General features: G+C 54.0%; 2 protein-coding genes and 1 pseudogene across 4 annotated transcripts; all 3 read right to left on the reverse strand.

Moving 5' to 3' along the window:
• Positions 1-10,030: 10,030 nt before the first annotated feature.
• LOC309794238 (keratin, type I cytoskeletal 16-like) lies at positions 10,031-12,887 on the reverse strand (annotated as a pseudogene). The gene is made up of 7 exons: positions 12,395-12,887; positions 11,841-11,918; positions 11,542-11,698; positions 11,268-11,435; positions 10,834-10,953; positions 10,296-10,516; positions 10,031-10,199 (listed from the first exon to the last, which is right to left on the reverse strand). The product of its transcript is annotated as a keratin, type I cytoskeletal 16-like (transcript).
• Positions 12,888-17,528: 4,641 nt separating this feature from the next.
• On the reverse strand, positions 17,529-22,585 carry LOC309793291 (keratin, type I cytoskeletal 17-like; the record flags this gene model as incomplete). 2 transcript variants are annotated; one of them, XM_082603728.1, is made up of 8 exons in its annotated part: positions 22,109-22,585; positions 20,967-21,049; positions 20,416-20,572; positions 19,637-19,798; positions 18,884-19,009; positions 18,562-18,782; positions 18,448-18,473; positions 17,529-17,623 (listed from the first exon to the last, which is right to left on the reverse strand). In XM_082603728.1, exons 1-8 carry the CDS (start codon positions 22,574-22,576, stop codon positions 17,529-17,531), a joined length of 1,338 nt encoding a protein of 445 aa, XP_082459854.1. In that variant the 5' UTR covers positions 22,577-22,585. The 2 variants fall into 2 exon arrangements, with proteins under 2 accessions (XP_082459854.1, XP_082459853.1); XM_082603727.1 differs by lacking the exon at positions 18,448-18,473 and having other exon boundaries at positions 17,529-17,670.
• A 1,863-nt stretch (positions 22,586-24,448) lies between these two features.
• LOC309794239 (keratin, type I cytoskeletal 42-like) lies at positions 24,449-34,793 on the reverse strand (the record flags this gene model as incomplete). Its single annotated transcript, XM_082605439.1, is given in 19 exon segments — positions 24,449-24,784; positions 24,788-24,804; positions 24,928-24,977; positions 25,970-26,085; positions 26,089-26,190; positions 26,395-26,520; positions 27,082-27,243; positions 28,382-28,538; positions 28,662-28,684; positions 28,687-28,746; positions 31,511-31,728; positions 31,731-31,889; positions 31,892-31,990; positions 32,829-32,929; positions 33,025-33,083; positions 33,235-33,292; positions 34,064-34,200; positions 34,336-34,401; positions 34,653-34,793. Coding segments are annotated over 19 exon segments (2,187 nt in total).
• Positions 34,794-70,195: the final 35,402 nt, after the last annotated feature.

Consider the following 70,195-nt stretch of genomic DNA (forward strand, 5'->3'; position numbering starts at 1 on the left):
AAAGAGAAAAATAACTAAAGTTATTTTTCACATAACTGGAGCAAATAATCCTAAAAATTTATATGGAGGCATAAGAGACCCAGAATTTCCAAAGCAATCCTGAGGAAAAAGAACAAAACTGGAGGCATAACCCTCCCAGACTTCAGACAATACTACAAAGCTACAGTAATCAAAACAGCATGGTACTGACACAAAAACAGACATATGGATCAATGGAACAGAATAGAGAGTCCAGAAATAAATCCGCACACCTACAGTCAATTAATCTTCAGCAAAGGAGGGAAGAATATACAATTGGAAAGTCTCTTCAGCAACTGGTGTTAGGAAAGTTGGACAGCTGCATTTTAAATCAATGACATTAGAACACTCCCTCACACCATACACAAAAATAAACTCAAAAAGACTTAAAGACAGGACTTCCCTGGTTGTCCAGTGGTTAAGAATCCACCTTCCAATGCAGGGGATGCGAGCTCAATCCCTGGTCAGGAAACTAAGATCCCACATGCCGCATGGCAACTAAGCCTGCACACTGCAACTACTGAGCCCACAGGCCACAACTAGAGAGCCCACATGCCTCAAGTACAGAGCCCACGTGTTCTGGAGCCTGCGTGCCACAACTACAGAGCCCATGCACTCTGGAGCCCCCGCACCACAACTAGAGAGAAGCCCAAGAAGCCCATGTGCCACAACAAAGAGCCCACATGTCAAGTGAAAGATCCCGCATGCCACAACTAAGACAGGATGTGGCCAAAAATAAATAAATAAATAAATAATTTTTAAAAAAAGATTTAAATATAAGACATGACACCATAAAACTCCTAGAAGAGAACATAGGCAAAACATTCTCTGACATAAATCATAGCAATGTTTCCTTAGGTCACTCTCCCAAGGTAATAGAAATAAAAGCAAAAATAAACAAATGGGACCTAATCAAACTTAAAAGCTTTTGCACATCAAAGGAAACTATAAACAGAACAAAAAGACAACCTATGGAATGGGAGAAAATATTTGCAAATGATGCGACATACAAGGGTTTAATTTCCAAAATATATATACAGCTCATACAACTCAATAATAAAAAAAAATCAAAAAATGGGCAGAAAACCTACACAGACATTTCTCCAAACAAGACATACAGATGGCCAATAGGCACATGAAAATAGGCTCAACATCACTAATTACTAGAGAAATGCAAATCAAAACTACAGTGAAGTATCACCTCACACAGTCAGAATGGCCATCATCAAAAAGTCTACAAATAATAAATGCTGGAGAAGGTATGGAAAAAAGGGAACCCTGCTACAATGTTGGTGGGAATGTAAATTGGTGCAGCCACTATGGAAAACAGTATGGAGGTTCCTTAAAAAACTAAAAATAGAGTTACCACATGATCCAACAATCCCACTCCTGGGCATATAGCTAGAAATGATGAAAACTCTAATTCGAAAAGATACATGCACCTCAGTGTTCATAGCAGCACTATTTATAATACTCAAGACATGGAAACAACCAAAGTGTCCATCAACAGATGAATGGATAAAGAAGATGTGATACAGACCTACTAGAGAATGGACTTGAGGATACGGGGAGGGGGAAGGGTAAGCTGTGACAAAGTGAAAGAGCAGCATGGACATATATACACTACCAAACGTAAGGTAGATAGCTAGTGGGAAGCAGCCGCATAGCACAGGGAGATCAGCTCGGTGCTTTGTGACCGCCTGGAGGGGTGGGATAGGGAGGGTGGGAGGGAGACGCAAAAGGGAGGGGATATGGGAACATATGTATATGTATAACTGATTAAATTTGTTATAAAGCAAAAAATTAAAAAAAATTTAAAAAAAGAAGATGTGATATATACATATATATACAATGGAATACTACTCAGCCATAAAAAAGAATGAAATAATGTCATTTGCAGCAAGATGAATGGACCTCAAAATTATCATACTAAGTGAAGTAGTCAGACAGAGAAAGACAAATATCATATGATACCACTTATATGTGGAATCTAAAATATGATACAAATGAACTTATTTACAAAACAGAAACAGGCTCACAAACATAGAAAATAAACTTATGGTTACCAAAGGGGAAAGGTGGGGAGGAATAAATTAGTAGTCTGGGATTAGCAGATACAAACTACTATATATAAACTACATAAAAAACCAGGTCCTACTGTACAGCACAGGGAACTATATTCAATATCCTGTAATAAACCATAATGGAAAAGAATATGAAAAAGAGTATATATATATCTGAATCACTTTGCTGTACACCAGAAACTAACACAACACTGTAAATCAACTATATTTCAATTTAAAAAAAAAAACTAAAACTGAAAAAAAATCAAGAAATTATAGCATAGCCTGTTATTTAGAAATAAGGAGATTGATTGCTTCAAGATGGCAGAATAGAAGGACGTGCTCTCACTCCCTCTTGCAAGAGCACCAGAATCACAACTAACTGCTGAACAATCATCGACAGGAAGACACTGGAACTCACCAAAAAAGATACCCCACATCCAAAGACAAAGAAGAAGCCACAGTAAGACGGTAGGAGGGGTGCAATCACAATAAAATCAAATCCCATAACTGCTGGGTGTGTGACTCACAAACTGGAGAACACTTATACCACAGAAGTCCACCCACTGGAGTGAAGGTTCTGAGCCGCACATCAGGCTTCCCAACTTGGGGGTCGGGCAACAGGAAGAGGAATTCCTAGAGAATCAGATTTTAAAGGCTAGTGGGATTTGATTGCAGGACTTTGACAGGACTGGGGAAAACAGAAACTTCACTCCTGGAGGAACACACAAAGTAGTGTACACATCAGGACCCAGTGGAAAGAGCAGTGACCCCGTAGTGTGCTGAACCAGATCTACCTGATAGTGTTGGAGGGACTCCTGCAGAGGTGGGGGCTGGCTGTGTCTCACCGTGAGGACAAGGACACAGGCAGCAGAAGTTCTGGGAAGTACTCCTTGGCATGAGCCCTCCCAGAGTCCGCCATTAGCCCACCAAAGAGCCCAGGTAGGCTCCAGTGTTGGGTTGCCTCAGGTCAAACAACCAACAAGGAGGGAACCCAGTCCCACCCATCAGCAGACAAGCGGATTAAAGCCCCACCAGAGCAACAGCCAGCTCTATCCACCACCAGTCCCTCCCATCAGGAAACTTGCACAAACCTCTTAGATAGCCTCATCCACCAGAGGGCAGACAGAAGAAGCAAGAAAACTACAATCCTGCAGCCTGTGGAACAAAAACCACATTCACAGAAAGATAGACAAGATGAAAAGGCAGACAGCTATATACCAGATGAAGGAACAAGATAAAAACCCCCAAAAAAACTAAATGAAGTGGAGATAGGCAACCTTCCAGAAAAAGAATTCAGAATAATGATAGTGAAGATGATCCAGGACCTCGGGAAAAGAATAGAGGCAAAGATCGAGAACATGCAAGAAATATTTAACAAAGACCTAGAAGAATTAAAGAACAAACAAACAGAGATGAACAATACAATAACTGAAATGAAAAATACACTACAAGAAATCAATAGCAGAATAATTGCGGCAGAAGAACGGATAAGTGACCTGGAAGACAGAATGGTGGAATTCACTGCTGTGGAACAGAATAAAGAAAAAAGAACGAAAAGAAATGAAGACAGCCTAAGAGACCTCTGGGACAACATTACACATTACAACATTTGCATTATAGGGGTCCCAAAGTAGAAGAGAGAGAGAAAGGACCTGAGAAAATATTTGAAAAGATTATAGTCGAAAACTTCCCTAACACTGGAATGGAAATAGCCACCCAAGTCCAGGAAGCACAGAGAGTCCCATACAGGATAAACCCAAGGAGAAACTCACCGAGACACATAGTAATCAAATAGGCAAAAATTAAAGACAAAGAAAAATTATTGAAACCAAAAAGGGAAAAATGACAAATAACATACAAGGGAACTCCCATAAGGTTAACAGCTGATTTCTCAGCAGAAACTCTAAAAGCCAGAAAGGAGTGGCATGATATACTTAAAGTGATGAAAGGGAAGAACCTACAACCAAGATTACTCTACCCGGCAAGGATCTCATTCAGATTCAATGGAGAAATCAAAAGCTTTACAGACAAGCAAAAGCTAAGAGAATTCAGCACCACCAAACCAGCTCTACAACAAATGCTAAAGGAACTTCTCAAAGTGGGAAAAACAAGAGAAGAAAAGGACCTACAAAAACAAACCCATAACCATTAAGAAAATGGTAATAGGAACATACATATCGATAATTACCTTCAACGTGAATGGATTAAATGCTCCAACCAAAAGACACAAGCTTACTGAATGGATACAAAAACAAGACCCATATATATGCTGTCTACAAGAGACCCACTTCAGACCTAGGGACACGTACAGACTGAAAGTGAGGGGATGGAAAAAGATATTCCATGCAAATGGAAATCAAAAGAAAGCTGGAGTAGCAATACTCATATCAGATAAAACAGACTTTAAAATAAAGAATGTTACAAGAGACAAGGAAAGACACTACATAATGATCAAGGGATCAATCCAAGAAGATACAACAATTATAAATATATATGCACCCAACATAGGAACACCTCAATACATAAGGCAACTGCTAACATCTATAAAAGAGGATATCAACAGTAACACAATAATAGTGGGGGACTTTAACACCTCACTTACACCAAGGGACAGATCATCCAAAGAGAAAATTAATAGGGAAACACAAGCTTTAAATGACACAATAGACCAGATAGATTTAATTGATATTTAAAGGACATTCCATCCAAAAACAGCAGATTACACTTTCTTCTCAAGTGCACAAGGGACATTCTCCAGGATAGATCACATCTTGGGTCACAAATCAAGCCTCAGTAAATTTAAGAAAATTGAAATCATATCAAGCATCTTTTCTGACCACAATGCTATGAGATTAGAAATCAATTACAGGAGAAAGAGCGTAAAAAACACAAACACATGGAGACTAAACAATACGTTACTAAATAACCAAGAGATCACTGAAGAACAAAGAAGAAGTCAAAAAATACCTAGAGACAAATTACAATGAAAACACGATGATCCAAAACCTATGGAATGCAGCAAAAGCAGTTTTAAGAGGGAAGTTTATAGCAGTACAAACCTACCTCAAGAACTAAGAAAAATCTCCAATAAACAATCTAACCTTACACCTAAAGGAACTAGAGAAAGAAGAACAAAAAAAACCCCAGAGTTAGCAGAAGGAAAGAAATCATAAAGATCAGAGCAGAAATAAATGAGATAGAAACAAAGGAAACAATAGCAAAGATCAATAAAACTAAAAGCTGGTTCTTTGAGAAGATAAGAAAAATTGATAAACCATTAGCCAGACTCATCAAGAAAAAAACGGAGAGGACTCAAATCAATAAAATTAGAAATGAAAAAGGAGAAGTTACAACAGACACTGCAGGAATACAAAGCATCCTAAGAGACTACTACAAGCAACTCTATGCCCATAAAATGGACAACCTGGAAGAAATGGACAAATTCTTAGAAAGGTATAACCTCCCAAGACTGAATCAGGAAGAAATAGAAAATATGAACAGACCAATCACAAGCAATGAAATTGAAACTGTGATTAAAAATCTTCCAACAAACAAAAGTCCAGGACCAGATGGCTTCACAGGTGAATTCTATCAAACATTTAGAGAAGAGCTAACACCCATCCTTCTCAAACTCTTCCAAAAAATTGCGGGGGAAGGAACACTCCCAAACTCATTCTATGAGGCCACCATCACCCTGATACCAAAACCAGACAAATGTACTACAAAAAAAGAAAATTACAGACCAATATCACTGATGAATATAGATGCAAAAATCCTCAACAAAATACTAGCAAACAGAATCCAACAACACATTAAAAGGATCATATAAAATGATCAAGTGGGATTTATCCCAGGGATGCAAGGATTCTTCAATATACACAAATCAATCAATGTGATACACCATATTCACAAACTGAAGAATAAAAACCATATGATCACCTCAATAGATGCAGAAAAAGCTTTTGACAAAATTCAACACCAATTTATGATAAAAACTCTCCAGAAAGTGGGCATACAGGGAACCTACCTCAACATAATAAAGGCCATACAGGACAAACCCACAGCAAACATCATTCTCAATGGTGAAAAACTGTAAGAATTTCCTCTAAGATCAGGAGCAAGATAAGGATGTCCTCTCTCGCCACTATTATTCAACATAGATATGGAAGTCCTAGCCACGGCACTCAGAGTAGAAAAAGAAATAAAAGGAATACAAATTGGAAAAGAAGAAGTACAACTGTCACTATTTGCAGATGACATGATACTATACATACAGAATCCTAAAGATGTTACCAGAAAACTACTACAGCCAATCAATGAATTTGGTAAAGTAGCAGGATACAAAATTAATGCACAGAAATCTCTTGCATTCCTATACACTAATGATGAAAAATCTGAAAGAGGAATTAAGGAAACACTCCCATTTACCATTGTAACAAAAAGAATAAAATACCTAGGAATAAACCTACCTAGGGAGACAAAAGACCTGTATGCAGAAAACTATAAGACACTTATGAAAGAAATTAAAGATGATACAAACAGATGGAGAGATATACCATGTTCTTGGATTGGAAGAATCAATATTGTGAAAATGACTATACTACCCAAAGCAATCTACAGATTCCATGCAATCCCTATCAAATTACCAATGGCATTTTTTACAGAACTAGAACAAAAAATCTTAAAATTTGTATGGAGACACAAAAGACCCCAAATAGCCAGAGCAGTCTTGAGGGAAAAAAACGGAGCTGGAGGAATCAGACTGCCTGACTTCAGACTATACTAGAAAGCTACAGTAATCAAGAAAATATGGTACTGGCACAAAAACAGAAATATAGATCAATGCAACAGGATCGAAAGCCCAGAGATAAACCCACATACCTATGGTCAACTAATCTATGACAAAGGAGGAAAGGATATACAATGGAGAAAAGACAGTCTCTTCAATAAGTGGTGCTGGGAAAACTGGACAGCTACATGTAAAAGAAGGAAATTAGAACACTCCCTAACTCCATGCACAAAAATAAACTCAAAATGGACACTATAAAACTCTTAGAGGAAAACATAGGAAGAACACTCTTTGACATAAATCACAGCAATATCTTTTTTGATCCACCTGCTAGAGTAATGGAAATAAAAACAAAAATAAACAAATGGGACCTAATGAAACTTAAAACATTTTGCACAGCAAAGGAAACTATAAACAAGACGAAAAGACAACCCTCAGAATGGGAGAAAATATTTGCAAATGAATCAACAGACAAAGGATTAATCTCCAAAATACATAAACAGCTCATGCAGCTCAATATTAAAAAAAACAAACAACCCAATCCAAAAATGGGCAGAAGACCTAAACAGACATTTCTCCAAAGAAGACATACAGATGGTCAAGAAGCACATGAAAAGCTGCTCAACATCACTAATCACTAGAGAAATGGAAATCAAAACTACAGTGAGGTATCACCTCAAACCGGTTAGAATGGGCATCATCAGAAACTCTACAAACAACAAATGCTGGAGAGGGTGTGGAGAAAAGGGAACCTTCTTGCACTGTTGGTGGGAATGTAAATTGATACAGCCACTATGGAGAACAGTATGGAGGTTCCTTAAAAACTAAAATTAGAATTACCATATGACCCAGCAATCCCACTACTGGGCATATACCCTAAGAAAACCATAATTCAAAAAGACACATGCACCCCAATGTTCATTGCAGCACTATTTACAATAGCCAGGTCATGGAAGCAACCTAAATGCCCATTGACAGATGAATGGATAAAGAAGAGGTGGTACATGTATACAATGGAATATTACTCAGCCATAAAAAGGAACGAAATTGGGTCATTTGTAGAGACGTGGATGAATCTAGAGACTGTCATACAGAGTGAAGTAAGTCAGAAACAGAAAAACAAATATCGTATATTAACACATGTATGTGGAACCTAGAAAAATGGTACAGATGAACTGGTTTGCAGGGCAGAAATTGAGACACAGATGTAAAGAACAAACGTATGGACACCAAGGGGGGAAAGCAGTGGGGGTGAGGGATGATGAATTGGGAGATTGGGATTGACATGTATACACTAATATGTATAAAATGGGTAACTAACAAGAACCTGCTGTATAAAAAAATAAAATAAAATTCAAAAATTCAAAAAAAAAAAAAAGAAAGAAGGAGGCAAATGACAAAAGTAAGAACTAAGACTTGAAAGTGGGAGGTAGGTATGGAGGTATGTGACACCTGGGGATGTCAGCCTGGGAATGGCTCTTTTTCATAAAAATCTAATTATGTTCTACAGACATAACTTTGATTTTTTTGTTTTGTTTTGTTATGTTTTGTTTTGTTTTGGCCATGCTGCATGGCTTATGGGATCTTAGTTCCCCAACCAGGGATTGAACCCGGGTCCCGGCAGTGAAAGTGCTGAGCCCTAACCACTGGACTGCCAGGGAATTCCCATAGCTTTGATTTTTTTTTTTTTTTTTTTTTTTTTTTTTTTTGCAGTACACGGGCCTCCCACTGCTGTGGCCTCTCCCGTCATGGAACACAGGCTCCGGACGCGCAGGCTCAGCGGCCATGGCTCACGGGCCCAGCCGCTCCGCGGCATGTGGGATCTTCCCGGACTGGGGCATGAACCCGTGTCCCCTGCATTGGCAGGCGGACTCTCAACCACTGCGCCACCAGGGAAGCCCCAGCTTTGATTTTTTAATCAAAATTTTAAAATATGGAAGGCATTCACAGCAAGTGAGAAGTGCGGTACACCTCAACAGCCAAGTAGGGTGGATTCATGCAGTGCCGGGCAGGGGGTGGGGAGAGGCACCACGATGGGTTGAGATGGGAAGGCCAAGCATCCCAGGAGAGAGGGAACAACACAGGTGGTTGAACGGAGGGGGCCTGATGGCCTCCTTATTCTTGCTCTGTACCACATTCTCGTTAGAAAGGTCATCAGGTAGAAATGAAGGAGGGGGAGATGGACAGCAAGGGACTCCAGTTAGTAGGCTGGGCCCAGTTCTAGGGAGTGAGGAAGCAACTCTGATGGCGGCGGTGGTTGTGGGGATGAAGAGGAAGCAGGGGTGACATATTTCTAGGGAACTCGCTGGCACACGATTCACTGGCTGAGGGGAACGAGGAAGAGGAGGGAGTTGATGGGAGTGATGAGGGGGAGCAGGTTGGAAGAAGAAAGATTCAGTCCTAACCATGGACACCACCCCCAAGGCAGAAGGCTCTCCCTCCACCATCCAGCACTAAAATCATTGTGTGCACATGTGAGGCGCCAAGGGGTAGAGTTAGGAGCTCAAGCTTGGGAGTCTTGGGTTAAAATACCTAAAAGGGGGCTTCCCTGGTGGCTCAGTGGTTGGGAGTCCGCCTGCCAATGCAGGGGACACGAGTTCGTGCCCCGGTCCGGGAAGATCCCACATGCCGCGGAGCGGCTGGGCCCGTGAGCCGTGGCCACTGAGCCTGCGCGTCCGGAGCCTGTGCTCCGCAACGGGAGAGGCCACAACAGTGAGAGGCCCGCGTACCGCAAAAAAAAAAAAAAAAAAAAAACTAAAAAGATAGAGCCGTATAAAAGAAAGGCATGGACTTTGCAGCTGGACAGACCTGAGCCACAGTTGTGCCACTTCGTGTCTGTGTGACATTAAGCACCAAGGTGAGCCTGACCACAGCCCCTCGCAGGGTCGCCAGGTGAGTCGGAGGAAAGAGCTGCTGTCAAACGCCTCACACTGCATCCGCCAACACGAGCGAGCTCCCTCCCATCCTATGTCCCAACTCCCACTCCCCCGGCAGCACGCAGGTCTTCAAGGAAGACCCTACAAGCTCTTCTGAGCTTGGCTCTTTCCTGCATCCCTCAGGCTGTGAGGTCCCAGAAGATTCCTGGGAGGCACCTCCAATTCCCCTCCCATCAGCTCAGGAATGGAGACCACACAGGATTCATGCATCAACCAGAAAGTCACCCACCACCAGCAGAGAGGGAGGGGAGACGGCTGGGGCGAGCAGGGGCTGGACCCAGGCCTTCAGGTGGTGAGGCCGGCGTGTGGGCAAAGGCGGCTCCGGGACCCTCAGGAGCCTTACCTTCGCAGGAAACATAGCTCTGGCCAGATGGGTGCTGGGAGGAGAGGCTGTAGGGGAGAAAAGGTAGAGCGGTTAGGTGTGTTGGGAGCAGCAGGGGTGGGACTGAAGGGTCTGCGGGGCAGGATGGGGGATTCCCCACTCACTGGGCGTCCTCACCCTCCAGCAGGCGGCAGTAGGCGGCGATCTCCTGCTCCCGCCGTGTCTTCACGTCCAGCAGGATCTGGTACTCCTGGCTCTGCTGTTCCATCTCGCAGTGGAGTTGGGCCAGCTGCTCCTCCACGCTGCAGATCAGCCCCTGGATCTGGGACAGCTGCACGCAGTAGCGGTTTTTGGTCTCCTCCAGGCTCGTCTCCAGGGATGCTTTCTGTGAATGGGAGAGAGCGAAAGAGAGAGTCGACAGAGGGGGGTCACTGTTGTCCCCCCAGGTCTCTGGGCATGCTTCCTGAGAGGTGCATGGATTTTTGACCCCAGCTGGGCTACTGATGGGCTAGACAATGTGGAGAAAAGTTATTCCACCATTTGTTCTGGGCCTTAACTTCTCCATCTATATAATGGGTACAGCGATGCCTCCAACCCACTCCTGGGAAAAGAGATGGAACCGTACTGCGGCGGTGTTCCATTACAGGGGGTGGTGCCATTACTGGCGACTTGGAGGCTGGGGCTGGGCCTGATCCTTCTTACCATGCAGAACTGGGACTGCAGTTTGACTTCCAGGCCCTGGAGCACCCTTCGGAGCTCATTCAACTCATTGAGGCTGTTCTGCATCAGCTCGCTGTTAGAGGCCACTTCTTTGTTCAGCTCCTGTTTCTTTTTTTTTTTTTTTTTTTGCGGTACACGGTCCTCTCACCGCTGTGGCCTCTCGCGTCGCGGAGCACAGGCTCCGGACGCGCAGGCCCAGCAGCCATGGCGCACAGGTCCAGCCGCTCCGCGGCACGTGGGATCTTCCCGGACCAGGGCACGAACCCGTGTCCCCCACATCGGCAGGCGGACTCTTAACCACTGCGCCACCAGGGAAGCCCCTCAGCTCCTCTTTCTGAGATAGGAAAGAACAGAAGGTGTGGGGCACTCCAGAGGCAGCCCGGCTGGGAAGCCCTGCAGCAGGACGGAGGACCCACATCACCTCGCTCAGGAACAAGGCCTACGGCATCTCTGCGGTTCTTGTCTGCTATCTATTCATACTGGTCGCGCATCTCATTCAGGATGTGGCTCAGGTCCATGCTGGGGGCAGCATCCACCTCCACGCTGATGTCCCCGCTGGTCTGACTCCGCAGGGTAAGCATCTCCTAGGAAGGAATGGGGGGAGGTGGTCAGCTCAGCTGCCCCCTTCCCTGGCCCCAGGTGCATCTGCAACACCCCGGATCAGCCTCCCACTGCCAGCAGCAGCCTTACCTCCTGGTGGTTCTTCTTCAGGTAGGCCAGCTCCTCCTTCAGGCCCTCGATCTGCATCTCCAGGTCAGTCCTTACCAGGGTCAGCTCGTCCAGCACCCTACGCAGGGCATTGATGTCAGCCTCCACGCCCTGGCGCAGGGCCAGCTCACGTTCATACCTGGCAAGACAAAGGTCAGGGCCTCAGGGTCCATCATGAAGCTTCTGAGGCTCAAGACCTGCTGGTCCTCCTGTCTGGGCAACCCCACTGCTCACCCGCTGCCCTCTGCTCTCCGTCCTCAGCCCACCACAGTGCTGCTCACTTGGTCCTGAAGTCATTGGCTGCCAGCCTGGCATTGTCTATCTGCAGAAGGTGTATTCTCTATTGTGGCCTCGAAGATCTGCAGAGGGGGTGAAGGACAGGTCTGGTTAGCCAAGGCCCTGCTGCCCAGGGGTGAATAGCAAAGAGGGGAGAAAGGAGCCTCACCATATTTGGAGTTATCTGGCTGGCAGGTCAGTCTTTACTCTCCCCCAGACAGCCTAGGGTGCCTTCTCCACCCAGCTCAGCATGTGCAGGGGATGCACCCATGTATCCGCCACCCCATCCTGGGCCCCATCTTACTTCGGAGAGAAGCTGATCCAAAGAATGCTTGCAGAGAGTAAGAGATTCAGGGTAACAGGTCCAGCTCAGATACCCTGATGCTAAAAAGGGACCCTCCGCCACCAATTCTGAGTAGTCCATGGCCACTCCTCAAAAGCGGGCCTCAGTCTCCCTGTTTGTAAAATGAAGACGCTAGCAAGCGTTTTTCTAGGGTCCACTGCAGCCATGACCTCTGTCAACACTCCACCACCAGAGCCGCGCACCTGGCCACGCCACCTTGTCCCGCAGGTCCTCCATGGCCTTGAAGTAGGGGCTGTAGTCGCGGGCAGGCCTGAGCCTCTGATTCTGGTACCAGTCGCGGATCTTCACCTCCAGCTCCATGTCGGCCTCCTCCAGGGCGCGCACCTTCTCCAGGTAGGACTCCAGGCGGTCGTTGAGGTTCTGCATGGTGAGCTTCTCGTTGCCAGAGAGGCGGCCACCATTGCCACCACTGAGGGAGAGGCCAAGGCCACCACCATATCCTCCAATGAAGATGCTACCCAGGGCCCCACCAAAGCTGCTGCTGCTGCTGAAGCTGCCACCATAGCCGCCCCCCAAGCCCGCAGACACCCCCGGAGGAGTAGCGGGAGGAGGACATGCCCCCGTAGGTGCTGGGGGCCCGGCAGGAGCCTCCGGCCAGGATGGAAGACCCACAGCTGGAGCCACCGCTGATGCCACAGGAGCCCTTGATGGAGCTGGAGGAGGTGAACTGGAGCCTGCAGGTGGTCATGGTGAGAAGAGAGAAGAGAAAGATGCTCGGGGAGGCTGGGAGGATGCTGAGGCGTCCTCAAACCCCAGGAACGTTTATATGCACGTGAGGAAGGAGGGGCCCTCCCATCTGCTGACTCCGGGCACCCTTCCGGATTTCATCACTCCAGATCCCATCCAACTCCCCTCTCCAGATTATTCAGCCCGGTGTCAACTCACTTCACTGTGTGCCTCTCTGAGTTCCCACCCAGTATTTGGGGGTGTGGAGCTGAGAGAAAACATACCAACTCAAGTTGGTTGTGACTCATGCTAGGCAACGGGAATCTAGCTGGAGTTAGTTCCTGGAGCCTGAGGGGCCAGCAGTGCCCTGGCACCGGCGAATTTATGGTGACTGCATCCCTGGGCAGTGAGTCAGCCCACGGAAAGGACTCCCTGCCCCACGGTGACAGCCTTGGATGAATGGCCTCAGCGATGCTGTCCAGGGGCTGTCTCGGGATGCTGTGGCAGGGAGGAGAGCGATGCTGACGTGGTCTCTGACCTTGGAACTTATCATTTGACCCTGGAGAGAAAACTAAGGCAGGAAAGACAGCACAGTGCAGCAGGAAACCTGGGATGTTTGGCCCACAGGATGCAGCTGGCATTTCCTCCATGCCAGTGAGGCACACCTGCCCCAAGGTTGCCAAGAACCAGAGTCACCAGACCTGGTCAGCACAGAGCACAGACTCCCACCAACCCCTCCAGGCAGTGGGTTCCTTCCTCCACCCAGGCCTCTTTCCTCTCCCCTTGGCCCAGCTCCATCCCAGGTATCATCATCACATACCTGAATTGGCCAGGAAATATTATTGGCCAATGCCACACCTCAACTTGAAGTGATTCCCAAATCTGACTGAACACGAGAATCCCCATACAGATTCCCGGGCCCTGCTCTGACCCACTTCATCAGCATCGCCCAGGACAAACCTGATGGTGGGGAGGTTTTACAAGCTCCCAGGGGATTCTGGCGTCCAGCCTGGCTGGGGACCAAGAGGCAGCTGGGGGAGGGAGGGGAGGGGAAGGAGACTCCAGGGAGCCTGAGGGGAGAGGGGAGGCCTCTGCAAAGCCCCCAGCCACTGATGGCAGCCACAGTCACAGGCTTCAGGGCAGGATGAAGAAAGAGAGGAGCCAGATGAGCCAGGACAGAGCAGGCTGGAGTCGGGCCAGCAGGGGCCAGATACTAGGCAAGTCGTTCCTCCCCTCTGAGCCTCAGTTTCCTTCTCTGGGAAATGGGAATGGCATCACCACTTCACAGGCACAGAGAGGTGAAATAAATAAAGCAGCTGTCACAGACTGGTGGCTGTCACTGCATTCATCTTCAGGTATTTATAAAGCACCTACTATGTGCCACACACTGTGGGGACACTCAGATGCAAAGAACGAGACAGAAAGGCCCTCAGGGCAGAATGTCTGGAGGAGGTAGAGATGTCCCCAACACTGAGTGTTCAGGCCATAATGGGGGGTAGGGGGCCTGCAGGGAGGGGATGGGCTCTCTGGGAGTGAACAAATGGCCCCCAGGCAAGCTCCAGCCCCGTGCCTGGTCCCAGGATCTGGGTGAGTCTGTGACTGCCTTACCCACCTTAGGCAGTCCTCTCCCACAGTGTTGGATCTCCCCTTTCCAAGGCAGGGCCTCTCGCAGCCCCTCACAGTGGTCTGCACAACCAGGGGCCCTCAGGGGAGCCTGTGGCTGGGTTAAGCTGGGTAACCGTCTGGACTCTGCCTGGGGGCTGAACTGTCCTGGCTCTGGTCCCTCTGTTCCCCTCAGCCCCCCAAAGCCTGGGTGGCACAGGAGAACACACTGCATAAGGGCTGAGGGAGGATTGTCAGGCCTGCCATTGTGCCCGGCTTACCACTCCTAGACTGGGGTCCCTTGGGGTCCCTCAGGGTCCCTCCGAACCAGGGCCTGGGTCTCTTGCTTCCCCCCCGGGCCCAGTGCAGACCCAGGCACAGAGCGATGCAGTGCCATGGACAGTGTTACTGCCATGTCATTTCTCTGCAGAAAGCACCGTCAGGTCACCCTTCCAGAATGTGGGCGAGGCGGAGGAAGAGTCACAGGGGCTGACTACCCGTGGCCAGCCCGAGCCTGGGCATCAGGTGTGTGTGTCCATCGTACGAGTGTGGGTGAGACGGCACCCAGGGGAAGTACAGACCGGCTCACTGAAACATCTTGTGCAGCAGGTGGGTGGGTGTGGATGAACTGTGAGTCCCTTGGAGAGTCCCACAGCTGGGTCCCCCAGTCCAGCCGCAGGCACATGCCCCAGCAGCCTGGGTCAGCGTGGTGTGCCTGGACAAAGCCATACCATCCCCAAGGGGACCACAGGCCTCCACCCCCAGGCACTCCTCCCTGCGGCCCCCACCTGCCCAGGCCTGGGCTGAGCACTCCTGGGAAGGGCGGGGCTTTCCCTCTCTGGGCCCAGCACACTGCCCTGTGGACCTCCAGCCCCGGCACCGCAGCCACTGCTCTCCTGGTGCAGCTCCTGGGACACCTGGCTGCTCCCGCATTGTGGCCTCCTGACCACCCACCCGCTCGCTTTGTGGGCAGGGGCTTCTTCCCCCGCAGAAGGGTGAAGTCCAGGGCTGCCTCTCCCAGCCCCACACTCTGACCCCTCCTCACTCACCCCATCAGTAAAAGTGCACCCCCAGAGTCTGCGGGGAGAGAGGGCCCTGCCTAAGAGCCTAGGGTTGGGCAGGGGGTGGGGCTCTGGCCGCTTTCCCAGCATAGCTGCCTCCTCTCCCACACCCGATTCCACCCCTGACATGCCAGCCTCCAAACAGGGGCTGAGTCACTGCTCCTCGGAGCCTCAGTGTCCCCATCCACATAATGGGGCACCTCTTCTCGGACCCTCCCCTCTTCCTGGGACTGTCGTTCAGGTAAATGAGATCACCCCTAGACAGACCATCCTCAGCCCAGGGCTGGTTCTCCCGGTTGTGGCTGGATGTACGGTGGGGGCCTGGTGGGTACGGTGCCTCCCTCCCTCCTGCCCTCCATCCCTACCCTGATTGCTGCCCGGGCAGCTGAGAGGTGCCAGCCCCTGCAGGAGCAGAGCCCGCGCTCCCAGCCTGCTTTGATTCCGGCATTTGCCTCTGCAGACACGGGTCCTGGACTGCAGCCTGTCACCCCTGCCCTGGAAAGGAACTCACTGTCTTCCCTGTCCCTGGGATCGGGGCCGGAAGGGCCATTAGCTGCGGCTCATCTCACCCCTCCTTTACTGTGGCTTCTGAGATCCGGAGAGGGCCCGTGACCTGCCCGAAGTCCTCACACCCCGCTGTCCACATCATAGCACTCAGGCCCCTGCCCCACCTGCTCCTCCCAGGCCTCCGCTGGTCCCAAGCCTCCACTGTGCCAGGCCTCTGGGGGCTCTGGCTGCTTCTGGCCCCTCCCGGCCCCAGCCACGCCCTCAGTCTCCAGGCACCGGGCGAGGGGGCCTGTCAGTGAACCGGGGTGAGGGCATCCCTCCTTTAACACCTTCCACCCACCCCCACTTCTTGAAGAAAACCAGGAAATCAGACCCGCCCGGCCCAGTGGTTTCCAGATTTACTCAAAGAAAGACTTCCAGGGCTCCTCTCCTGCTGGCTCAGCACCTGGCCATGGAGTGACAGGGGCCAGGCTGGAGGGTGTTGGAGCGGCTGGGGCAGGACAGCCCCTCCCCCTTCCCCAGGAGGCAGCTTCCCACCTCCCCAACCTCCAAGCTGCCGGAACCAAGAGGGGACAAACTGCCCGGGAGGGCAGTGCTGCTCCCCAGGCACAACCTCCCCTGAACGCCCCATCCTGAGCTCACCATTTGAAGACATATCCCTGGGAGAGGCCCCGCCCTCTCTCCCACACCTGCCTTCTCTGGAAGCACAGGTCTCAGCTCACATTCTTGGGGTTGAGGCCATGGGAGCATCCGGACCCACAAACCCCTTCTAGGGGTTTCCTGAGACTCACACAGGAACCTGGGCCCTAATCACCCAGCCTGCCTCCCCGCCTTCCGTCCTCCATCCGCCGCTGCAGGAGGACCCTGATTTCTGCCCTGGCCTGCCACCCTGCCCCCTCCCCACCTTGTCTCCTCTTAGAGGAGGACACAGCCCACAGGACTGTGCGGGGCAACCGACCGGATGCTTTATCCCTGCGTCTCTGACTCCTGAGACCTTCTTGTCCATTTATGGATGAGAAAATGAGGCTCAGTGAGGGGAAGGCACTGCCCAAGGTCATGGACCCAATCACAGGCCAAGAAGAGGACACCTAAGACCTCCCCCTGACACGCTGACCTCAACCTGGGTCTGGCACTGCCTGGACCACCCTCCCAGGGATCACCAGCCCTTGGGAGATAAAAAGCAACCCCCACCCCTCGAGTTCTGCCCAGACCTAGTCTTCACCCTGTTCTAAGATGACCCCTGACCTCCAAGTCAACAACAGTGGGTGTCCACGGACTCCTCTCCCTGCCCCCATTCGCCCCCCCACCGGTTCACCCCTTCCGCGCTAGGGCCACGTCAGTGGCCACGACCAGGGAGCATTCCATGTCTCAGTCAACAAGATTTATTGGTCAGGGAGGGGGGATGGGAAAGGGACTGAAGCCGGGGGCTGGGGCTGCGGGGGCTGTGGAGCCAACGGAGGGCCCCAGAGGGGATGGCGGGGAGAGCAGAGTCCTCAGTGGTTGGTCTGGTGGACCTCCTCGCGGGAGGAGATGACCCTGCCATCCTGGACTTCTTCCACAATGGTGCGCACCTGGCGGGTGGTCACGGCTGCAGGAGACAGACACTCAGGGTGGGCGGGGGCCAAGAGGCCCTGGCTCCGCCCCCAGCCCCCTGAGTGGAGCTGGCTTTCTCCCCCATGGCCACTTGGTGTCCACGCCTCTGGTGGCCCCTCAACATCACATCTGCACAGGTGTCCCCCTGACCCTGCCACTCCCTCCCTCCCACCCTGTTCCTTGCTGGTGCCCCTGGGTGAATCCTGCCTCCCAAATAGATGGTTTGATTCCGATCCGCATGTCCTTCTGCAAGAGGAAGACTGCACAGACTGGATGCTACACGAAATGGGGTCTGTCTCCATTTCTCTGCAGTCTCAAGGGCATGGATTATGTTCCCTTCAGAAGCGGATCTCCGAGACAAGACCCTGGTCCACACCCTTAGACTAGATGCCCCAGGGCTGGGATTTTTTTCTTCCCCATCGGACTGGGATCTGGAGGACAAGGACCAAGTCCCTTTCTGCCATCAGACAAGAGACTCCAGACACAAGACTGCTTTTGCTCATCTGTAGGGTCCCAAGAGCAAAGATCGTGAGACCATGTCCCTACCTCCCCATCAGATGAGAGTCTCCAGAGCTGGGACCATGTCTCCCACCTCAGACTAGGATCTCCAAGGTAAGGGCCATTTCCCTGCCTCTCCCCCATTGGACCAGATAGTGTCCCGTTCACTTGATTAGGACTCTGAGCCCTACCGGGTCCCTTCCCCCACCCCTGCTGAGGACCAGCCATCATTTCCTGGAGCTCCTGGACACCCTCCCCCAGCAACGTACAGGTGGGTCACCTGCCCCGTGCAGCCCCACCCTCAGCTACCAAGATGCTTACGTTCTCTGGGCTTTTGCTGAGGCAGCCTGCAAAAAAAGAGAGAGAAGATTAGATGTGGGTCTCAGCCTCACCTCTGCCCCAGGCCCCCAGCCCTGGTCCCAGGCCCCCTCTCACTGGAGGTCCTCGCCCCCCAGCAGGCGGCGGTAGGTGGCGATCTCCTGCTCCAGCCGCGTCTTCACGTCCAGCAGGATCTTGTACTCCTGGCTCTGCTGTTCCATCTGGCAGCGGAGCTGGGCCAGCTGCTCCTCCACGTTGCAGATCAGCCCCTGGATCTGGGACAGCTGCAGGCAGTAGCGGTTCTCTGTCTCCGCCAGGGTACTCTCCAGAGATGCTTTCTGCAGGAGAGCGGGAGAGGCAGGGGTCAGAAGGGTTCTCAGTGCCCCCTCCAGGGCCCTGGGCGCCTCCCCCCGCCCCTGAGGCCTGGCAGCGCCCCTACCATGCTGAGCTGGGCCTGCAGCTCGATCTCCAGGTTCTGCATGGTGCGCCGGAGCTCTGAGATCTCGCTCTTGCTGCTTTGTACCATCTCGCTCTTGGAGGCCACCTCGCGGTTCAGTTCCTCTGTCTGCAAACAGGACACAGGACAGGGCAGCATGAGCCCAGCTTCCCTTCTCCAAGTCGGGTGACCCCCACGGCCTCCATGTGCTCAGCCCAGGGCCCACTCTGTGCCCAGACAGGCACCTGGGCTCTCCCCAGTCCCCCCAATCCCCCCTCACCATGGCCACCTTCCTGACCTCCCCTGGGTCTCTCAGGCCTCCTCCCAAACCTGACTGTGGGAGCAGTGCCTTCTCACCAGCTTCCCACTTCCCAAAACCCAGAAGCCTTTGAAAGGATGTTAAGTTTTATCTTTAATCCCTGCAAATGTAAAGCATAAGAATAGGAAACTTGAGAACCAGCCAGGACAGTAGCCAGGTCCCTGGTGCTAGTTCCTGACTTCTTGAGGGACAGATGCAAGCTCCTGGGGTCTTGTCCCTCTGGTTTTATTCCTGAGGGGGGCTCCCTACCCACCCACCAGATCCCAGCTTCAGCCAAGCTCCAGGCCTGTGGATGCAACGGGCGACCCTGACCCCCGGTGTCCGTGTGGCTCACCGGGGATAAGGTACCCAAGATGCCAGGCGCTGGGCTTACTGTGGGGACTCAAGCCTTGCACCCCATCCCCTGGGGGAGGCCTCTGGCCTGCAGCAGCCCGTACCTTGCTGAAGAACCAGTCCTCGGCGTCCTTGCGGTTCTTCTCCGCCATCTTCTCGTACTGTTCGCGCATCTCATTCAGGATGCGGCTCAGGTCCACACCGGGGGCGGCGTCCATCTCCACATTGATCTCACCACCCACCTGGCCTCGCAGGACTTTCATCTCCTGTGGAGGAGGGGACGGTGGGTGTGGGCATGCATCCTGATCTCTCACTCCCAACCCTTCCCACGCAAGTTCTCCAGACCCCTCCCAAGGACACCTCCTTTGTTCTGCTTGCCCTCTGCTCTCTGACCCTCTGAATGATTTTTATTCACCTGCTCTGTGTGGGCTTTGCCTCCACCATCAGGCTAGGGGTTCCCTGAGGACGGAGTCTGTGTTTCCCCCATGAGACTGAGGGCTCTCTGAAGATAAAATCTAATTCTTAGGCCTGAGCCCCCAAAACATCCCATCTAATTTCCAAACTTCTACCTAGGAGCCAGATTCGAGGGTTTGAGCTGGGACAAGGGGGCAACCTCCTCGATTATCTCCTGTCCTTCTGAAGGAAGCCAGGAGGGCCAGAAGAGGCCTCTGCGGGCCCCTGGGAGGCTCCCCAGATGCAGGGAAGCAAGGTAGTACATGGAGGAGGCTGCCCTGCGTGGGGATCAGGGCTCTGCAGACAGAGCAGCGCTGTAAGGCGACCAGCCTGGACACCTGTGCTCTTCCCACAGTCTCAACCTGGCACGGCCCCAGAGCCCTGCCACCCGCTCAGCATCCTCTTTGACCTATTGCCCTGGCTGCCTCACCTCCTCGTGGTTCTTCCGGAGGTAGGCCAGCTCCTCCTTGAGGTTCTCGATCTGCATCTCCAGGTCGGCTCTGGCCAGGGTCAGCTCGTCCAGCACCCTGCGCAGGCCATTGATGTCGGTCTCCACGCTCACGTGCAGGGCCTGCTCCGTCTCGAACCTGTGAAGGGAACCAGAGACTTCCGTCAAGATGCTTGGACTGGCAGGTACAGGTTCTGGCCAGCACCCTGCCTCCGAACGATGAGGGGGTGAAGTAGAAGCCCATCGCGGCCCTGGGGGCCTGGGACCACGCAGGGCAAGGCCCCACCCCCACCCGGCTTCCTGGCTCCTCTCCCCTCTGCCTCCCGCCTCCCCTCTCACTCTTCCATCACCTGACTAAGCCCAGCAACCTTCAGCATCTGCTGCGTTTGCTGCATCCTGGGCTAAGAGGTGCAGGACTCTTAGCAGGGGCTCCCCCACCCCCAGCTCCTGGACCTTGCCACCAGCAACTGAGGAGTCCTGGGGTAGGGAGGGGTGCCCCCAGCTCCTCTCCAGCCCCCCTGGCCAGGGCTCACTTGGTGCGGAAGTCATCAGCAGCCAGACGGCTGTTGTCGATCTGCAGCAGGATGTTGGCATTGTCCGTGGTGGCCACGAGGATCTGGGAAGATGGGAGAGTGATCAGGTCACTGGGTGGGGGTAGCTCAGCACAGACCAGGGTTCTGAGATGGGTCTCTCTGTCTGGGGGCCAGGATGTGGCTGCCTCCTCCAGGAAGGCTCCCTTCCCACCCAGCCCTTCCCCTTTACTGCATTACAGCTGGTAAGAGAGGCGGGGCCAGCCCGAGTCTGATGGCTGAAACCTTGCCCCCCTCCCCCATGCCAGGCTCTGCCTTAAACCAGAGTGGACAGCCATCTGGGAGTGCCAGGCTGGGAATGCAGGAGAGCAAGAAAAGAACGTGAGGATGCCCCGGGGCAGAAGCTGTTCCCAGATCCTGGAAAGAGGACGGATATGGGAAACCTCATTTTACAGTTGGGGATATAGTCTCCCTGAGAGGCTCCCCCAAAAAGGAAGACTAAAGGAACCCTCACCAAAGAGTAGTTCCAAATCAGAAGTCATGACCCCTGCTAAGCCCTGACCCCAGGCTCCAGCAGGCAGTCCCGGCCCCGCCCCAGGTTTGCTGAGCCCCAGTCTTGAGGGCGCAGCAGGAGAGATGGGGAAACCAGAAGAATCCCCAAATAAGGCACACAAGTGGCCTCCTGAGGTCCCGCCCCCTCTCCCTCACTTCCTCTTCCTAGCAGGTGCCAGCAGGAGCTCACTCAGACCCCTGACCCCACCGTAGCCCTAAATCTCCCTCTTGTTCCAAGGAAAGAGGTGCCTGAGTATCCGGCAACCCCAGGGGCCCAGCCCTCCACGTGCATCCATTCATCTTATCCTACAATCACACAAGGTGGCAAAAAGCTCCATGATGGGAAACTGAGGCTCAAAGGAGCTCCACAAGGCCCGCTTGTCCCTAACCCAGGCCGCTGCCCCCAAAAAAGAGACCATAGACCACAAGGTGGCCCAAGATGGGCTCCCAGAAGCCAAGCCGGAACCAAGCTGTCCTTAGTTGCCCAAGACCCTGTGGCAGCCCCAAGGCTGGACTCCAGGCCTTGGTCAAGGGCAGGAGGTAAGGGAGGAAAAGCTGTGCCCCGCCAGGTCCCCTCCCACCACAGCCCCTACCTTGTTCTTCAGATCCTCGATGGTCTTGAAGTAGGAGCTGTAGTCCAAAGTTGGCCTTGGGGCCTGCTTCTGGTACCAGTTGTGGATCTTCAACTCCAGGTCAGCATTGGCCTCCTCCAGGGCGTGCACTTTCTCCAGGTAGGAGGCCAGGCGGTCGTTGAGGTTCTGCATGGTGGCCTTCTCGCTGCCCCCCAGCAGCCCATCACCACCTCCAAAGCCACTGCCGTAGCCGCCGCTGCCATAGCCGCCGCTGCCATAGCCGCCGCTGCCATAGCCGCCACTGCCATAGCCGCCACTGCCACAGCCACCACCAGAGCCGAAGCTGTAGCAGCTAGAGTAGCTGCCGCCCCCAAGGGCATTGCCCAGGCTGCCAGACTGCTGGCAGGAGGTGAGGGACAAGCCGCCCCCCAGGCCAGAGGAGCCCCTCATGGAGTTGGAGGAGAAGAACTGGCGGTTGGTGGTGGTCATGGTGGCGGTAGCGGGTGGCAGGCAGACACGGAGAGAGAGGACTAGAGAGGAGAGAGGCTCAAGGTGTGTGTTGCTGCCGGGCTCGCCCGCCTCCTTTATAGGCCCCGACAAATGGGCGTAACGATTACAACAGGCTCACGCCTCTGTTCCCATTCCCCTGGGCTTTCATCACCGCTGGCTGCCCGCCAGCTCCCAGGTGGCTGTGGGTCCCCTTCCCTCCCACCGTCGGGGCTTTGCATCATTTCTCCGAACCCCCATGCTGGGCGTCTGCTTGTGTGTATGTGCGTGTCCCTGGTCTCAGGCCTGTCACCTGTAATTCAGGCAGGCCCTTCAGCTACGCTTTCCCATGACCTAATACGGACAAGAGGAATAAGCAGGACGTCACCGTCACTGAGCCCTCCCAGGCAGCTGCCCCCAGCCACACACCACGCCACACATGATCCTGGCCCTGGGTGAGGTGCAGGGGAGACAGCAAGGACCGGTACCCCATCCTGCCTTGGAAACTAGACCCAAACCCACCAGGCTCACCACACAGTAGCTCGGTCAGGTCTCAGATTACCACCCCATTTACAGATAAGGAAACTGGGGCTTGTAGAGGGAGAGTGTCCCACCGCCCCACCTAACTCAGAACGGGGCTGGCAGGGCTTCATCCTTCATCCTTCGTCGCACACTGCCACAGCACCTATACGCCTCCCCAGGGGCCTGTGACACACTGGCCCCCTTCTGTAGAGCCCTGACACCAAGGAAGCACTGCAGGGGCCGTGGTTCCCTCTGTACAGTTTTCTGACCCTGTCCCCATCCCTGGAACCCCCCTGGAGACGCAGCGTCCTTTTCTGACCTTTCCCCATCTCTCTCTCACAAGTGGGGAGTCCTGGGCTGGAGTGGGCAAAGGGGAGCTTAGCTGCAGGCTGGGGAAGTGGCAGGCTGAGAGGGGGCATCATGGTAAAGGCAACAGGAAGAAGGGTGAGGGGCAGGCCCCTTCCACCCTCCTTGCCCCTCCTATTCCCCAAGAGGCCTCAGGCTGGGGGCATATACCTTTGGGTCCCAGCCAGCTGGAAAACTAAAGGACACTGCCCAAGAAGAGGGTCTTCTTGAGACCCCTGACCCGGCCAGTCCCCTCCCCCCTCCCCTCCCCCTCCCCCACCTCCGCTCCCCTCCCCTGCAGTCTCCCCCAGGGGCCCCACCCAGTCCCCTGACCTGGCTCCTCAGGATGGGCCAGGTGCCCGCCCCACAGCCCCACCCTGCCCTGCCCACCACCCTCAGTTCCAGGGTCTCAGCAGGCCCAGTGGGCGGAATGTACTCGTGTCTCCGACTGCCAATGGCTTCCACTTCCCAGACAGGCCCAGACAGCCCCTGCCAGCAGCTGAGAGAGATTCTCCAAGAGCCCAGCAGCTGCTAAGCCACTAAAGCAAGGAGGACGCCCCCCCGCCCATGCTCACATGCAGAGGGGCCACCCCACCCCACACACCCGCAAACCCAACAGAGCCGGTCTGGACTCCTGGACTGGCCGTGCCACTGCCATCCCTCGCACGCTTCAGCGCCCTGGACCACTTCTCCAGAAAGCCCCCTGCCCAGCCCCTCTCCCTCCGATCTTGACCTTGTACTGCCCCAGGCTGAGACAGGGAGCTGTCTGTAACAGGTGTGGCTCCCCGGAAATTCTATGGGGCCCTCCCAGGGACCAGCCACAGGCAATGGGCACCCAGGGGCTGATTCTCAGGAACTTTCCCAACCTGATGGGCTGTCCCACCCCTCAGCCCTCAAGCCTCCTGTCTCCCTCCTTTGAGCCCCAGGCCCGGATGGGGTGGGCAGAACAGGTTGGCAGGGGATAAGCAGCCCCTAACCCTCAGCAAACTCTCCTTGTCCCCCCATCCCTCAGCCCACGCTGCTCAAGCCAAGGACCAGACCAAACCACAGGAGGCATTGAACTTCAAGCAAAGCTTTAATTGCAGTCACTGGGGCAAACTCAGAAGGTCCCCTTGGTGAGGGGCTGTGAGAAGCAGATACAGAAAGGCAACCGCTCTTGGGCGGTGGCCCAGACGGGCACTTGGGGCGCAGCAGTAGTGTGCTGGGAGCTGCAGGCAATGGCTGCCCCTTGACCCTGGAGGCTGGGCTGTCGTAGGTAGACGGGGCCTCAGTGGGTGAGCAGTGGACCCGCTCGCGGGAGGGGACCACCTTGCCGTCCTGGACTTCCTCCATGATGGTACGCACCTAGCGGGTGGTCATCGCGGCTACGGGCAGAGGAGGAGGGAGGCACAGCGAACCTCAGGCTGGAGGCCCTCCCCAAGCCTCCCACACAGAAGGGTCCTCAGCCTTTCCCCACTCACCCTGGGCAGGACGGGGCAGGCTCTTACCTTCCCGGGTGGGCTGAGAGACCAGGGACGAGTAGTACTGGGTGGCCAGGCTGCAGGGAAAGGGGGACCTGTCAGCCCAGCGGTGTTGGTTGGGAGCCCAGCCCCCTGGGAGGAGGAGCAGCTGGGGAGGCCCCGGCCGAGGGGAGAGAGGTCCCAGCATATCGGACAGAAATCACAGCAGGGAGTATATGAGAAAGAATGGCAACCACAGGGTCAAAGGGCACAGGCCCAGTGGGCAGGAGTAAGGAAAGGGGATACCCCAACAGAAGGCCCAGAGGCACTTTGCGGCCAACCAGGCATTTACAAGGGGAAGCTGAGCAAGTGGTTTCTCCGTTTCCTGAAGGGCCCAACAAATAATTAAAGCAGGAGAGACTGTGGCTAGATTATAGATAGACTTAGCCATCGTCATAGAGCAAGAAGCTGGAATGTGTGACTAAGCATGGAGACTCCAGGACATCCTCGGCCCCTTTACACTAGGGCCCCACCACCCACCCAACTCCAGACCAGATCGCCACCCATCCCAGACAATGGGCTCACCAAGCACGCAATCACTGGAACCAGAAAGCCAGGATCATTATTAACCACTTCATGTGCTAACTCAAACGTTCATTGAGTCCCGCCAGCAAGCCACACTCGCCCCCGCATTCAGGCCTCCAGTCCTGCTGTTTTCAGCTATGACACATCCTCTTGGTGCACCACCTCCCCTTCCCTGTCCTTTGCCCGCCTTATGGCAGGTCTTCTCTAGCCTGACGCCCTTGCTTCAGCCTCCTGACTGGTCTCCCTGACCCCACCCTCGCCCCTCGGATGCATTTCTCCCTCTGCAGCCAGAGTGAATGTTCTAAGATGTCTTGATGATCGTACTTCTCTCTGCGCAAAAGCCCCCATGGCTCCCCACTGCCTACTCCATCAAGTGGGACCCCAGCCAGTGTTCTCAGCTTCACCTCCTGCAAACCTCCACACCTCCCCCTGCCTCGGCTGGTGCTGGCCCTCCCTGGGTGAAGCCACCCAGCCCACCGAACAGGTGCAGGCGCCCTCCACTCACTGGGCGTCCTGGCCCTCCAGCAGGCGGCGGTAGGTGGCGATCTCCCGCTCCAGCCGCGTCTTCACGTCCAGCAGGATCTTGTACTCCTGGTTCTGCTGCTCCATCTCGCAGCGGAGCTAGCACAGCTGGGCCTCGATGCTGCTGATGAGGCCCTGCAGCTGGGCCAGCTGGGCCCCGCAGCACGCCTCGGTCTCTGCCAGGCTGCCCTCCAGCGATGCTTTCTGTGGGTCAAGGTGGAGGTGGCTGGGGAGACCGAGCCCCCAGAAGGGGGCCCCATGTGTGTGGGTTTGTGGGCGGGGCAGTAAGTGGGGAGAGTGTGCAGTGGCAGGTGGGGCAGGCAGTCTCTGGTTCTCCGAGTGGGGGTCCAGGAAGCAGGGCCCACTCGGAGTGACAGGTACAGGACAGGGAGAGGACAGAGGCCCTACCACGCTGAGCCGGGACTGCAGCTCCATCTCCAGGTGCTGCGCAGTGCAGCGTGGCTCCGTGATCCCCGTCTGGCTGCTCGGCAGGGCCTCCGTGTTCATGGCCACCTCGCGGTTCAGCTCCTCCGTCTGGAAGGCAAGATGGGCCCTAGGGGCTTGCGGAGGCTTGCAGAGGTGGGGCAGGGGCCTGACCTCCTAGACCTGCCACTCCAAGGCCTCTGTAGGACCCCAAGCCCACCTGCACACCCTGGAACCTGTAGAATTCACCTTGCTCTGTGGTCGTTTGTTTCCGTACTGGACTGCAGGTACTGCTCTAGGTCAGGCCCTGGGTTTCACTCTTTTTGTCCCTGTCACTGTCCGGGCACTGCAGCTGCTCAGTGCATGCTTACTGGGGGCATGAGAGTCTGCATCCAAACACACACCTACCTACGAATGCCCGGGCTGGGAGAAACCCTAGTGGGATCGGGAGACCTGGATCTGCTCCCCAGGCCACAGTGAAGGGTTGTGTGAGCGTAAGGCCTCTCTGAGTCTCATGATGTCCCCCTGAACGTGAGGGGTTGGTCCCCTGGTTTCCAAAGCTCCTTCCAGCTGGGAATCCACAGTCCGTGGATCTGTAAGTTTTCCAACATGTGCTCAGCACGTGGCGCATGCACGCACATGTGTGCACACCTGCTCACGCAGGCCACCCACCTTGCTGAAGAACCAGTCCTCGGCATCCTTGCGGTTCTTCTCCGTGATCTTCTCGTACTGGTCGCGCATCTCATTCAGGATGCGGCCCAGGTCCACAGCGGGGGCGGCGTCCATCTCCACGTTGATCTCACCACCCACCTGGCCTCGCAGGGCATTCACCTCCTGGGCAGACAGCTGAGCAGGAGCTCACTCAGGCAGCTCACTCAGGGCTGCCTTCTCTGTCTGGGGGAGATGGGTGCAGAGGACAGACAGACACAGACAGGCCAACAGCTCCTCACACTGAAGGTGGAGGTGGATGTCATCACATCTCAAACATGCAGGGCTGTGGATATCAACAATCTCCCGAAACACACACCCGCAGGGTGGACTGTGCCCAGTGCCGGTGTGTGCTGGGCCAGGAGAGATGGCAACCCCCGGTCATGGTGGGGGATGAGCCAGGACAACCTCACTCCAGCCCTGACCACCCGCCTCACCCCCCCGTCACCAACCACGCAGCACGGGCATGGGGAGAGCAGCCCCCTGTCGGTATCGGGGGAGTCAGACCTCACTAGGAAATGTGAATCTGCTGGGGGATGCAATCCCTATAACCAGCCTCAAAGCCAAGTAGAGACATTTTCTGGACTCCTGCTACTCGGGCATTAGGCTCCCTCAGCTCAGGCCAGCCCAGAAGTCGGATGGGAAGGAAGCCACAAGGTTCATTAGTCCCCCTGCAGGGTCTTGGATCCCTATCCTTGGGTTGAGCCTTGGGGTTCCTGGGAGGTGGGAGAAGTGGCAGAGTGGTGGAGTCAGGGTTGGGTGTGGATATGGCTCAGGCAGACCTGAGGGAAGACCCACCCTTGTACAGCCTTGGACAAATTCCTTAACCCCTCTGAGCCTCGGTTTCTTCACTGGTAAAGAGAAGAACCTGCTCCTTTCTCCCAGTGAGGCTGTCGGTATCAGCTGAGGTAATTGCTGTGAAACACTCAGAATGGGCTGGGCAGATATCTGTGGTTGTTATGAGTATCACTATTACAATTAACTATAATAATTAGCCTGCGTGTTCTTAGACTGATTCACCCATTAGATAGTTAACCGCCACCACACAGTAGGCAGTGCCTCGAGGGACAGAGAAGTATCTCTGGGGGGAAAGGGCCCTCCAGGCTTCAACCAGGGCCCAGTGAGAGTCTCTCAGGGTCAGAGCCAGGGACCCACCAGAGATGGGAACTGGATGGAGAGCGTGGCCCTGGCCCAGGAAGATTTGGGGGCCCCGGCCTTGCTTGTTCTCAGGCAAGTTTCTCCTGCATTCCCGAGCTGGCCTCACCTCCTCGTGGTTCTTCCAGAGGTAGGCCAGCTCCTGCTTGAGGTTCTCAATCTGCATCTCCAGGTCGGCTCTGGCCAGGGTTAGCTCGTCCAGCACCCTGCACAGGCCGTTGATGTCGGCCTCCACGCTCATGCGCAGGTTCAGCTCCATCTCATACCTTGGCGGGGGAGCGGGGGAGGCAGGGAAGCCTGAGCCATGGAGTGCCATTAGGACACCCTCGTACACACAGAGAGCCAGACCCCCACCAGCCCCCTGAGCTGTCCCCGAGATCCAGACTCACTTGGTGTGGAAGTCATCGGCTGTCTCAGGCGGGCATTATCGATCTGCAGCACCAAGTTGGCATTGTCGATGGTGGCCGCCAGGATCTGAGGGACACAGTGGGCTTGGTGAGCAAGCGCCCTGGGCAGCCACAGGAAGACCTTGCAACACCCCTCCTGCAGCCTTTTGGAGAGTGGGCCAGAGTGAGGGAGATGAGGGTCCCTGTGGTTTCCTCCTCTGAGCACCCCGCTGGGGGGCTCACAAGGAGTGGGGGCATGATACCCAGGCACAGGTAACCATGGTGCCAGGAAAGAGACCCATATGCACTCCTCTCCCACCATGAGGGTCACTGCCCAAGCTGCCTGGACCTCACTCCATCTTTCCCCAAGTAAATTCACCTCTAGGGCTTCCTTCATGGCTCAGTGGTTAAGAATCCGCCTGCCAATGCAAGGGACACGGGTTCGAGCCCTGGTCCAGGAAGATCCCACATGCCACAGAGCAACTAAGCCCGTGCATGCACCACAAATACTGAGCCTGCGCTCCAGAGCCTACAAGCCACAACTACCGAGCCCACATGCCACAATTACTGAAGCCCGTGTGCCTAGAGCCTGTGCTCCGCAACAAGAGAAGCCACCACAATGAGAAGCCCGCGCACCGCAACAGAGTAGCCCCAGCTCGCCGCAACTAGAGAAAGCTGGCGCACAGCAACGAAGACCCAATGCAGCCAAAAAATAAATAAATAAATAAAATAAAATAAAATAAATTCACCTCCAAGCTCAGTTGCCACCTCCTCCAGGAAGCCCTCTTCGATTCCCCGTCTGGGTCTTTCTTCCCCATCATACCTCCCCTCGGCCCATCTCTCTTACACAGTACTTCTCCCAAGTGCAATATTTTTCTGTGACTTTTTTGTGTGTTTTTTTCTCTCCTCCACTGGACTCTGAGCTCCAGAGGAACAAGGCCCTGTCTCACGTCTGTCTCCTTCAGTTTGGAACCCCCAGCCCTGAGTACAGTGCCTGGCCGAGAGTCAGCCCCCAGGAAACATTAGTTTAATTCAACGATTAATTAAATAATTAATAATATTATGGCTGGCCCCACGTCAAACCTAGGGCAAGGCTTTCTTTTCCCACAGGGTCATCTGGGAGGTTTAAATGACGACAGGGAAGGGAGAGGCTCTGGAAGGAGCAGTGGGTTGGTTATTATTACTGCTGCTGTCGCTATTGTTGGGAGAAACACCCAAGAGAGGCTCTAGTCAAAGGCCATGGGGCTGGGGGGAGGGGGAGGCCCCTCCACACTGCCCAGAGGAAGCAGAGGGGAGGTCGCGGTGGAGGTGGCAGATGAGCTGAGTAGAATCTGGAATTTTTCAAGGCTGAGGGCTGAAGTATAAAGCTGTAAGAGGGCGCAGCCCCAGTAAACTCATCCTGGGCCTCAGAGCCCGCTCGTGGCCCTAAGTTCTGAAAAGGCACCCTGAGTCAGGCTCCGTTTCCAGACTGAACCCAAGAGCCAGTCTGACTGAACCCACCCCAGGGCCTCACTAGGCCCATCGGCAACCTGCAGACTGGGCCCCCCTGCTTAGGAGGCTGATTGGGTCCAGCGAGGGGGCAGTGCTAAAAACCCGCCGAGGGGCAGTGACTCAGAGGCCTGGTGCGCAGTGCACTGGGGGCTGGCGGTAAGGAGCTGGCTGACCCTGAAGCTCAGGAACACTGACTCACCAGGGCTCCCCTGAGTTCCCTGCTGCCCAGATCAAGCCCAGTATCTGATCCGGCGCTCCCAGTAGCTCTGCTTCCAGTGGGCAATTGCAGGAGTTCCCTTCCAGGCCTGGGTCCCGGGCAGGAGCAGGCAAAGCCCCTCGCAGGGCAGCAGGCCTGGTTCTCCACCAGGAAACCGAGTGGGCTGACCCCGGGCCAGCCAGCCCCCAGCCCGGCTCTCCCCAATCCCGGCTTTTGCACCTCTTTGACCTCTCTCCTGCCACTGCAGGCTGCAGCCCTGTAGGTCCCTCCAGGGGCAAGGTTTGCGCAGAAGACCCAAGTGCCGTGTTTACAGAATGCCAAGGTCATGTTCATAGAGATCATACTGTGTGTGTGTGTGTGTGTGTGTGTGTGTGTGTGTGTTGTCTCCTCCATCAGACTAAGTTAGAGAAATATCTCCCCTTGGAAGCTTCCAGTCTGAGTGGGAAGACACAGCTCCTTTCCTCAGGGACCACCCCCCCAATCTGCATCTGCAAGCAGAGACAGCCTCTGCTCTTAGGGACCCCCAGAGTGACCATCATGGAAGGAGTGAGGAGGACCAACAATGAAAGCAGCTGTGAGAACATGTCAGACTCAGTGAAATCAGCCCAATGAACAGAGCATAGACTGAACCTCAAAGTGCGGAAGGGACCCCCAGATCCAAGGATAAAAGGCAAGTGCCGTGCATCCAGGAGGACGGCCTGGAGGAGGTGAGGCAAGCGGGAGGGTGGGGCAAACTCAAAGGGGAATGGGATAGTGAGAAGGAGACATTGAGCCTCATCTCCCAGCAGCCACACCAAACTCGTTCCTATGCCTTTCTCCACACTGATCTCTATACCTGGAATGCCACCTGCTGCCCTCAATCAAGGTTCTGAAGCCTTGCCTGCCCACTCCTCTATCACCCACCCCAAATACCCTCCCCCAGAAAGGAGGAACTCCAAACAGTTTCCCAACATGGGATGTCCTCCAGGCCTGGGACCAGTGACTGGTACAGGGCTGGGCTCCAGAGCAAGTGAGAGTGAGTGAATGGATGAATGGGCGAGGGATGGAGACCTAGAGGCTGGAGGAGACATGTTGGCAATGGTCCGAAGTTGGGATGGTGTGAGTTAGAAGCAGGTGCTAAGGACAGGGGGCAGAGAGCGCCCACCTGGTCCCGCAGGTCCTCGATGGTCTTGACGTAGTGGCTGTAGTCGAGGGCGGGCCCGGAGCCCTGCTTCTTGTACCAGTCGTGGATCTTCACCTCCAGGTCGGCATTAGCCTCCTCCAGAGCACGCACCTTGCCCAGGTAGGAGGCCAGGCGGTTGTTGAGGTTCTGCATGGTCTCCTTCTCGCTACCCCCCAGCAGGGCATCTGCCACCCCAAAGTGGAGCCAAAGCCCCCACCCAGGCTGCAGGAGCAGCCCCTGCCATAGCTGCCCCCCGTGCCCACGGAGAAGCGGGACGAGGACACAGACATGTTGCCAGAGCTGCTGACTCCCAGGAGGCTGGGGGGCCGGCAGGCACCCCCAACACGGATGGAAGACATCAAGAGAAACCCCCACCACAGGGCACACACAGGCCCTTGACGGAGCCGGAAGTGGAAAGCCGGTGGATGCTGGTGGTGGGGGCGGCCACGGTGTCCACACGTCAGGCGCAGGGTCTGGTTTGCACAGAGACCCCAGGTAGCCCTTTATAGCCCTTTATAGCCAGGCTAAAGGGCAGCTGGGCCCCTGGCTCTTGAAGTCAGAGCCAAAACCCCAGCCGTGTAATTTGCCTCTGTACCAGCCGCCCAGGGCCCGGGGCTCAGGCTGGACACACCAAGGGCATCCCGAGCCTGGCCTGGGCACAATGGCTTCTTAGCAGCCCATCGTCTCTTAGAAACAAAGGTGGTATTGGAGCCGCACCCCCGGGGTAGGGTGATCCTCCATTCTCAGCCGCAATTAGGTGGCTGAGCTCGTTCTTGGGGGGAGTCCGGAGAACCCAGCCCTGGGAGCCAGAAAGGGCCTGGAACAAGGCACAGGCCCAGAGCCCGGGGCTGGTCTGGCCCCGCACTCAGCATTCTTGGGTCCCAGGGAGAGGGTGGAGAGATGCGGGGGACACCCTCCCCTACCACGTCAGTGTGGCCCTGAGGGAGGCCCCCAGGCGGGGGTGGGGGGCGAATCAGCCTCTGACCTGAGGGAGCCCCCCAGGTCTCTTGGGATTATTCCAAGTCTGTGGGAGGAGACGTAGGCCCTGGCCTGGGGGCTGCCTTATCTGAGGGGAATAGTCACAGCCGCTGACCTGAGGGAGCTTTGGATCCAAACCTTTCAGGAAGTCAGTTCAAGAGCCTCAGTTGCCTCATTTGCAAAATGGGGGTAATTCCTGCCTCCCAGGGTCTTTGAGGGAATCTGGAGAGATGGTTGACATCAGTCAAGCTGGGGCTGAGGGGGAGAAGGAAGCAGAGGGTTAGGGTGACCACTCCTGCTCACACCGCCCCGCCCCCAGTACCTGAGGGAAGACACTTCCTCAGGAGATGCGGGGCACAGGAGAAGCAGGACCTGTACGGCGGGTACCCCTCCACGGAGACGCACCCTGGGGAAGTGTGGCCTCTGCGAGGACAAAGCACAAGGCACCCGCCCACACCCAGACAGGAGATTACCAGCCTTAATTACTTCAGTGCTAATGATTTATGTGCTGCCAGTACCCCGGCGTCTGCAGTCTGCTCGGCCTGTCTGAATGGGGAGCTTCCAGGGGCGGGGAGGCCTTCGGGCGAAGCAGGGGTGGAGGGAGACGCGTGGGTGGCCTGGGCTCTCGGCCCACACACAGGGAAAGAAAGTGAGTGCCCTTGCACGCAAGGGTGTCTCCTTGCTTGGAGAGTGGGGACTCCACAAGCTACTGTGAGAGAGGGGACAACCTGATTGACTGCGTCCTGCTCCCACCCCGCCTGTAAAGTCTGGGGGTTCTCAGGGTTCCTGTGGGCACGGAGGGGGATCAAGGTCAAGGCTAGGGAGCGAGGTCAGAACACCAGGGCTCTTCCATGAGGCCAGACGCCAGGGAGGACTTCCTCCTACTCCGGGCCAGTCTTGGGGAAGGGAACCAAGAGAACCTGGGGTCACCTGAATGGGTCAGAGGCCAGCCTTGCACCACCCACTCACCTTCACGGGGAATGACCTTCCCCCTCCCCACTGGAGCCACTCTCCCAGGAAGCCCCCTCCCCCAGGAGCTGACTGATCTCCTCACTCAGTTCAGAGAAGTGCATATGGAGCAGAACCAGGGGCCTGGGGAGGGGCCCGGCCACAGGGCACCACCCACCCTCTGCCTCGCTCAGAGCCTGCATCCCAGCCCGCACCCCACCGCCAAAGCCCTCAGACCTTAGTCTTGAGGCCCAGTTTGAAGCGGCGGAGAGTTTTCTAACCTTCCTTTCTCCCTCCAAAATCTCCAAGGTCCCACCATCCCCCCATCACTGCCATTTGCCACCCCCGGACGTCAGGCTGTGTGTCTCGGTGGCTCCACACCAGTGACCCCCCAGGCCCTTTGCCTCCGGCCTTTGGAGACTGCCACCTCTGAAGCCCCTCCAGCACCTCGACCCAGAGAGGCCTCACCTGCTGCTGAAGGACAGGCCCGGCTCAACCCCTCTCCCCAGGTGAAAGGACAGGGTCAGAGCCAGGAAGGCCTCCCTGGCCCTCTGGAAAGTGTGGCCACCCTTGGCGGGCCTAAGAAGAACCCAGACACTCCTCCCTCACCGCTCAGGACAGCCCTGGCCAGATCCTGCCAACGATGCCACGCGGAAACCGAGGCCCAGGGTGCCGGAGCGGCAGGGCAGCCGGGCGCTAGCAGCTGAGCCCGGCCTGAAGCGGGGCCCCAGCAGCGCCCACTCCCCCTGGCAGGGGAGGAAGGCCTGGCAGGAGCAGGTCAGAGGGCTATGCCAAGGTCCTCTCGGCTGTGAATTCTCTTGCCCGGGCCTGTCCTCCACCCCCGGCATCCAGAGGGGCACCGCCAGGCCCACAGCCCTCACGGTTGTCAGCAGCTTGGCCCACGAGGCAGAGGAGAGGAGAAGGAGGAGGCCATCCAGCCCCACAGCCTGCCGGGGGTCCAGCACAGCGGGCAGGGGACAGGAGGAGGAGGCCCCAGGGAGACGGCTGGGACAACTCCCAGCATCCCCCAGTGTCCCCAGCCAGCCCCAGCCTTTGCCCAACCCCACAGGCCCTGGATCTCCTCGCTAGAGGCTGCTGAACGGCCAGCGTGCTCTCGGGTTGACTAGGACAGACCCTGTCTCAGATTTGAGCAGGACTAGGGTGTGGGGGGAGGTTCCCAGGACCGTACCCACCCTACGAGGTTGATGGAAGGCGCAAGGTGTAGGGTGGCCTGGGGGCCCCCGTATACACTTGATGTTCGATAGATGAGTATCGATGTTGACAAAGGTCTCGCCACATCGGCCCAGTCGACCTTGGCTCCTACAGGCCCCCCGAGCATTAACTGTCACCTTCCTAGGACAGTGCCCACCCCCACCCAGAACCCAGGGCACGGCAGGTATACAGCAGGTGCCCTGTACGTGTTCGCTGAGTCGTTAGGAGCAGGGAGCCTGGGCCATGACTGGGGCGGAGACAGGGGCCCAGGACGGGAATACACGGCTACCTCCCCACTGCCCCCAAGGGGAAGGGTCCGTATCAGGTGAGGTCAGGAAAGTGAGAAGCCCAGGATCTGGGGGTGGGCTCCCAGCTGGGACCTAGGCTTGGCTGGTGAGGAGAGGACCCCAAACCCTCCAGGGGCCCCAAAGACTGGACCCCACCCCCAGGCCCTGCCACTAGGGCCTGTCAGCTCCTTTCCTCACAGACACGTAGTCCCTCTCACCTGCAGGCACCTTGCCCAGGATAGGTCACCAAGGAGCTCACGGGTGCCCCTCCCTTTACCTCAGCCCTGAAGCCTCCCCACCCGTTGCCCAAGGCACCCTCACCCCGCCACACCTGCCCTCAGGTGGAATCCTCTTCCTCTATTCGGTTTCCTCAGCCTCTGTCCTGAGGCCCCAGGGCCGCCCCGCCCAGATCCACTCACTAATGATTTACGGCTGACTCCAAAGAAGGCCCCACCCTCCGCCTGGGGCGGGGCGGGGTTTGCGGGAGGCGTGGGGCGGTCCTGGCTCCCGCCTCCCAGGAGGCACGATTAAGAGCGGGACGGGACGTCCTGCAGTGCCCCCTGAACTCCAGGGGTCCCCAGCTGCTCCCTTCCCCACACAACACACGCAGCCACCTCCCCGTAGCTGGCTTCCAGGAAACATGTGCCTGGGGTGGACCCAAGACAGCATTCAGCCGCCCGGGAAACCCCGCCCCCCTGGATAGAGCCACCTCAGCTGTCCAGGGCCCCGCCCCAGAAAGGGCCCCCATGGGACCCAGGACAGGAGGAGAGGGCAAGGGAGGGCCTAGAACCAGCAGGAACGGGTGGGGAGGAGGTCTAGGAACGGGAGCCCATGGCTTCCAACGAGGGAGGGAGCCCTCGCTTCTCCCCAGGCTAGAAGACGCCAGCTTGACAGGACCAGCTGCTCCCCTCTCCCCCCCTCTCCCTTTCCCCTTCTTTGGCCTCAGGGAGTTATGGGGGAGGACGAGAGGGCGGCAGGTCAGGTGGGCCCCCTTTCGGACCTGGGGCTCACCCCCTCCCCTTTGCCCTGCAGGCTGATGGGGCACTGAGGGCCTGGGTAACCAAGTCAGAAACCACAGCCTCCCAGGCCCCTGGGCCCTGCCCCGCCTGCCCACTCTGCTGTTCGCCCTCCGTAGCTTTGCGAGCCTGGCTGTTCTCCATTAGTTCACCCTCACTTGTCCCTGTTCTTCGATGCTCTTGAGTGATTTCCTCCATGGGCAGGTGTGGCCCGGGCTCCCCGAGAGAGAGGCTTTGCCTCTCCCATCAGAGTGGAGGCTTCCTAGGATAAAAGCTGTATCTCCCCACTCAGACTGGGAGCTCGCTGGGGGTGGAGGCCGTGTCTCCCCCGTGTGAGCCTGGGGACGCTCTGAGCACGGCCTGCCTCCTTCCTTCACCTGACAGCGCCGGCAGGAAAGGGCGCTCTTGGCTCTTTGACTACCCAGCCCACCACAGGATGATCCACGTGCCTGACCAACAGGGGAGCACGCCTGTGCAGAGGCCTGGGCTCCATGGAATACTCCGCCCCACCCCAGGCCCCCCACCTGCTCCCCCCCATTAAACCCGGCCTCATCCCTGAAGCTGCCCCAACCTGGCAGTTTCACAGCCCCCTCGTCCCTGCCTCTGCCTCAGAACCCGGACCCTGGGGCTTGTTATTTAACATTTCAGGTGTGATACACTTTCTCCAGCAAGGTTTTGTGGGGGAGGAACCACAGCCCCTGATCTTCACGACCCCCATCGTGAAGCATGTTATCTGTGATCACGACTCCGCACCTCATGAAAAGAGCTCAGAAGGCCAAGTGCAAGAGCCTGGGTCAATGTGGGCTCTGCCATGGACAAGTCATATCCTTTCTCTTAGACGCATCTGCAAAATGAGGCTCCTCGGCTTCCATGACAAACTCTTTGTGAGGCTTACATGAGATAGCTTGTCACAGCAGCTGGCCCCAGTCCTTGTGCCCGCTAGGGATTCGGGGGAAGGATCAATGACTCCAAAGCTGGCTAGGTGAAGGCCCCTGGGGTGAGGCAGACGTCCATATCCTTATCCCCTTATATGGCAAAATGGACTTTGCAGGTGTGACTAAGTCAAGGGATTTGCAATGGGGAAATTATTCTGGATTATCTGGTTGAGCCCAGTATAGCCACAAGGGTCCTTAAACGAGGGAGGCAACAGGGTCAGAGTCAGAGAAGGAGATGTGACAACAGAAGCAGAGGTCAGAGTGACGCAGCCATGAGCCAGGGAAGCAGACTCTAGAAACAGGAAAAGACAAGGAACAATTCTCCCCTAGAGCCTCCAGAAGGGGCTCAGCCCTGCTGACACCTTGACTTTAGCCTCCTAAGACGCACTTCAGACCTCGGGCTTCCAGAACTGTAACGTGATAAGTGTGTGTTGCTTTAAGGCCCTAAAGTTGTCATTTGTTCCAAGAGCGATAGGAAATTAATACACTCCCTCAGCCCATTCGAGCACCAGTGAGTGCTAGCCACTCTCACTTGTGTTAGAATTATTTAGCTCTGCTTCCCTTATAGAAAGATAATCCTTTACAGCCAAAACATGGCTTTCTGTTTATCTCTGGACCCACTCTAAGGTCTAACTCGGTGCTTTGTGCACAGGAAGTGCCCAATCAATGCTGGCTGGATAAACGCAGGCAGTGAAAAGCCCAGTGCTGGGCTTCACTCAGCACCCATTCATCGCACTCATGGTGTGGCCGTCACTGGGCTGGGTGCCCAAGAACTCAGCACTGAGTCAGCGAGTCCTGCCCTGAATGAGTGCAGGCAGGTGAGCGAGAGACAGACAGATGCACAGTCCATCCAAGCGCCGTGTTACTGTGTGATGATGAAAGTGTGTGTGTACAAGCACCTGGGAGGAGCGGGGAGGAGCGACTCGTTCAGACCAGGCTGCTGAGGGCAGTTTCATAGGGAGGGACCAGAAAGCAGGGTTTCGAAGCCAGGGCAGGGCTTTGCCAGGCAGAGAAGACGAGGTGAGAATTCATCCAGGCAGAAGTGGGGACGCGCCCAGCGTGTTTGGGGGCCAGCAGGAGACTTGCAGCTGGATCACCATTTCAGGGGGAGCAAAAGGAAAGCAGATCTCGAAGGAAACCCATTTGTTCAGCTACTATTAATTGAGCACCTACTGTGTACTGGGCACGGCCCTAGGCTCTGGGGATATGGTGATGAACACAAAAGAAACCATTTTTGCTTTTATGGAGCAGACGTTCTAGGGGGTAAGACGGACAGTAATCAATCCAGAGAATGAGACATTCTTCACGGAAACATGAAAGGGAATGTGAGTGCTTCCAGGGCAGGGCAGGAAGGCCTCTTCTAAGTGACGTTTAAGGGGAAAACTGAATTAAGGAAGGAGCGAGCGGGTGCAGGGAGGGGCATTCCAGGCCAAAGCAAGAGCTAGTGCAAAGGCCTTGGGGCTGAACCAAGACACTCCTTTTCAGGGAACTAGAAGAAGGACCAGTATGGCTGGGGTGGGGTGAGCAAAGGAGAGAGTGGGGCTGCATAAGCTCAGAAAGGGGCAGGGCAGCGTTGCAGAGTAGTGGTTCACAGAGCTGGGCCCACGTGGTGCTCATGACAGCCAAGGCAGAGAACCACGCTCCAAAGCCTGGGAGACCAGGGTAAGGCACGTACGTCCGTGTCAAGAAGTTTTTGTTTGTTTGACTGCAGACTTCCCAGAGCCCTTAACAAGCTAATGTGCATTGTGACTGTACAAGGAGAAGACAGAGCGCTAAGGGTTTCCCAAACTTAATCACCCACGGACCCACTTTCAGGGGGTGCATGTGGAGCTAAGGTTCCTCGGAACCCATTTTGGGAATCTAATGGCCAATTCATAGGGCATATTAGTGGGAGAAATGGCTAGAATGAAAGTTGGAAAGAGAGACCTCCATGAAAATGTGCTGCAGAGTTCGGACTTTATTCTAGAGCAATACAGTCATCCAAGCATTGCTGTACTGTTTTGTTTTGCTTTTAGTTTGTCTGTTTAGAGATTTTAATTATACAAAGGGAGATGACTGATCTCTTCAATGTCTCAGTTTCCCAGTTAATAATATCTCTTGGAGAGCCACCTCACCCTCTTTTTTTTTTTAATTTATTTAATTTATTTAAATTATTTTTTATTTTTGGCCGCGTTGGGTCTTCGTTGCTGCGCGGGCAGTCTCTAGTTGTGGTGAGCGGAGGCTACTCTTCGTTGTGGTGCATGGGCTTCTCATTGCAGTGGCTTCTCTTGTTGCGGAGCACAGACTCTAGGCACGCAGGCTTCAGTAGTTGTGGCACATGGGCTCAGTAGTTGTGGCTCGCGGGCTCTAGAGCGCAGACTCAGTAGTTGTGGTGCACGGGCTTAGTTGCTCCGCGGCATGTGGGATCTTCCCGGATCAGGGCTCAAATCTGTGTCCCCTGCATTGACAGGCGGATTCTTAACCACTGCGCCACCAGGGAAGTCCCTCATTCTCTTTAATTTAATCCATCGTGACCGTGAGCTGTAATTCACTCACTCCTGTCCCCCCAAAACGGTGCCCAGCTTTTTTTGCTTTTTACAAACAATGGTGTCATAAACCTCCCTGAACATAAGCCTGGTGAACTTTTACAAATATATCCTTAGGGGAAATTTTAGCCGTGGGATTCCTGGGTGAAAAGGTAGATCCATTTTCTCTTTTGATAGCTCTTGCCAAATTTTCATTCAGAGTGAATTGAAACTGTATCTTTGCTTTAAAATACTCTAATCTCCCCCACAAAAGATGGTGGAGGGTAGAAGAAATAAGAATGGCCCCATGTTGATGGACATAGAGACCAGACTGGTGATTGCCAAGAGGGAGGGGGTTGGAGGAGGGGTGGAGTGGGAGTGTGGGGTTAGCAGATGTCAGCTATTATATACAGAATGGATAAACACCAAGATTCTACTGTAGACGAGCGCAGGGAACTATGTTCAATATCCTATGATAAACCATAATGGAAGAGAATATTTAAAAAGGAATATAAATATGTATAACTGAATCACTTTGCTGCACAGCAGAAATTAACACAACATTGTAATCAACTACACTTTGATTAAAAAAATATTGAGGGGCTTCCCTGGTGGCACAGTGGTTGAGAATCTGCCTGCCAATGCAGGGGACAGGGGTTCGAGCCCTGGTCTGGGAAGATCTCACATGCCGCGGAGCAACTGGGCCCGTGAGCCACAACTACTGAGCCTGCGTGTGTGGAGCCTGTGCTCTGCAACGGGAGAGGCCACGATAGTGAGAGGCCCGCGCACCGCGATGAAGAGTGACCCCTGCTCACTGCAACTAGAGAAAGCCCTCACACAGAAACGAAGACACAACACAGCTAAAAATAAATAAATTAATTAATTTAAAAAAAAAAAAATATATATATATATATTGAAAAGAGAAAAAAAAGGAATGGCAGCATGTTGACAGTTATTGAAACTGAGTGATGGGCATCTGGGAGTTGGTTCTGCCATTCTCTCTACTTTTGTGTATATTTGAAATTGCCACAGTTTTAAAAAAAGGTCACGGGCAGCCCCAGGGCCTTGTACCAGTCATGGATCTTCACCTCCAAGTCTTCCTGAAAAGTTCTACAAATTTTCTTTCCCACCCACTATGAATGAGAATAACTCCTCCCTCCACCCACCCACACCCGTCAGCACTGGGTCTCGTCAAGCTTTGAAGTTTGTTGTTGTTTTCCAAGTTTTGTCTTTTTGATAGTTGAAGAGGGCCTCTCTATTGCTTCAGTTTCCATTTCTTTAATCATGAGTAAGACTGACTATCCTTCCCTAAATTTTTTGGTCCCTTCTTGCTGGGTTGGTTTTTTTAATTTATTTTATTTTATATTGAAGTAGAGTTGACTTACAATGTTGTGTTAGTTTCAGGTGTACAGCAGAGTGATTCAGTTGTATACGTTATATATTCTTATATTATTCAGTTATATGTACATATTCTTTTTCAGATTCTCTTCCATTATAGGTTATTACAAGATATTGAGTAGAGTTCCCTGTGCTCTACAGGAGTAAGTCCTTGTTGATTATCTACTTTATATATAGAAGTGTGTATCTGTTAACCCTAAACTCTAGTTTGTCCCTCCCCCCTATATTTCTCCTTTGGTAACCATAAGTGTGTTTTCAAAGTCTATTTCTGTTTTCTAAATAAGTTCATTTGTATCATTTTTTTTTAATGTGGAATGCTTCATGAATTTGGGTGTCATCCTTGCCCAGGGGCCATGCTAATCTTCTATTGTTCCAGTTTTAGAACATGTGCTGCCAAAACCAGCACCCTTTTGCTTTTTATGAACCAGCTGTTCCTAGTCTTCACCACTTTTTTTTTTTTTTCTGTGGGATCTTGTCCCTCCTGACTTGTGTGAGCTTTTGGTCAACAAGGGAAGGAGGCCTTTCCCATGTGGGTTGCAATGTCTTTTCCCAGCTGACCACTGGTCTTCCAACTTGGTTTACAGTGTTTTTTCCCCCAAACAAAACGATTTCCCTTAGGTCACATTTGCTAATTTTTTCTTTTATGCCTCTGGGCATCAGGTAGTTTGAAGAAGCGCTCACTTTGGTGGCGATGTGAAAGCCAGAAGGGGGCCAAGGGCCAGCTCCGGGGCTAAAGGGATGGCCTGGGAGAGAGATGATGAGGGCAAGGATGGGACACAGTGGCCGACAGGGAGATGGGCCTAAGCGGGGGAGGCATCAGGATGACTCTGCATTTTCGGGGTTGAGCAGGTGGGCAGGTAATATGCCATTGACTGGTTCCGAGAAGCCAGAGAGAAAAGCAGGGTTCAGAGGAAGAAATCAATTCACTGACCTCAAAACACGTACCACCCTGTGTGGTCACACCTGTTTCCTGTCTCCTCCTCTACTCAGGCAGGGACCCTGCCTCTTTTCTGTCCCCAGGAACAGACATAGCAAATGGTGCTTGATAACTGCAGAAATGAATGAATACGTGAATGACCTGAGTTCGAGGTGCCTCTACCTGGGTGGAGATGCCAGGGTGTGGAAGGAGGCACTCACAACTGAAGGGACTTTCTCCTCCATAATCCCCCACCACCACCACCAAGGGATTGATGGGGCTGCCACCTCGTCTGAGCCAGCTGGACCTGGCTGGGTCCACCAACCGGCCACGTGGAAGCCTGTCACGCTTTGTGGCAGAAGACAAAGGGCTGCATTTGGTCCTGAAAGCTCTAGCATCCACGGGCTTGGTGGTTGTGGCAGCTGGGGAAGCCTCCTGGGCACCAGGCGAGGAAGTCCTCCACCTAGTGGCCAGCGAGGGAAGCGGGGAGACTCCCGAGGCAGAGCCCTGGGACTAGTTCCCTGGGGAACGTTCTAGAAAAGCTGGCTGGCCTCGAAGACTTCCAGGGCACGTTAGGAGAGTCAGTCGCGTTTCTGGGTTGATTTCAAGGTCGCCACCTGGAGACAGTGGGTGCAAACACTGACCGGACAGCATCTGACCAGGGAGCAGAGGAAAGGGAGAAGGAGGACACTGGTGGGGCTCCCACCTCACGTGGTCGTCTCTTCTCACCCTTCTGCTCCGTAGCCCCCAAGGGAGAAGCCAGAATGCTTCCATCAGGACTGCAGGCCCGGGCGCTTTCCAAGAATGTTCTGATCCTAGTTAAACCCTGGGCTCAAGACCGCGCCGACTGGAGCCTCAAATCTGTAGCGGGAGCGCCCTCTGCTGGCCGCCCTGGGTTGCGCGCCTCTGCCAAGCAGTCCCGGGAGGTGGCACCTGCGACTAGTAGGGACCACGGGACTCAAGACATCTTCCACCTGCGCTTCACACCGGCGCCTTCTCCAGGGGCCTGGCTCCTCCTCACCGTCTTCAGCTCCTCTCCCTGTAGTCCCATGACCCCCGTAGCACCAAGGGCCCCGGCTGGGCCATTGCGTCCATTCCAGGCCAATGGACATGAAATTCCTTGTTGAAGCTGGCCTGTGCATTGCATTATGCCTCTCCCCTCGTTCTCCATCTCCAAAAAACCTTTCCCTGCCTGTGGCACAAAGCCCTCCTCCCGCAACCCCGTTCTTAGACCTTTCTATTAAATGGCTCACCCCAAAGGTACTTCTTACCGAGACTCCCCCAGCCTTGAGTGGGAGGGTCCCCGAGGACCCCCTTCGTGAGGACCACCCCCTTCCTGCCTCCAGCTCCCTGGGGCAGCAACTGCAGTGGGCTGGCTCCTGCTGGAGCGCCCCACACAGAGCATGGCACCTGCTCCCTTCACAATAGATGGATCACGTCTGCGTGCAAAGCTCTGTGAGTGCCTGGTGTGCGCATGTGTCCGGGCGTGCCTTGCGCGTGCGTGCACAGCGAGTACGTGCACCTCTGTGGGGTCTGCAGAGTGACCTGGCTGGGGCTCCTACCCGGGCGGCGGCGGCGCGGAGAGGGAGGAAGCCGGCGTCCGGCGCCCCCAGGAGGCAGCACTGAGCCGCTCTGGCCCCGCCGGCAGCTTGACAGGCAGAAAGAGGCCCGTGTCTCACCCACGGGGCCTGAAGAGAAGTGCTTCAGAGGTCTGCAAAGAGGGCAAGGGAATAACAGCCCAAAATCCACACTGCGGGTCGCGGTGAGATGGGAGAGAGTGCTGTCAACGTTTCTAAAATCGGGTGGTGGGTTCACAGGTGTTTGTTGTCCTAATTCTTAAATCCTACCCATATTTTGTAGATATTATTTTGAATCCATTTGGTGGTACTTCTTTTCTTTCTAATAAAGATTGACCTCAGCTCTCTCTAGAACAGGGAAAGACCCCTTGCCCCTCTGAGTCAACTTCTGGGGCAAACATGAGCCTGGCAGCTCCTAGGGTCTCCCCAGACTCCTGGGAGGGTTCCCTGGGGTTGACCTCCACCCCGGGGAAGGGGAGACCGAGCTTCTCCCACGGCCCTGAGTCCCCTGCCACCACCCTCCAGGATTAGCCACACCTTTACACACAGCTTACACGCACATTCACACACCCATGGTCACATGCTCACAGACTGACATATTCATACACTTACACATTTACACACTCATTCACACTCTCCCACTCATACAACTTCATACCACACACTCACACGCATTCGTAGACTCTTACGCTCTCAGGCACATTCACATACACACACTCAGGCTCCCACCTTCACACACTCACCCACAGCTTTCACACAGTCACACTCACACTCCTAGACTCACACATTCATAATCACAGATGCACATGCACTCACACACTCATAGATCCATACACACTCGCACAGAGTATATACACATTCACAGACACCCACACTCACAATCAGCTCTCACACACATTCACGCAGACTCACACACATTCACACTCACAGACTTACACACCCTAACACCCACACGCCCATGCACACTCACCCATATCCATACCCTCACACATGCATACAGACGTGCACAGCCTCACACTGATTCACATTCACAGACTCACGCTCACACTTCTACACACTCATGGGCACTTTCACACACTCATGGGCACTTTCACACTTGTGCACACTCACACTCACAGAGCCTCTCACGGCTCGTCCTTTACCCACCCACTCACACAAAGCAGCCATTGCCATGCACACTGGCCCATTAACCTTGAGTCCTCACCCTGAGGGGGTGGGGAGCTTCTACCCACCTTGCTCTCAGAGAGATTTCTGGAATCTGCCCAGGAGGCCCCAATCCCAAGGTAAAGGGGTGTTTTTCCTCAAACTGGAGGGAGCAGAATCAGGGCCAGGATCACGTGACAGCCCTTTACAAGTCTGCAGGCCTCAGAGGAATTCCCCAAGCTGCCTGCACCCATTCACTAGTTCATTCTCTCACTCCCCGACCTCCATGAGGGAGAGCCCGGGGACATGGCAGGGGACACACATGACAGTGGGCCCTGGTCTTAGGGAGCTCTGTCCCCGGGGGAGGCACCAGACGTCACAAGCTGGTTGAGAATGTGGAGCCGTGGGAGCACCTAAGAGGGACCCCTGATGCAGCCCAAGAGGCAGGACAGCTGGGGCAGGGGTCTGAGCAGGGACCTGTGTACATAAGGGTCACAGGTAGACACTAGCCTTCCTGGCAGGTGACTGGCAGGTGACTGGCATGTGCAAAGGCCGGGAGGCCCCAGGGCCTGGCACCCTCAGGGACATGAGACGCCCCGGATGGGGGGCATTGGCTGGGGAGGCTGAGATGGGACCTGGGCCTGGAGGGGCGGGCAGGGGCCCGCAGTGGAAGGCCCTGTATGCTCTGCTAAGGAGCACGGCCTCTCTCTTGAAGGCCACAGGGTTCCCTGATCAACCGTGAAGGACAGGCAAGGACAAGGCCTCTCTGCAGAGGCCAACAGTGTGTCCAGAAGCTCTGGGAATGGCAGGTGCCCTCAGCCCCTATCCCAGGAGGAGAGTTAGCCCAGAAACCCCATCCACTGGTTCAGGGAACACCCCACAGGTGAGCTGCGTGCTTCCGAGTCATCAGAACACGACCCCCGTGAGTGACAGAGTCTGTCTGTGCAGAGGGTCAGAAACAAACGTGCAAACCAAAAACCTGGGAATCTTCAGGAAAAGTGGCCAGCTTCTCCCAAGCAGCCTGGCCCAGCTGAGCCACTGGCTGTAGCCCAGCAAGGAGTGAGGGGGTGTGGGATGCCCCACGGGAGGGAGCAGGGGCTGGGGAGGCCAGCAGAGCAGAGCTGGGGACAGCATGGGGAAGGCACAGGGTCCTGGCTCCCCAGCCAGCGCCCATTCCTGTATAAGGGAGGGTGGAGCTGCTCCAGCCTACACATTCCAGCTGCTGCCGCACCCTTCCAGCCTGTTCTCACCTGTTCCCACGCTTTCCCAGCCTGCCCCAGGCCCAGTTCTCAGTGCTAACTCCCAGAATCCTTCAGGGTTCAGAATCCAGCTAGAGAGACAGACCCTGGTCTGAATGTCCAGAAATCCACCTCCACTGGGACAACTGCCTCCCCGCAACACAAACGTGTGCACGCACACACACACGCACACACACACACACATGCACACACACACACTGGACCATCCTTAGCCCAAGGACACCAGGACACAGAGAGGGCTTTCAGGGGCTGAGGCACTTCCTTCCACTGCAAACAGCACCGCTCCCGGGGCAAAGTGCTGCCCTAGAGGGTCCGCAGGAACAGGGTCACCCAGAACGTCAGCTCTAGGGCTCAGCCGTCGGAAGCTGGGGAGGGGGGAGCCTGAGGGGTGCTCAGTGATGGGCCGGATGGGGTAGGGGCTGTGCCCACCTGCCCCCCCTCCCCTGGCCCAGGCCCCCTGGTCGCCTGGCACTCAACCTGCTGCCTCTCCAAGTGACATGCTGAGTTGACATCTCAGCCTGTCCCCTGCCCCTCCTCCAACAGCCCCGCCGTCACCCTTCCCGACCTTCCGTGCAGGACAGAATCCCCACGCCCACCCTGGGCGCAGGGCCAGGGCCCATTGGTTGCCACCAAGGCCTGGGAAGTGGTTTCTGCAGCCCAAGCAGCCCTGGGCCTGCCCAGGAAACAGCCCGGCCCTGCCTGCTGCAGGGGCATGACGGAGGCGACCAGCCCAGGCCCCACGGGCTGAATTCAGAACTGCTGAGGCCACAGAACTGGCTGACTCAGGAAGGCAAGTGGCGCCTGGCAGCCATTCGCTGGAGTGAATGAAATGTTAGCTCTTCCAGCAACCCTCAGCGGAAGTGGGGAGCCGTGGACAGGGTCCCCAGATCCCAGATTTGAGGTTACCTCCCCTACCCCCAGGCAGGGGCCTGGCCTGACCCACAGAGGCTCATGGGGAAACTGCAGAGCTGGGGTGGAGGGTCCCCCGGTGGGGAAGGGGTGGTGGCCCAGCACAGCCCATCTCAGTCTCAAGGTCACAGTCCGCCCACCAAGAACCCAGGGGCCTCACATGCCCCCCGACCCCAGCCTGCACCCCACCCAGCAGGTATGCAGGGGGGCCTGTCCTCTTTTGACAGGAGAGGAAACTGAGGCCCAGAGAGAGGAGGTGGACTGTGGGCAACGTTTCACAAAGGAGAGGTGGGGACTGACCTTGACCAACCCCTACATAGATCCCTAGCAGCCCCCTGCCCTGCAGAGAGCCCAGCGGGCGTACGGAGGAAGCGGGGAGGGGCAAGCTGTAGGCAGCCCCCAGAGCTGGAGCCCCCGTGGGCACAGGGCCCCCCCCCCCAGAGCCTCCGCCTCAGCACCGCACCTGGCACCCAGGGTTCCAAGCTGCTGAGGACAAAGGCCTCCCTGAGAGACTGGGTGCTACAAACAGGATGAGCGCCCTGCTGCTTCCTGGCCTTGGAGGGGCCCTTGTCACCCCCCAGCTGTCGGAACACCCTTTGCTCTTCCACCAGCGCTTGCTGAGCCATGAGCAAGACCAAGGCCCAAACCGCAGATGGGCGGCATAAGCCTCAGCCTCCAGGTCTCCAAGTGCAGAGGCAAAAGGGGGGCCTGAGGAGGGGGTGAGCGGTGGGCACCCCAATGCCCGGGCCATGGTGGGGGGCTGGAGCTCCAGCAGGATCCCCCCAACCCCAGCCTGCACCCCACCCAGCAGGTATGTGCAAGGCAAGCAGTTCCCACACCCCGGTCCAGGCGGCTGCCAGGCGGGGTCCCTACAAGGCCAAGGCCATTGTGCTGAGCTGCCTCTGGTGAAGGCGGGGGCCTGGGTGGGGCCCAGGACTCCTAGCTTGGCCAAGCCCAGATGCACCCAGCTCTTGAGGAATGTGGACACCGCCTGGGCTGGCCCTGGGAAAGCTGCCACCCCCGTGGCTCCTGCCCAGCCCTGACTCAGGCTGGGTGGGCCATGGGTGTGGAAGATGCAGCCTCAGCAGGACCCAGTCTCCCCGGCCCCACCCTCCCCTCTGGCCCACGGGGGACTGAAGCAGGGTACAGGGCCTGACAGAGGGGCCGAGAACTGGGACGGCACACACGGGGTCTCAGGACTTGGGAGACAGATCTGAGTTGCCCTTCCCTGCACTGCCCAGGGCCTGCCTGCATCAGATTCCCCCAAACATCAGAGAGCTGGGCACTCTAAACACGGTGGTCTGGCCCATAGGACCCGAGCCCTCTAGCACGGGCATCTCACGTCCCTGAGTCTCAGTTTCCTCATCCATAAAGGGGGGCCAATGATGGTTCCTCCCCACGGAGCCAGGCAGAGGTGGTGGGAGAAGTTTCTGCTTAACCTGCAAGCATTGGACCAGCAGTTTCAATTGATCACAGCTCTGACCAGGCCTGGTAACTTGGGGAAGGGCCCATCAGCGCTGGGGTGGTGCCCCCAACCCAGGGAGGAGAAGCAGAAAGACCCTCAGGTTCCACCACTCCCTAAGTGGCACAGGCATTCACCAGGGAGGCCCGGTGAGCCCTGTGCCCCAGACCTGAGTGACTCCATCTGTCCTCTGTCTCTGTCGCCCATATGGATGTTCCCGAACTCCCCAGGACAGAGGCTGGGCCTCCCCGCTCAGATCCGGAGTTCCCAAGGTCTGGAGCCATATTCCTCCCTGACGGGGGCTCCCCAGGGACAGAGACCCCGTCTGCCTGTATCGCCCCACAATCCCAAGCCCTGGGCCACAGAAACCAAAGGCCAGTGCAGGTCAGAAAAACTGTGCTTCGCCTCTCCAGCGCCATCCCAGCTTCCCCAGGCCCTGACCCCCTCTGCTTACCCACCCAAGCAGCCCCCAAACGTGAGGCTGGAACGGCCTCCCAGTGCCCCTGCCCCAACCTGGGGGCTGGTGACTGTCCCATCCCTCCCCTGCTGGAGAGGAGGCCTTGCTGCCCCCCAGCCAGGACACAGGACCCTCTCATACCCTCCCTCCCTGAGCCCTCCCCACAGCCCTGAGCCCAGGAGGGCTCTCTTGCTTAGACCCACACTTCTCCCTGTGAGGTACCTGGCCCGTCTCCGCCTTCCACGTGCTACCAAGTCTGATGGGCTGAGGTTGGGGCCACACCATCCAAGGCTGCTGGGACAACAGTCCTGGCTCCGCTGAGCTTGAGAAGGGAGGGGAGGGTCTCTAGGCCCAGGGACCCTGCTGCCCCCCTCCCCCCACCCTGCCTGCCTCCCCCCTCCCCCAGCCAGGCATGAAGGCCCAGGTTCGGGTGTGACCTTGGCAGGGCAAAGAGTCTGTATTGTGGGGTGTTGTGCCTCCATTACCAAGGAGAGAGGCCGGGGCTGGCTCCCTGCCATGTTTGGGCCCCAGGCTGAATGCATGGGTGGGGAGGGAAGGCAGAGGGTTTGGGGTGTGAGCTCAGTCCCTGCTCCCAGGGCCTGCGGGCAGGGAGGGCCGGCTGGGACACGAAGCCACCTGGGCCGATTCAGACTTGCTCCCGCCCTACCTTTCTGCCAGCTCTGGGAGGCACCAGGCCAGGTGGAACCGGGCGAGGGAAGGGCTGGCTCCCCTGCTGCTCAGATGGGGGCAGGGGCCCCCGCACAGCAGGCACTGCCATGTCCCGACCCCCAGGACTGACTTTGCACCGCCCAGGACTCAGGCCACCTGGGAGAGGGTCCCAGGACTCCAGGTCAAGTCACCACCCCTCTTCAACCTCAGTTTCCCCATCTGTGAAGTGTCAGGAGCTGGCCTGGGCGGTCCCTGAGAAGCCTCCCTAGTTCTGTTTGCCCACCATGAGCTGGGCCGGCTTGAGCCGGGAGGCGGAGGGGATCGCGGCCAGCTGGATTTCTGCAGGCCGCTGCCCATCCTGGGGCTGGCACACCTGAGTGCCAACAGGTGGCTGAGGGCAGGAGCCCAGGGCTGTGGCCAGGAATGGTGTCAGAGGGGAGGGGGCCTCCCTGTCCCCTCGCCTGACAGCTAGGGCTACCCTTTCTCCCTCTCCCAGCAATGGCCAGGCAACAGCTGAAAGAATCTTGGCCTGACCTCTGGTCACTGCTCACCAGCTCCCAGCCCCTCAGACAAAAGGCAGCTTCAATCGTTAGAACATGCGTTGAGCACAGACTCTGTGTCTGACTCTGTGCTCAAGGCTGGGAGGCCGGACCGAGACCCCATCCCAGCGCCAGGGACACAGCCATGGTGCGGGAGGCCACGGGCATCATGGAGCAGCCCATGGGGACGGAGCAGGGCAGGCTTGGGGGGAGGGGGAGGGGAGCTGAGGCAGAGGAAGGAGGGGACGGGGCTCAGGGATGCGGACAGTCAGCCGCGCCGCAAAGAACACGATGAGCGTGGCATTGGGGGGTGGGGGTGTGGAGGTGCGGCCAAGACATCCGCAGGCAGTTGGGGAGCTGGTCTCCAAGGGCCTTGTGACCAGGTGAGACACTGAGAATGAGGGTCATCGCAGGGGGAGAGGAAGGACCTGGCCCCAGGAGGTAGGGACCCACCTCCCCACAAGCAGACACCATCTCTGGGCCCTGACCGAGGCCCTAGACACACCCTGGAAATCCCGAAACCTAGGTCTTTGCTTTGGATAAACACATGAGCTAAGGCCCATCTAGTCCAGACCCGCCTTCCAAAGCCTTAAGTTGGCAAAACAGAGAGAAAAGAGGCTCGTTCTTGCAAGTGCGCCAGCTGCTGGACCACTGGGCTGCTGGAGGTGGGGCATCCACGGGGCTGACGTGGCTGGAAGCAGAGGGTCCTGGGCAGGGACAGCCCCAGGCTGGAAGGGCAGCCAGCGACTACACTCAAATGCCCGCAGGGCCAGGCCCCCAGGTGTGGACAGTGCAGGGGGCTGGGCCCCCAGGGAATGGAGGCCCCCGGGAGCAACTGTCCCCATTTACTGCTGACACAGAGAATCCCAAAGAGGTCAGACCTCTGCCTGCCTGCTCGGGAAGCTGGAACTCAGGATTTGATTGCGAGGCCTCTGATCTTTTAAATGTAGACACTGATTCCAAAATAACACCGCAGGCAGGTCAAACAGAGCATGTGCCTGAGAGAGCCTCAGAGTTCTCGGGGCCTGAGGGACGATGGAGCAAAATGGCCCCCTGACAAAGGAGTCAACTGAGACCCATAGAAGAAGGACCAGGCCTGCAGACAGTTAGGACCAAGTCGGGCCAAAGCCAAGGCCCCTGACTCTCCCATGCTCCCCCGGCACCTCCACCCACCTCCCAGAGGAACCCTGGGAAGAGCAGCACACACCTCTCCACCCCTCACCTGCCCCCGCCGTGCAGACCCACCCAGCTGAGGGGGAAGGGCCGTGTGCCCCTCACTAGCCATCCCCTCTCCCCAGCAGGCCTTTGACCCCGCACTTCCGGCCCCCAGGGTCTCCCACACTCCTCAGACCCCATAGCTGCAGAATTGCTCTCCCACTCTACGGAAAAGGGAAACCAAGGCCAGAGAGGCCAGATCATTTCCCAAAGTTCCTCTATGACAAGTTCCAGACAGTGGGGAGGGGGATCTGTGTCTGTTTGCAGGTTCCTGTAACTCAGGCACCACCGGGAGGCCCCAACTTGCGGGGCAGGGTGAGCAGGGGTGAGTCAGATGCAGGGCCGGGCAGGTTCAGAGCAGCCTGAGCACAGAGCCAAGTGCAGAGAAGCCAGGCCTCAGCCTCCCCTGCTGGAGACTGAAGTGGGGGCTAAGCAGGGGCCCAGGCACCCTTAGGGTCAGGGGTGAATGCACAAGGCAAGAGCAGGCGCCGACCCCAGTTAGAGAGAGAGATCAGGGTGCTGAGGGCCCAGAACGTCAGTGGTTCCCCACACCGGGGGCCCCTCTCTCTCCTCTGGCACTTTCTGCCATCCCATCCCTTAGCCCACTTCTAACCCTGGGCCACAGCCAGGTGTTTTAATGCTGGCCTTTGCGGGGCGGTGGCGGGGAGGAAGGGGAAATACCCCCATACGCATGTTGTCTGGTGCTCCAGGGCCTCGTGGGCCAGCCCAGGGGTCTTGAGGAGCCACATTCATGCTGGGATGTTCAACGCCTGCTCGGTGCCGGGTCCCAGGCCAGGAGACACGGATGAACAGGCTTGGGCCTGATGTCAGGGTGTCTCAGCCCAGGGGGAGAAGAGGGCAAGAGAAAACTAAAATCCCATGGAGCAGCCAGGGCCTTATCAGCTGTGATGTGCAGGCAGGGGGAGAGAAGCGTTCCTAGCAGCTCATGTGCACAGGGTTCACCTCGGCATTCAATCTGGTCTTTTGTCAACTTTGCATCTGTATACAGCAAAATGCACGTCGGAGCAGTAGTTCATAAAGTCACCCCCCCATGTGCTATTATTACACATTAAAATGACTTGTTAAGACATGAAAATGCAAATGGATCTTAACAAAAACTTTCCTTTTTTAAGGACATGTGAAAAGCAAAGTTGGAGGATTTAGAATGCTACAATTTAGTTCCTAAAATACAGACATATTTTGAATATAAATGATTTGAGGGACAGACATAGTGTAGGTGCTTGGTCCAGAAAGTGAATTTTTTTTTTTTTTTTTTTTTTTCCGCTGTACGTGGGCCTCTCACTGCTGTGGCTTCTCCCGTTGCGGAGCACAGGCTCCAGACGCGCAGGCTCAGCGGCCATGGCTCGTGGGCCCAGCCGCTCCGCGGCATGTGGGATCTTCCCGGACCGGGGCACGAACCCGTGTCCCCTGCATCGGCAGGCAGACTCTCAACCACCGCGCCACCAGGGAAGCCCCAGAAAGTGAATTTTTATAATTCATATTATCGCCATACTTCTTACATAGTAAATACAAAATAAATGTTGAATAAATCAGAAGAAAGAAGGAAAGAAAGAAAGGAAAGAAAGAAAAATGCATGTGTAATCCCTGTGCAGCTCGGTGAATTTTCACAAAGTGAAACCAGAACCCGTATAACCAACACCCAGATCACAAAGTGACTTGAGCATCTCCCAGAGCCCCCACTCCCTCACCCCGTGCTCCCTTCCAGGTACTAACCACCCGCAAGGGGAACCATTACATCTAACCGCAGAGACTCATAGGACCTGCTTTCATGCCTTATATAATTGGACTCATAACACATGAGTCTTCTTGCTGAACATTACGTCTGCAAGGTTCTCTCACTGCTGGAGAGAATGCTGTTGTGTGAACAGACGTGTAGGATGGTGACAGGGACGTGGGAAAGGACATTCCAGGCGGAGGAACTTGGGGGACGAAGGCAGGGAGGTGAGAAACAGCCCAGCCCCCAACCTTGCTCCCACAGCAAGTATCTGGAGCTTGGACGGCCTCACAGGTGACCCTCCCAACGCAAAGAGGGACACTGCTTAACACCAGACCAGCTCCCAGGATGGGCATCAGCCAGGAGCCAGGCCTGAGTCTGCAGCCCAAGGCCTCCCCAAAACCCCCGGTTCTGTGTCCTGTCCACCGCCTCCCAAATCCGGTCTGCTCTCCTCCCCCACCACCATGTAATCTGCAAAAAGAGGAAAGGCACCAGAGAGACATGCTCATCGTATGCAAATAATATGCAAATGAACTAGACTCCCTGGGTCAACTTGGACAGTGAGTGACCAGAGCAAGGGGACAGCCAGACCTTCAAACTCCAAGGGGATAGACCACCCCCTAGCACTGTCTCAGTCCTCCCACTAGTTCCTAGCACACACAGTCCTCACCCCCAAACCTTCATCCCGAAGCTCCAGCCTCCTGCTTTTCCCTTCACCTACTGGTTCAAGTTTGAGTCACAAGGGGGCTGCAGGATGGAGGCCCTGAGGTGGGCTCAGCCCCTGCCTTCCAGGAGCTCACAGTCTATCTGGGAAGTGGACACAGACACAGCCACCACTCCCCAGTAAAGAGCCAGGCTCAGGACAGTGCTTCTCAGCCTTGAAATTACCTGGGGACTTGGGAACTCAGTAGTTCTGGGTGTGGCCCGAGACTCTGCATTTCTGGCCAGCTCCCAGGGGATACTGATGTTCCTGGTCCCAGGCCACTCTGCAAGCACCCAGGCATATAGAGGTGTGTGCACAGTGCCCCTGGGAACACGAAGGGGGCTGGGCGAAAAGCAGGTGGAAGAGCGGTTAGGAACCAGCAGGCCAGAATCAAATCTCAGCCCTGTCCTGATTTGCAGTGGGCACGTGTATCCCCAACCCAGAGCTCAGGGTCCTGAGCTGAAAGACGCCCACGGATAACACCTGCCCCCACCTCACCAGGTTCCCGAGGCTTCAGTGAAACAGGACTTGTCAAGGGCCTCCGTGAAGCCTGGCACATTGCAAGTGCTTATAATTGGGAGACATTAAAAAAAAAAAAAATCCAAGGTTGACTAGGAAAGGGCATGGGGAAGATTTTGGGGTGAAGGAAATGTTCTCTATCTTGATTGGGGTGGTGGTCCTTTGGGTACACACATTTGTCAAAACTCATGCACTCTGGGACCACCCTGGTGGTCCAGTGTTTAAGAATCCCTCTTGCAATGCAGGAGACGCCGGTTTGATCCCTGGTCGGGGAACTAAGATCTCACATGCCACAGGGCAACTAAATCCTCGCACCACAACTAGGGAGAAGCCCACACACTGCAACGAAGATGCCGCATGCCGCAACTAGGACCCTACACAGCCCAAAAATAAATAAATAAATAAACGCATGGACTCTGCACTTAAAATGGGTGAATACTTCAATACCTCAATTAAAGTTGAATTTTTACAAAGAGAACAATGAGATTGGGACTTGCAAGGTGAAAAGGACAGGGGTTTCACTAGAAAGAGAGAACTGCCCAGGTAGAGGCATGGAGGTGGGAAAATACAGCCACAGGAAGAAGGTGAGAAGACAGGTCTCCCTCACTGAGCACTTCTGTGAGGGGTGGAGGAGAGCCAAGGCCCAAACTGGGAGGAGAGCGTCCTGACTCCCTCCAAGGGCTGCTGGAGACCAGGGTCCATGGAGCCCCTGCTGAGTGTTTCTGGGTGGCTGACATCAGTGACCCCTCATTGAGCACCTACTGTACGCCAGGCACTGGTTTGGGACTTCACCTAGATCAGGGCTCACCTGATCCCTTCCCAAGAACTAAAAATAGTTTTTACATTTTTAAGTCATTTTTTTTAAAGTGAAAGAACAACATTTCATGACATGAGAAAATTGTACAAAATTCAAATTTCGACGTCCAATAGTAAAGATTTATTGGAACACGCCCACGCCCATTTGTCCATGGGTTGCTTCACACTCCAAGGACAGAGTTGGGTAGTTGTGACAAAGACCAAATGGCCAGCAAAACCTAAAATATTTACCATCTGGCCCTTTACAAAAAAGTTTGCCTCTTAAGCCTATAAAGTAGAGGTTAAGACCGCAGTGTACGAATGAGGAAGAATGAGGGTGCTACGCACCCTCCGTTGCTGAGGTTCGGACCTGCCCCCAACTCCAGGCAGGGCTGACCCCCGCCTCCCTAGCCCTGCTGGCAAACCCGACCCACCTCCTCCGAGCACCCGGCAGAGCAGCAGCGCCCCCTGCCGGCGGTCGGAGGTTGGACGGCGCGCGCCGAGCCCCGACTCTTGGCGTCTGCCGCCACCTGGTGGCCTTCTTTGGACGTGCAGCCAGGGGCCCAGGCGGACGGGGTCCGAGGGAAGGCGGGGCCCGTGCAGATAGATGTAGCAATGACCGAGGCCAACCGGCAAACTATTCAGGCAGAGATTGAAGCCTTCAAGCTAGTGTCCACTGAAAACGTTTCACCTCGTTCCTGCTTATTTGATGGGTGAGAGTACATGTGACAGTGCCTAGCGGGATGCCTAGATGCTTAAAAACGTCAGGTGTTGACTGTGGCTCTCAGTCTCCACTTCCTGCGGAGGTGGGGGGAACAAGAGCTGCGGCCAGAGGATGATTGGAAGGGACTTGAAAGATCTTGAACTGACCCAAGTCCCCCAACCATGCACTGGGCTTTGCATGCTTCTCTCATTCTTTCTTACCTTCATTCATTATTCATTCATTCTTCCAAGAAAACTTTCTTGAGCACCAAACGAGGCAATGCCCCGATAACAAGACAGTGTCCTTGCCACGTGCATCTGACAGTCCAGTGGGAAAGGCTATTACCCGATAATTTCAGTAAGGCATGAGGAGCCATATTTAGGGGGAGCGGAGAAGCCTAAACCTGCAGGGCAGCACACAAGGCTTTGGGGAAGGCTTGAAGTGGCCCGAAGATGGGTGAGTGCACGTGCAAAGGCCCAGAGGTGAGTGTGCCCAGCAAGTTGCTGAAAGAAGGCCTGAGAGGCAGGAACACAGAGAGCAGCCGGGCAAGGACGCAAGATGAGGCTGGAGGGAGAAGTGGACTGTGCCAGGCAGAGCCTCCAATGCTGGGTGGATGCACCAGGGTCAACGGGCAGCCCCTGCAAGGTCTGGGAAGAGGCAGGGCACTTCTGTTCCTCAGGCTCACCCGTTCCATGACTGGGCAGTTCTGATCGCTGGAAAGTTATTCATTCTGGGGTGAAGCAGCCCGCTGTAAGCTCCCCCTGCCCACAGGCTCCTGTCCTGCTCAGGATGTGCACAGGTGGAGTGGCCTCCCTGCCCCCAGGACAGACTCTCACCCCCTCACAGCCTCACTGGCTGTTCCCTGACAGAGGCGGCCTCACAGGGCAGGTGGGAGGGAGCTCTGGAACCAGGCTCCAGGTGCAAATCCCAGCTCATCCCCTTAACGGCTGTGTGACCCTGGGCCTCTTACCTAACCTCTCTGAACCTCGATTCTCTCCTCTGTGAAAGAGGCACAACACTGCTCACCTCAGAGTGGGTGCACTTGCAAGGGATGGAGGTAGGAAATGCTCCCCGCCCTCGGTGTGCACCCAGTGTCTTGGGTCTTAGGTGTCGGTCATCAGTGTGCGCTCCTCGTTTGCCACTTCACTCCCAGTACAGTGCTTGCCACCTGGTGGGTGCTCAATAATTTTAGCTGGATGAATGAATGAATGATCACTGTGCTGATTACATGCAAACGCACAATTGCCACTCGGGACACAGGACAGCACAATTGCGAACGGTGACACAGCTCCCCAGCTGAACCAGCAGTACCCTCGCCCCCATCACATCCCTGGTGAAAGTGCAGAGGCCCAAAGCTCGCAAGACAAACCCACTCAGTTAAGACGTGGAGGAAACTCAAGACTGAGCCCTGCGTGCTCGCGGCGCCCTCTGTTGGACAGACCCATCATTGCGCGCCGCGGGAGGGGGTGGGGGGACACGCAGTCCTTACCCCCGCCCCGCCCCCTCCTCCCCCCTATCCCCGCGAACCACTGGGGAGAGCCCCGCCCCTTCCTCACACACCCCGTCGCCCAGGGAAGCCCCAGAGTGTACCTGACCGTCCGCAGACATCTTTGTCCTGCCTCTCGCCTCTCTCCTGCGCCCTCGGCAAGCACATTTCAGGCATTCCTAAATCCCCGCCATCCCGCCCCCGCTCTCTCAGCTGGTCTCAATTGTCAAATGTTGGAGCGGAAAAGGACTTTAATAATAATAGTAAATTATTAAAGTCCCTCCCTGCTCCAACATCGCCCCTCTTCTGGGCCACACAGAATCCCAGAAAGGGGGGAGAATGTGGTGACCGTCAGGTCATTAGTGCAACCATCACTTCGCCTTCGCGAAAATCGGGGCAGGGGGACTGGGAGAGAACAGGAAGAGGAGACTTCGTGGGCATTTGCCGCGAGCTGGACTCTGTGATCGGCCCTTTCCTGGTACAAAGACACTTGCCCGAGGCCACAGTGCAGAGCCAGGACCCAAACCTGCCACTCCCTCCCTGCCTGGTGCTCCTTCCATCCTACCGGGATCTGTCTTGGAAAAGGGACCTTGGAAGAAGGCGGTACAGGAAACACACGCACACACTCACTATAGACCTCCAACTGGTGTCCCCACCCCAGACCTAACGCCCGCCAGCCCTAGAGAGAGGACTCCCCTCCACACCTCGAGGGAACCTAGTAACCTTTCAGCGCTTTGGATGCTGGGAAGGTGGTAGGAGCAAGGGGGGCGGGGGGGGACCAGCGGGAACCTCACCTGTTCTGAAGCCCGGTCTATGCTGCCATCTTGTGGCCTTATCAGGAAGTGCGCCTGTTCCGCCGCTCTGCGTTCGTCTTGTAAAGGTCCAAGTTAACACGTGGGTTGAGCGAAACTGAGCAGTGTGCTCCGGCTCCCAGGGACAGAGAAAGGAACAAGGCACAGCCCGTTCCTTTACAGTTCGTTTAAAGCTTACAGTCTGGCTGGGTGGCTCCAAGTGACATGGTCCAAAACGCAACTCAGAGCCAGATGCTCACCAAAATAGACGGTCTGCAGAAGGTTCCAAAAGATGGAGAGAGGCATCAGGAAAGTGATGTTGAAGCTGGGCCTTAAAGGGCAGGTATAACTGGGGGCGAGCGAAGATGAAAGAAGACACCCCAGGTGAAGGGACCAGCCTGGGGCAGGAAAACATCGGTTCTAAGGAATCCAGTTTGTCCCAAGCCTAGGTCAGATGTAAGGCATTGAGGGCACGATCATTTGGGAGCCTAACGGGCAAAGCTGAGTTTGTACTTAAATCCTTATGCAGTGAGGAACCAGCAAAAGTCTCTGAGCAGGGGCACTGCTCTGTCAGGGATCTCTCCAGGAAAAAAAAAAAAAGCATAGTAGCTGCAGAGGAGGGGAGTGAACAGGGCAAACAGGAGAGAAGTTTTGGGCAGCTGAGAAGGTGCTGGGCAAAGAGAACGGATGAAGAACACGCAGCGTTGACGGTGGTACTACTGAGAGTGCTGACAAGCCAGGGCCACCAGGAGAGACGAGGACTTCAGCTTGAGCTGCTCTCTGTGAAGACGTCCTTCACGCACTACAAGTAATAAATTGATAAAAGTGGAAGCAGTAACACCGGCTCACATGTGTACAGACTACATAGTAAAGAAAGCACTTTAACTCATGCATGCCTTTGACTAGTATTTATTGAGCCCCTACTATGCAGCAGGCCCTGTGCTAAATGGTTTGGGATCCATCAGTAAATGGTGGTTGATTCCAGTAGAGACAGACATTAACAGCCCTAATAAATACGTAAAGTACATGGTGTTCTAGAAGGTGTTATGGGAAAAAAGGAGCCGTAATGCAGGGAAAGGAGTATGGGAGGACTGGGTGGAGGGCTGCAATTTAAAAAGGGGGGGGGGTGTCCAAGAGGGAAGGGATGTGTTTATGCGTATGGCTGATTCCCTTCGTTGTGCGGCAGAAATTAACACAACATTGTAAAGCAAGTATACTCCAATTTAAAAAAAAGTAAAATTTAATTTTAAAAATATAAATAAATAAAACAGGGTGGTCAAGAAAGGAGACATTTAAGGAAAACCTCGAGAGGAAGGGTAGCAGGGAATCTTAAAAAAAACAACAAATACAAATGAACTTTTTTCCAAAACAGAAAGAGACTCGCAGACATAGAAAACAAATTTATGGTTACCAAAGGGGAAAGGGGTGTGGGGGAGGGATAAATGAGGAGGTTAGGATTAACATGTACACGTCACTATATATAAAATAGATAAGCAACAAGGACCTACTGTACAGCAAAGGGAATTCTACTCAATATTTTGTAATAATCTATAAGGGAAGAGAATCTGAAGAAGAATGTATTTATTTACTTACTTACTTTACTTATTTATTTATATTTATATATAACTGAATCACTGTGCTGTACACCTGAAACTAGCATGATGTTGTAAATCAACTATACTTCAATTTTTTTAATTTTTTTAGTTTACTTTCCCCTAAGAGGCCTATATTCCCCCCGCCTTCCCTTTTTTCTATTAAGATGGTATTTAAAGCCTGAATTCTAAGCCACCTTGGAATTACTCATTTTTTTTCCTGGGTACCTCTCCCATATGCATGAGGTATACATGTTAATAAACCTGTTTGTTTTTCTCTTGTTAATCTGTCTTTTATTACAGGAGTCTCAGCCAAGAACTTAGAAGGGTGGAGGGAAAATTATGTTTTCTTCCCCTAGAACACTTTGGGAAAGAAAGCCATGTGAATATCTGGGGAGAAGCTTCCAGATCCCAAAGTGGGAGCATTTCTGGCATGTTCTAGGCCCAGCAAGGGAGCTGGTGTGGCTGGAGTTGGGGGTGGAGGGTGGAGTAGTTGAGATGAGCTGGGAGAGGTGATAAGGATTGATACAGGGGCCCTGTATCATGTGAAGACATGTGAAGACGGGCTTTTTCTTTTGAGCAGATGGCAGTCATGTCGTGATTTCCATTTTAAGGAGCTTCCTCAGGCTGCCATGTGGGGACCAGACTCCAGGGAGCTTGGGTGAAAGTTGGGGGGGCTATTGCAACCATCCAAGGCATAGATGATGGTGGTTCAGTCTGGGGCAGGAACCGAGGAGTGTTGAGCAGTGATCAGGCTCTGATATACTGTGCAGAGAGACCTCGAGGTTGCCTAACCATTGGATGTGGGGTGCGAGAGAAGAGTCAGGATACTGTCTCCACGGGGAAGGAGCTGCCATCAGCGGAGACGGGGCCACTGTGAATGGGGCAGCTTGGGCGGGGAGGGGAGATTAGGAGCTCAGACTGGGGCTTGGTAAGTTTGAGGTGTTTATTAAACATCATAAGGCGGATATCAAGTGAATCAACTTCATTCAGCCCACTTGGTAACCATGTGTGTGTGCGTTTGTGTCTGTGTGTTTATTGTGGAAAGTACACGCAACATAAAATTTACCATTTTAATCATTTTTAAGTATATCATTCAGTGGCATTGTCGTACACATTGTACATTGTGTAGATTCACATTGTTGTACAACCATCATCCAACATCATCCTCCTCATCACAATCCATCTCCAGAAACTTTTCATCATCCCAAACTGAAACTCCCTATCCATTAAACAATAACTCCCCATTCTCCCTTCCCCCAACCCCTGGCAACCATCATTCTATTTCTATAAATTTGCCTATTCTGTGTACTTCATCTAGGTGGAATCATCCAATAGTTGTCCTTTTGTATCTGGCTTTTTTCATTTAGCATAGTGTTTTCAAGGTTCATCCATGTTGTAGCATGTGTCAAAATTTCATTCCTTATTAAGGCTGAATAATATTCCATTGTATAGGAATTCGTTTTGTTTATCCATTCATCCCTCAATGAACATTTGAGGGTTTTTCACCTTGTGGCTATTGTGAATAGTGCTGCTATGAACACGGGTGTACCTCTGCTCATGTCTCTCTGCTTTCAATTCTTTTGGGTTTATACACAGAAGTGGAATTGTGGACCATATGTCGATTCTATGTTTAGTTTTTTTTGAGGAGCTGCTATGCTGTTTCCCAACCCTGTGTGTTTTTTCCCCACTTTTACACAGGAGGGCTTGAGAATCAGACAGGGAAAGGAACTTACAGGAGGTAGCAGAGCCCTGAGCCAAGGATGCTTGCCCCAGAGATGTTTCTGGTTCTCTTGGCCACTGTGATTCGGAAACCCCTGCTAGAGACAGACCTGGAAATAGAAACTTGTGGGAGCTGTATTGAACCGAGGTGCAAACTTAGGAGCCAACTTCATAGAGCTGGTGGGGAACGAGTTTGCCAGTTTGCTGCAGAAGAGAGGAATGTGAGACCCAAGACAGCAGGAAGCAGGAGTTTGGGACCTGGCAGGAGTCCAGAGAAGGAAGGGGAGAGCTGCCTGTCAACACAGCCCCAGGCCAGGCCATCCAATCACAGCTTGCTAGCAGCTGTGTGACCTCGGGCTGGTTACTTACCGTTTTTTTGTTTTTTGGGTTTTTTTTAATTTATAAGTAGGTAAGCCCCTACTGACCCTTTCTGAGCCTCTGTCTCCCCATCTATAAAATGGTGATGATAAAAGTTCTTGCCTTGGGACTTCCCTGGTGGCGCAGTGGTTAAGAGTCTGCCTGCCACTGGTTGCATAGCAAGATATGCTTATGTGACCAGCACACCAAAAAAGCCTTGGTCCCTAGGGCTCCAACAGGACTCACTGGGTAGGGACACTTCACACATGTTCCTACAGTTCCCTGCTGGTGGCCTCTGATGAAGGACTCTGAAGCCTGTACTGGACCTCTCTGGACTCTACCCAATGAAAATATCTTTCCTGATGCTTTACTCTGTATTTTCTGCCATAATAAATTTTATCTGTGTGTATTAAAAAAAAAAAGAGTCTGCCTGCCAATGCAGGGGACATGGGTTCAAGCTCTAGTCCGGGAAGATCCCACATGCTGCAGAGCAACTAAGCCTGTGCGCCACAACTACTGAGCCTGCACTCTAGAGCCCATGAGCCACAACTACTGAGCCCGCATGCCACAAATACTGAAGCCCGCGTGCCTAGAGCCCATGATCTGAAACAAGAGAAGCCACCGCAATGAGAAGACCACGCATCACAACGAAGAGTAGCCCCTGCTCGCCACAACTAGAGAAAGCCCGCACGCAACAATGAAGACCCAATGTGGCCAAAAATTAATTAATTTTTTTTAAAAAGTCCTTGCCTCATCGGGTTGATGTGACAACTAAACATGATGAACTAGGATTTGTAAAGCCCTTGGCAGAAAGCTGAGAGAGTGTCACAGAGCCCAGGGAGGAAAGAGTCAGAGAAGTGGCTGGGAGAGAGGGGAAAGGCCCTCCTTCACATGGGCTGCTGGAGGGAATGTGAACCAGTTTGCCTCTGGAGGGCAGTTTAGCAAACACCTTAAAGATATGCTTATCTGGGGCTTCCCTGGTGGTGCAGTGGTTCAGAGTTCGTCTGCCAATGCAGGGGACATGGGTTCGTGCCCCGGTCCGGGAAGATCCCACATGCCGCGGAGCAGCTGGGCCCGTGAGCCATGGCCGCTGAGCCTGCGCGTCCGGAGCCTGTGCTCCGCAATGGGAGAGGCCACAGCAGTGAGAGGCCCGCGTACCGCAAAAATAAATAAATTAAGTAAGTAAGTAAGTAAATAAAAATAAATAAATAAATTTTAAAAAGAATTCTGGCACCAAGAAGTTTGCAGCAACCAACCACACCCCCTCCCCTTTTAGTATAAAAGAAGCCTGAACTCTGACTCAGGGAAGACAGTTCTTTGGGACACGAGTCCACCATCTTTTCTGTCTGCTGGCTTTCTGAGTAAAGTCACCCTCCTTTGCCCCAACGACTGGTCTCTTGATTTATTGGCCTGTCCTGCAGTGAGAAGTACGAGCTTGGAGTCGGTTACAGCCTGAGGACACAGAACAGACAAGTAGCAGGACAGCATCTCAAACGGTCCCTTGACTTAAAACCCCTATTTTGTTAGCAGGGCCTCCTGTAGGGACTGAGATGATTCCCCTGGGTTTGGGCTGCAACGCAGGAAGCCCTCAGATCCTCAGGAGCATCTGGGAAGAGAGAAAGGAAAACACGCACGAATACATGCTCACACTCACTCAGATATGCATCCACACGCACACTGACACTCACATGCCTATAGCCTGCTCATACACTCTCACCTGCACGTATTCACACACACCCACACACATACACACACACACACACAGCTGTCCCGCTCATCTCTGAAGCACAACTGAACTCTGGCGGCCCCCTGACCCTTCTGTCAAAGTGTGGGTTCAGCCACTGTTTGTTTAAAGAAAGGAATTAGGGATCCAAAAAATTGTTTGTTTCGTTTGTTTGTTTGCTGTACACGGGCCTCTCACTGCTGTGGCCTCTCCCGTTGCAGAGCACAGGCTCTGGACGCGCAGGCTCAGCGGCCATGGCTCACGGGCCCAGCCGCTCCGCGGCATGTGGGATCTTCCTGGACCGGGGCACAAACCCATGTCCCCTGCATTGGCAGGTGGACTCTCAACCACTGCGCCACCAGGGAAGCCCCCCAAAAATGTTTTTTAAATCCTAGTCTATGTGCTGTGATAGCTGCCCTGTCCACAGCAGCAGTGACCACCCAGACTCAGTCCTCAAGCATGTGGTAACATACCCTCCTCACCCCAAGAATTGGGATGCACTCCCAGGCACTAGCCCCACCGAGGAAATGACCAACCCCCTTACAAAGGCAGAATCACCCCAAGGCTTCTCCCGGAAACCCAGCCACTCCAGGTGATCATGGTGCCCAGCAGGAAGAGGGCCACCACCACCCTGGCCAGTGTCCTTGTCCAAGCCCAGGCTTGGGCAGAAGAGTTAATGCCACCTGCTTTGTCAGAATCTCGTGGGACAGGAGTGGGAAACACTCAGCACAGCATGTAGTGAGTAGTGGGTACTCAATAATTGTTCGTTTCACAAAATGAAAAATGTATTGCCCAAGAGTGAACGCTAATGTAAACCATGGGGTTTGGGTGATTGTGATGTGTCACTGTAGGTTCATCAGTTGTAACAAATGTACCACTCTGGTGGGAATGTTGACAGTGGAAGAGGCAGCTCTGCCTGGGCGGGGCCAGAAGGTACTTTCCTCTCGGTTTTGCTGTAAACCTGAAACTGCTCTAAAGAATAAAGTCTATTTTTTTGTAATTATTTCCTAGAATTCCTCTTAGGAAGAGTCTTAGCTAGGGGTAGAGAGGACAGCATCTAAGCTGTTTGGGGCAAAGGACAAGGTTGGTGCCCCAGCCCCTGGGGCATGGTCAGGTGGACATATTTGGTCAGTAGCTGGTGGAGGTGTCAGCTTGGGCTGGGCGAGTGAAACAAAAGGAAAGACCTTCACCTTCCTGGTGGTAGAACCCTCAGCCCTGCCCAGGAAGAGACCCAGTTTGGGTGGGGGAAGATAAGCCACTTGGGAAAGGAAAAGATCATGTAACTCTCTTCACATGACCGTCCCTGAGCTGTTTTCTAAACTGGGAGCAGGAAGCAATTCGCAAGCTCATCAGAGATGCTTGAGGCTGGAATAGGAGACCAGGAAACAAGTCTGATGTTGGTGAGGAGAAGGCTGGGGGGAACAGCCAAGCGTATGAGTGTGGATTTGCCATGTGCTGTGTCAACGAATCCTCTCTTCAGTCTGGAATCATCTAGAGCAGTGCTTTCCAGTAGAAATATAATGCATGCCACCCATGTAACTTTAAATTTCCTGGTAGACACATTTTTTAAAAAGTAAAAAGAAGCAGGTGAAATTAATTTTAATAATCTATTTTATTTAACCCATATAATCCAAAATATTATTATTTCAGTAAGCAATCATATAAAAGTTATTGAGATATTATACTTTTTTTTTTTTTTTGGCTGCATTGGGTCTCCGTTGCTGCGCACAGGCTTTCTCTAGTTGTGGTGAGCAGAGGTTAACCTTCATTGCGGTGCACGGGCTTCTCATTGCGGTGGTTCTCTTGTTGCAGAATACGGGCTCTAGGCGCACGGGCTTTAGTAGCTGCAGCACGTAGGCTCAGTAGTTGTGGCTCGCGGGCTCTAGAGCGCAGGCTCAGTAGTTGTGGTGCATGGGCTTAGTTGCTCTGCAGCATGTGGGAATCTTCCCAGACCAGGGCTTGAACCCGTGTTTCCTACATTGGCAGGCAGATTCTTAACCACTGTGCCACCAGGGAAGCCCTAATTAGCTTTTTAAAAAATAAAATAAAAATAAAAATAAACCTGAGGAGGTATGGTCTCTGTCCAAGAAGACTGTCAAACACACCTGTGAGCTTCTCCCAGAGAGGGACCAGGTGTGAACTGACCTCCCCACAACAACATCTGAGACGCAAAAGGGAGGGGATATGGAAACATATGTATATGTATAACTGATTAAATTTGTTATAAAGCAAAAAAATAAAATAAAATTAAATTAAAAAAAAAAAAAAAAAAAAAAACATCTGATGCTCTTTACTGCATCTGGAATGTCTACCCCCACCCCCACCCCACCCCAGGGGACTCCTACTGCCGCGCTCAGAACGCAGCACCCTCTGTGCACCTGTGCCCGGCACTTCCTCCCTTCCGCCTGGGCCCCTGGCTCGTTGGGGGCGTCTTCTGAACCCTGCCACGCTGTGAACTCCCTGAGGGTAGGTGCCAGGTCTGGCCCTTCTAGGCTTCCTCCGCACTTCATCCTCCCCGCAACCAAGTCTGCAGTTTGCCCGCCCAGGCGAGGGGAACCAGGGTCTCTGGCCTGTACCTCCCTTCCTAAGCAAAGCTGCCTCCCCCTCATCCCATCCACAGAGGGTCCTGCAGGACTCCCAGAAGGAGGAGGAGGGAGAGGAGGGGAAGGAGCAGAAAGCAGGAGGGGGAAGGCAGATGCTCTGCCAGCAAAGAGGGACTGAGCAGGAGTCCCTGGCAAGCGGAGGAAAAGTGAGAACAAGAAGAAAGCCTGGCGGTGGGAGGAAGCGGCAGGGGGCGGGGGGATGGCTGGAGGGGAGTAAAGCACACTAGGCTTAAGGGTCCAGCTCCATGAATTTTTACCACCAGGATCAAGATCGAGATTGTTTTCAGCACCCCATAAGGGTCCCTCGCGTCGCTTCCCACTACACACCCTGGGGCGGGGGAGGTTGAAGGGGTGATGTATCATGAGCGGAACCCCAGCTGGGGGCTAAAGCACATCTCACAACAACCCCGTGCAACCTGGGTCAGTGCTGCAGCAAGCCCAGCTCTGCCTCCTTTTCCAAGTAGTAAGAATAGCAGACTTCATTCACTGAGGAGGGGTGGGGGGACATGATTCCCATCACGTACATACATATGGGTAGCTCCCAAATAAGGAATGCAAGAAAGATCGCGTTTATTTGACTTTCTTTCAATCAAGTTAAATCCTCTGCCAGTCATCCCACCAGCTGCCCAGAAATCTGACCTTGGATGTGACAGGGCCTCCAGCGATCCCCAGGATTCCCTCTAGGTCACGGGGTTTTCTCTAGCACCAGAGCTACAGGGAGGCCGCTTGGACCAGATCAGCCATCTGCCTTGGTTACCATGGAGATGCCTATTTCCCCAGAGGATGTGATCTTTTCCTGGTGGGAGATTCTGCTGCTTCCATGCCAGGTTCAGAGCCCTGGGGAATCTTAATCAAGGCTGAAGGTCCCAGGAGTCCCACACAGCCATGCCCTTGCCATGTCCCAAGCTCAACCTGGAGAGGTGCCCACCTCTGTCCCCCCATTCTCAGGGACTTGCTCCTGTCCCCTGCTGCTCTGAGCTCTCTCTCTTTCCCTTCTCTGCTGAGAATCTGGCATAATCTACTTAGTGATTTAATAACATTACATTTTTATCCTGTCGCACTTATTTTTCTCTTTAAATCTCCTCAAAAGCTTAAGAGAGAAAGTATTCGTATCCCTTTGTGCAGATGAAAAATATGGAGGCTGGGAGACTAAGTCACCCAGGCAGGAAGAGGTGGGGTGATACTCAGATTCAGGTACTCCAGAGCCTGTGCTCTGGGGTCAGGACTCAGAACAAGGAGTGCGGTAACGAACAAGCAGTATTATCAGCAGGCACAGATGTCACTTTCAGACAAATTTGTCCTGGCTCCATCATTACTCTACAAGCTCCCCGGGCTGGGACAACCTCCACACTAGGCGGTGGACTCTTTTTAATAAGATTTTTTTTTTGATGTGGACCATTTTTAGTCTTTATTGAATTTGTTACAATACTGCTTCTGTTCTATGCTTTGGTTTTTTGGCCCCAAGGCATGTGGGATCTTAGCTTGCCTACCAGGGATCAAACTCGCACCCCCTGCATTGGAAGGCGAAGTCTTAATCACTGGGCCACCAGGGAGGTTCCTGGATAGTGGACTCTTATAGACCCTCCTTGGAAATGTCCCCAACAGGAACACAGAGCTACAGACTTTAGACCTGGAAAAGGCCTTAGAAATTACTGAGTCCTCCTTCTAGGGGATAAAATGGAAGCCCTGAGAGGCAAACAGGGTCGCCCAGGAAGCTGGTGGTAACCAAGAACTGGTTGTCCCACTTTCCTAGCCACCTGCCCCTGGCCTGGCCTCTGAACAGTAGGCTTGCCAAAGCAAAGCCTGTGTGTGTTTGTGGCAATAACTGTTTACAGTGCACGGAGGTCAGGTCTTGCACCGGACACCAGGTCCCTGTAAGAGGAGCTGGGGAACATGCTTATCTAGGGCCACCCTCCCTGCCCTGCACCAGGAAGCCAGGTCCAGGAGCTCCCTTTAGAGCCCAGAGTCGGACCTCTGAAAAGGATCTTTTCTCAGTGCTTCACCCCAGGACTCTCTAAGAGGGCGGCAGAGGTTGCAGCCTGGAGCCAGGGGTTGGCCATTCCTAGTAACTGAGCAGCTATGAGACAAGTTGGGACCCGAGATTCTTTGCTGCAGTGTTTGCACCTGAACAAACATCTCCTAGAGCAACAAAATGCAAAGAAACTAGGAGGGACTAAAAATAACTGCATGTATGCACAGTTGGGGCAAATTACGGATAACAAGATACAAAAAGACCAAAAACCCAGCTGCCACTTCTGAAGACCCAGGAGCAAAAGCAGGGTACTGCGCATGCCCCCTGCACTCAATACCACGAAAGAGGTGGGCAGACCCCCTGAGCCGCCCCTCTGGCCCGACCCCTGGACACACCCGTACCTCACCCCGTATAGGGAACCAGCTCGTTTTTGCTTGTTTTTGCTCCCCGCTGCTGCAGCAGGGCCCCCAGTGAAGCCTTGCCTGAATTTCTTATCTGGCCTCTTATCAATTTCTATTGATTAAGGAAGGCCGAGAACCCTAACTGGTAGCACCTACAATGCCTGTTCATTCGACAAGCATTGAGCACCCACTGTGTGCAGGCACCTACTGCACATCACAGCAGAGGAGAGAGGCACGTACCCTATTCTTTTCAGCTCACAGTCTAACAGAGAGATAAATAAGGGAACTGGCAAAGCCAGACCACGGGCATGTCCCCTGTGCCGTCACACAGGGCCCCACGCTTAGAAGGGCCCTGTGCTTGGCTTCATGTTCCGCTGTCGCTGTCTTCAAATTCTGAAGCGTTTTTGAACAGAGAGCCTCACGCTGTCATCTTGTACCAGGCCCAGCAATTTATGTAGCCAGTTCAAGGAACAGGCAAGCAAAATGCAGTGTGATTAATGCCAAAGAGAGGAAGCGGGGGCACAGAGAAGACTCCCGGCTGAGTCCTGGAGGATGAGTGGGAGACATCAAACAGAGAAGAGGGGGGAAGAAAAGGGACAGGACGTACAGACCCTGCAATGAGAAAGACCGGGTGCTTCGTAGAACGTTGTAGAATGTGGGGAGTGGTGACACACCATGAGGTGAAGGGGAACGAGGGCCAAGAAAAGCCAAGATAATCCTGAAGAGCAAAACAGAGGAGCTCATGCTATTGGGCACAGAGACTTCTTATAAAACTCCTATAATTGAGAGATTATGGCTCTGGAATAAATAGAGCAGTGGAACAGAACAGAGAATCCGAAAACGAACCCACGCATAAACGAAAATATGATTATGATAGAGAAGGCAGGACAAATCAGGTACTAGTCAATAAATGGTGCTGGGACAATTGGCTATCCACATAGGAAAAAGAATTAGACCCCTCTCTCACATCTCACACACACACACACACACACACACACACACACACACACAATTCCAGGTGGTTTAAAGACCTAAATGTGATTGGGAGATTGGGATTGACATATATACAGTAATATGTACAAAATAGATAACTAATGAGAACCTGCTGTATAGCACAGGGAACTCCACTTCGCTGTAGAGTAGAAACCAACGCAACATTGTAAAGCAACTATATCCCAATTTTTTTAAAAAGACCTAAATGTGAAAAAGCAAAGCTTTAAAACTTTCAGAAAAAAAATCAAAAAAACAGGGTATCTTTATAAACTGGAGGCAGAGAAAAGATTTCTTCAATATGACATAGAAAGAATCTTTTCCTAAAAGGAAAAGATAAGCTGGACCACATTGCTATTTTAAATTTTCTTATAACAAAACATGTATACACACTGGGGGAGCCAGCTCTGATTCATTCACTCTCTCTCCCCAATCCCCTTTCAAGCACAGCCATGTCTGTGAGTGTAGAGGTTTCCAGGTGGAGGAAAGTTGTGTCCTTAGCTTCTCAGACTGGGATGGGTGTGAGACTGGGACGCCCATGCCTTCTAGCCATGGTTCCCCAATTCCTGATATCAAGGAAGCCAGATGATTATTCAAAAGACCACTTAGTAAATACAGAATCAAAAAAACTATCAAGAAAAATGGTATAGATGATCTTACTTGCAAAACAGAAATAGAGAGACACAGACATAGAGAACAAACGTAGGGAAACCAAGGGAGAAGGGGGGGTGGGGGGATGAATTGGGAGACTGGAATTGACATATATACACTATTGATACTATGTATAAAACTGATAACTAATGGGAACCTACTGTATAGCTCAGGGAACTCTATTCAGTGCTCTGTGGTGACCGAAATGGGAAGGAAATCCAAAAAAGAGGGATATATGTATACATATAGCTGATTCACTTTGCTGTACAGTAGAAACAAACACAACATTGTAAAGCAACTACACTCCAATAAAAATTAATTTTTAAAAAAAACTATCAAGTACACCCAGCTTTTCCTCCTTCGGGGTTTTCCATGTGATGGGCTCTTTCTCTTTAAGCATCAACTGGGAAGTCACCTCCTCAGAGGCCTCCTGAAGCCCTTGTTGTGATGTGCTCCAAGGACAAAGAACAAGATAAACTCAAAGGGCCAACATCTCCGGA

This window comes from Mesoplodon mirus (assembly GCF_964341445.2).
Source record: "Mesoplodon mirus genome assembly, chromosome: 18".
Classification (NCBI taxonomy): Eukaryota; Metazoa; Chordata; class Mammalia; order Artiodactyla; family Ziphiidae; genus Mesoplodon; species Mesoplodon mirus.